The sequence below is a fragment of the Peromyscus californicus genome, unplaced genomic scaffold (genome assembly GCF_007827085.1).
Source record: "Peromyscus californicus insignis strain IS unplaced genomic scaffold, ASM782708v3 Scaffold_9__1_contigs__length_137607984, whole genome shotgun sequence".
In the NCBI taxonomy this organism is placed as follows: domain Eukaryota; kingdom Metazoa; phylum Chordata; class Mammalia; order Rodentia; family Cricetidae; genus Peromyscus; species Peromyscus californicus.
The window spans coordinates 24,532,293-24,604,381 of NW_026294617.1; the positions used below are offsets into that span (position 1 = coordinate 24,532,293).

General features: G+C 37.3%; 1 protein-coding gene across 1 annotated transcript; it reads right to left on the minus strand.

Annotated features, from left to right (window-relative positions):
* Positions 1–35,347: 35,347 nt before the first annotated feature.
* Positions 35,348–35,771, minus strand: LOC128106247 (60S ribosomal protein L32-like). Its single transcript, XM_052731598.1, has one exon. It carries the CDS (start codon positions 35,735–35,737, stop codon positions 35,348–35,350), a length of 390 nt encoding a protein of 129 aa, XP_052587558.1. The 5' UTR covers positions 35,738–35,771.
* Positions 35,772–72,089: the final 36,318 nt, after the last annotated feature.

Here is a 72,089-nt window from a genome sequence, read left to right on the forward strand (position 1 = left end):
ATGAAATATAACATTAATACTCTATGTTATAGTTTGAATAAGAAATGCCCTCACAAGTTCATATATTTGAATACCTACTTCCCAGGTGGTAGAACTATTTTGGAGGAATTAGGAGGTCTGACTTCATTGGAAGGATTACATTACTGGAAGCAGGTTTTCTGAATTGAAAAGCCCATGTCATTCCCAGTTAGGTCTCTCTTCACATATATGTGGATTAAGACATATACTTGTAGCTTTTGTTCCAGTGCTACTCACCTTCTGAAACTGAGCCTCAAATTAGACAATTTCTTTTATAAGTTGCCTTGGTCATGATGTTTTATTACAGCAATAGGAAAATAAGAATGGTATGATACAGGCAGGCATGATGCTGTAAAAGTAACTGAGAGCTACATCATGATCCACAGTCAGAAAGAGAGACTGCTTGTTTGATCTAAACTTTTGAAACCTCAAAGTCATACCCCAATGACACACCTCCTCCAACAAGGCCACACTTGCTAATCCTTTCAAGTATTGCTACTTGCTGATGACTAAGCATTCAATTATGTGAGTCAATGTGGTCCATTCTTATTCACACCACCACATTCCACACTCTGGCCTCCATTGTCTTGTAACCATATTATAATGTAAAAAAAAAAGTACTCAATCTTACCTCAAAAGTCCCTGTGGTCTATTACAGTCTGAAAACCACTTAAAAATCCAGTGTTCAAAGTGCTTTTCAGATATCCAAATCCTTGCACCTTTACTGATTGTAACATACTCTTGTCAATTGGACTGGTAGTACAACCAGTGTTCAATCCTCTTCAGCTAGTATCCCACGGTTTTGGCACCTCCAACATCTTTGGATCTCCAACAGAATACAGACATTACCTTCACAGCTTCATGCAGTGGCCACTCAGAGCCCCATGAAGGAATAACCCTGACACATGCCTGCCCTTAACAACTTTCTTTAGTCTAAGAAGAAGATTCCACAACCCCTTTATATCCTTTATTCTAAAGCCAGAACCACATGGCAGAATCTGCTGAGTTCTTCGGCTTTCTGGAGCCAGAACTTGGCCCCTCATTGAAATACATTTTTATCAACTCTCTGTTTTTGATGATTTCCTTCACTGCTTAAGTTTTTTTTTTAATTCATTTTCACTAGTTGGAAGATTAGCTGGGTGGGGTCCTGCCCTGAGATCATCACTCCATTTATTCCATTCCAAAAGTATCAGGCTTTTCTTTAAACATTCTATCTCCTTGAACACTGGAATTAGCTCTGTCACACCTCTTAGTGCTGCTTTATTCCACAATTACATATTTTTATTTTTATTTTTATTTTTCCTTACTCTGCTTGATCATTTTTTTTTTGTCTATCTGAATAAGAATGGCCTCTAATAACCAAGCAACACAGTCAATACTAGGCTGTCTTGGAAACTCCTTTGCCAAAGTCATTACTCACAAACTCTTCAGTTTAGCCTCCAGCATGTTTTTAGGATAAGGGCAGAAAGCAGCCACATTCTTTGCTAAAATAGCATCAGAATGGTTTCTAGGTCACTTAGTAATATTCTTCCCTTTTAAAATTTCTTGAGCTGGGCCCCTACAATTCAAATCATCCTTGGCACTGTTTTTAATCCTCTACAAGTATGGCCCATTAAGTCTCACTTAAAATATTCAACTGTTTACCTAATTTAAGTCTCAGTGTCTACATTTTGCTGACAAGCAATATGGTAAGGCTTTTCATGGGAGTACTCTACTCCCTGGGATCAACTTATGCCTTAGTCTGTGTTTTATTGCTGTGAAGAGACACCATGACCATGGCAATTCATAAAATAAAACATTTAAATGGGAGCTTGATTCCAGTTTTCTAGGTTTAGTCCATTGTTATTATGGCAGGAGCAAGGTTTTGGGTAGGAAAGCATGGTGCTGGAAAAGTAGCTGAGAACTATATCCTGATCTACTGGCAAAGAGAGAGAAAGAGACTGTGGACTTGGCATAGGCTTTTGAAATCTCAAAGTTCACCCCCAGTGACAAACTTCCTATCATATGTCCACTATGGTAATATTTTATTTCTACTGAAATGTGATTTTATTTGTATATTAATAAATAAAGTTGCCTGGGGGTCAGAGCTAATAGCAAGCCATAGCAGAGCCAGGCGTTGGTGGCACACGCCTTTAATCCCAGCTCTTGGGAGGCAGAGCTAGGTGGATCTCTGTGTGTTCAAGGATACAGCCAGTATGGAGACACATGCCTTTAATCTCAATACCAACCATAGAAGACCTGGAGATCTGTACAGATGGGCAGTGATGAGGAGGTCATGTGGTTGGTTTTACAACCAATGAGAAGGCAGAACAGAAAGTCTATATAAAGACAAAAACACAGGAATTAGGTCTCTTGGCGGAAGAGGCTAGCTGCAACAGTGAAGGGTAAGGCTCTTAGCTCTGACCTCTTGGGCTTTCATCTTTGCATTGGCTCTGTGTTTCTTATTTAATAAGATGGTTACTTCTACAGTCACATCTAATCTTTTCTAATAATGCTATTCTCTTATGACCAAACATTCAAAATTTTGTGCCTCTAGGGGCATTCTCATTTGAACCATGACAGAAACCAATATTGCAATATTTTGCAAGGAATCTGTCTACCTTCTGCCTTTGTCCTAAAAATATTCCTGAGGCTACATTGCTAATTCTGTTGACAGAGAAAATTTCATGCCTTCTTACTACTGAATCTCTCATAGTTATTAGTAATTACTACTAAACAGATCTACAAAGAAAAAATAACAAGTAAGACAAAAAGAAATGCAAACTGTACAGTTTGAAGACAAAAAGAGTACTAGGAAATCTCATGTTGCAGCCAAGGCTTGTGTTGAAAGATAAGAAGAACCTAATGTTGAAAAGAATAGATGGAGTGATGTCCTCAGGACAAGATGCCACCCAGCTAAGCTTCTAACTTTTAAAAAGTTATAAATACCTGTGGAATTTTCTGCTAGGAAAACAACAACAATGACAGAGTACTTATACAAATATAATTCAAGAAAATCATGCCAGGATCCAACTCAAGCAAACAGTCAAATTTGGTAGTGTCAGCCATGTGGGGCTCATTTATAGTCATAAAGAATCCATATGAAAAGGAGTTGTAGAGTCTTCCATCATGGTTAAGGACAGCCCCTGAGGCCTTGTGTGTGTGTGACAGGGTAGGTCTGGCATGGAAGCCTTAGAGGCCATTTCATGAAACTGTGAATGTGGAACCTAGATTGCATTGGACACATCAGGATTTTTTAAGCATCTGAGTCACTTTACACTAGAATGGTGAGCTTCATACGGATTTTGGAACCAGCCTAAGAGAAAGAAGCAAGCAGCAAGCAGCAAGCAGTCCAAGAGTAACTAAGTCACAGCCAATGCCTATTATATTGCTAATAGTAAAATGAAAATTATATTTTTGTGGCCTAGAGATATATTTATTTTTTTACAGCACATGAATAATCCTGAAATTAAATAATTTCTCAAAATTAATATTTCAGAGAAAATACAATGCGAAATTAAGTATATTTGGGGATCGGTGAGATGGCTCCTCAGATAACGATACTTTATGCTGCAACTGATATGTTGAAATGTGAACCTAGGAATTAATGGACAGAAGCTATGAGAAGCTACAATCCTAGATTTTCTTCTAGCTTACACACATGCATACATACACACACACACACACACACACAGACACATACACACACATACACACACACACACACACACACACACACACACACACCACACTCAGACTCATTTACATGCCAACAAAATGAACAAATAACTATAAAAGAAAGAAATTCTGCTTTTCAACCGATTTTCACACTCATCAATGAATTCTTGTTACCTCATTTACATTAACCAAATGAAAACTAAAGACCTTTCTTTAAAATAAAATTTAAAAAAATCTCATGCCCAATTACACTGAAATTAGCCCACATATTCATTTCTACTTACAACAGTTCCTATGAAGTCTAAAGGTAGTTTAACTATAAATATTTATTATTGTGTCTATGAGTACAATATTGTTCTAAAAATGCAGTTCTGAAGTAAAATGTCATTGTTAAGAATTCTTTACTAGGAATAATGAAGAGATTTTCACTACAACACCAAATTCTCTAAAGAAAGACCTTCTGGAAGGCATTTAAATTCAAGCCAAAGAGCTTGAATAATGCAAAATCAGACATCATAATAACACATATAATAGGGCAGTTTCTACAATTATTCAAATCTGATAATCTACACTGATAGGCTCAAAAATAATGACTTGCTTTCCTAAAGAAAGCAGCTGAAAAATCATTGAGGGGATACCTCAGCACTGATAGGAATATGTTCAATGCTTTACATTTAAAATTTTCTAAACAAAACTGGTCAGTCTTATCACAACAATATTATTAAGAATAGGCCAGCCAACCTCTAGTTAACATCCACATATTTTCTTGTAGAAATCTTCTTTATCTAAAACATTGTTTTTTCCAATTATTGTTTCTTTAACTCATATCAAACCTTTGGTTTTCATTGCCACATATTTTCTTGTAAAATCTTTATCCAGAACATTGTTCTTCCTATTTTTGTTTCTTTAACTTATATCACTTAGACTGCCTGTTAAGCTGTTTATAAGATAAAATACCAAGTTTAAGTGGTGAATTATAGGATCCACTTCTGTATAGGTGTTACACATGCATAAACACATATATGCACACATCTATTTTACCATTATTTATATTATTTATTCATTCCATCTGTGTAATATCTATCTATCTTCATCTATTTATTTAAATATCTGTCTGCCTGTCTATCTGAGTTGATGAAGATGTCTGGAATATTTACAGTGAAAAGAGAGCAAGATAGCATCCCTGTATTCTGACAAGGGATGTAGGCAATTCTCTCTCCATGTAAGAATCAAATGTCTATAGAAAAAAATTATAGCTTCATTCTTGGATAACATTACTTCTGCATACCCAGAGTGTCTGAAACACTCAATTAGTCTTTTTTTCACTCTTCATTTGCAGTTTCAAATGTGAAAGTATTTTCATGATCATCTATATGACTTTCCCTTCCCCCATAAATTCTTCCCCAAAATCTTGGTTCTTTTGTCTAATAGAAACTATGACGATAATACCAGCATTTGCTGTATTTGCTGTATGCCCACTTCTAGGGACCAAAATGTTTTGACCTTCCTTTTAATTTAAGAAAATGATTTGCCCTGAAATAGATCACAGGTATTCTACCCTTGCAAGTAACAGCACTAAAATTTGAAGAGTCAGCTAATGTATCCACTGGGACTGTGCACCTCATCATTAGCTGTTATATACACTTTGATGAGTTATGGTTTTCTGCAATGGACTCTGTATATTGCAGAGAATCTCATTTGATGAGCATTGGGATCTACATTATGTGTAGATAACATGTTCAAAATGCATTAGAAATTATGCAAATTTATTTAAGTGACGGTATAAACTTCTCTAAAATCCATGACTCCATTATCCCTGGGTAGCTGGCCAGGTTTCCAGGACTAGGCACAATTTCTATATAGTTGATTTGAACTCCATTCCAATTATATAGCTATTGGTTATTGTGGATGTAAGAGTGCTATTATCACATATTTAAGGATATCTTATCATCATGTTCATTGTTCTGGTCTATGGGTTTCACAACTTGGTAAGATTATTTATTGCTTTCCTCCTTGGCATTTTGTATAGCACATTCTTGTTCTATGAATGCTAGTCCTCAGAGAGAAGACATTCAAGTCCTATCAACCTAGGATCCTTCTGGGTTCCATGTCTCAAATGCATGGTATCTTCTGCAAAAGGGTTTTACTTCATATTTTCCTTTTTACATTCATCTTTAAGTCTTGTTCAGGATGTTGTTATGGAAACAATTTCTCTTGAAGAATAACAATAAACTATTACAGAAATGTTTGGGTTTCTGCTGTGGGATGTCTTTCTGTATGCTGTGAATATATGTTGCTCTGGCTATCCCTGCATCTGGGGAGCAGCATGTAACGGAACACAGGTAAAGCCACAGAACACATGGTAACTTATAGATTAACAGAAATGGCCTGAGTTTAGTTATAAGAGCTAGCTAGCAAAAAGCCTAAGCTATAGTACATACAATTTACAATTAATATTAAGCCTCTGAATGATTATTTTATAAGCAGCTGCAAGACTGAGAGTGAGAGAGATTTGTCTGGACCACACAGGGCTGGGCGTGACATAGGCACAATTCTGACTGCAGGCTACTGTATGGTTGCCTTCATTGTCTAATGTATAAAACTGAAAAGTGATGACTTTACCTTCTTTTGTTTTTTCAATTCTTACCAGTAAATGTAATGACATTAAGGGAAATAAATCCTAAAGCTTTGTAATGTAGTAGATGCTGGCCTATTAATAATGGTAGTTACTTAAGTTACAATTGAGATAACTGCAAGCTTTTCATTTAGAGGTAGATTAAGTCAGATTCAGTTTAATGCTCCCTCACTACTTTCGTTGTTAGATTGATCAACTATTATTTGAACATAAAAATTTCTGTACCATAATGTTATGAAGATTGTGGTAATCTACATGAAAAACTTAGCCCCAGGCAAAAGTTTGCAACTGGTGTTAAAAAGAGAACACATTATCATTAGCAATGATAGAATATGCCATCTTGCATGTTTATCTGAAGGATCCTGAGGCTGTAGATTTGACATGTATCCACTTGTGAAAAACAGAGAAGACAAGTAAAGTATCAAGTTATTTCCAAACCTCTCTAATATTGAGAAGAAAGAATGTTTTCTTTGAACATTTAGTCATGAATATGGATTATTATAAGTGAAAAACAATCAAAATAAAACCAGCTAATCTTGGGGCCCTGTAACGTGTCAAGGAACTCTAAATATGAGTTAATTCAATGTGGATGCAGTCATCAATTATTTAGGTAACAACAAAATTATCATTAATTCAGTCAATTAGTATGCTAAGAATGAATATATAAGTGTTCCTGTGTATACATATGCATGAATAAACAGTATCGTGTATCAAAGAAAAATTTAAATCTGCAGGAAACAGATGACTCAAATGAAAAAAAAATTTGCTAAAAATGATCAAAGAATTGCAAACTCCTATTGAAAATGAGTACAAAAGTAATCTAGAATGTCTCAAAGTAAAGGCCAATAATATCTTATGTAAACTTTTCTAAAACTTAAAGAATTGGAAAAATGTAACATATAAATTATTATTCTCCACCATAAAAAGCAATTAAAAGCTAATTTTATTTTATTTTGTATATTTGAGTCTTTTCTTGCAAGTAGATTTGTATGCTACAAATATGCCTTGTCTCTTCAGAGGCCAGATGAAGGTATAAAATCCCCTGGGACTATAGTTATGGATGGTTCTGAATTGCCAGGTGGGTGCTGGGAACTTAACCCAGGTCCTCTGCAAGAGCAGCCAATGATTTAGCAATAAAATTAGGAAAACTTTAATGACAAAATCTTGTGATAGGAAGTCAAATTACAAGGCCATTTTTGTGTATATAAATACAAAACACTAGCAAAATAAACCAGACAATGAAATTAACATATACACTATTATAAAATATATTTCCCTAATAATTTAAAATTTAATCTGCATTAAGAAAAGTATAAACATATATGAATAAGGGAAAATGTTTGAATTCATAGCTGACTAGCACTTATCTATACCAATCTAAATTAAATAACAATATTTAAACATATATATAATATTCAATATTGATAATTTACATTTCTAAATTAAGTAACATAATATTTAAACATATATATAATAATCAAAATTGATAATTTACATTTATAGACCACTAATATTTTCCTGATTAGTGAATAAACTAGAGACATGTTTCTTCTTTTATTGAATCCATAATCTTCTCTAGACCCATCCTATGGCTTCCAGGGAACTTATTGTAAAGGCATGTTGCAGGGATTTGTCAACTATATGAGTTGATCACATTCAACTGTGTTCTCTTTTCTAAAGGAGAAATATTGCTTTTATCCCTCATTGCTTTGCCCTTAGTATTTGTACTGTTAAGGGATATAAAGAATGATAGCTAATGATTCTTTCTTTAACTTCCTGACCTAATATGTTCTCCTCAAAAAATCTTGAGATTTCTATCTAAAGTAATGTTTTCTTTTCCTCCTTGATAACTGTTAAAAGAGTAAAATTAATCAGGGAGAAAGTAGCATAAATAAAAGGTTTGCTGACACTGAAAAAATAGTTAAGTATGAAGTACTATCATGCCAACCATCATTCTATTTCTCTGTTCAGTTTGTCTATCTGATGGTAGAGCTAGTGATTTCATTCTAACTCATATCCTTTCATGACAGATTAAAAGCAAAATATCCATAACTCTATTATACCATTCACAACCACTATGCATGTGGAGCCATGTACACTCTCTATTGTACTTTTACACTGGTTCCCTTCTTTCAAACAAGTCCCTGTTAATGTCTGGTCACTAGAGTCAGATGCAGTTTCGCACATTATTTTGTTGCTTAAGACACTTAATACAGGCACTTTTACATCTTCTTCATAGAATAAGAGTTACATTCTCGGCTGGGCGGTGGTGGCTCATGCCTTTAATCCCAGTACTCGGGAGGCAGAGGCAGGCGGATCTCTGTGAGTTCGAGGCCAGCCTGGGCTACCAAGCGAGTTCCAGGAAAGGCGAAAAGCTACACAGAGAAACCCTGTCTCGAAAAACCAAAAAAAAAAAAAAAAAGAGTTACGTTCTCCAATAATATAAAAATGGAGGTTCAGTCTAGGTTTTGTTTCCTCAGTTTTTTTCATTAGATATTTATTTTTAATAGTTCAAAGACATCAATCAGAATTCCATCTCACAAAGGTGAAAACTTCTTCAGCACTATGGATTATACCTATGCTTTACACATGTTAGCAAAATATTATTGTCCTGTGTCCCCAGACAAAAATAACATTCTTATGATTATAAATCATATTTTACATGACTATGGAGATTTCTCTTTCAGAAATACATGTTTTTCTTTTTATATTAACACTGCCATCCCTAAAGGATTGCTGCTTCCTAATAGTTTTCTGATTATCTTACTGACAAAACCTTCCCAATATTCTATCACTGCCAAACTCACATACTTTCTCAAAGCAAATTGTATGGTTACATCACTTGGATGTTAATAATCGGTGTTTATTTCTTAGCCCTTTAGAGGTAATTTATTGACAATTAAGAAGGTAATGACCAACTATGGTGTATGTAGCAGATGTCTATAAGCACATACCCAAAGAAATACTGAGTAAGCTGTTTATCTAGACAGATTAAAAACCCTGTCTCTTACAATTGAGGAAGAAAGCAAAGCATATCCTGTTACCTTTGCTCTTTGTGGCTAGTTTCTCCTATTCTGTTCTGTTCAATTTATTGCTAAATCTTTTTTTCTTATTCTTTACTCCCTGCCCCCCTTAAATCTTTATATAAAAATATTTTATTATGTTAGAGTAGTGAATCACTATTATAGCATGTGATGTTTTGGTATGTTTATAAATTTATGTAAATACTAATGAAGATTCCTAATCTTTAGATCCCTCTATATGTGGTGTGAATGGCATTTCATTGTAGACATTTTTTCAGGATGTTCGTGTGTGCAGAATTCTTTGATCAATGATAACTTTTTCTTACTTTAAAACATTATGAAATATAAGGTACACTATACACTATCCAAACTTAAGTGAAGATCTATTAAATATATGTGAATATGGATATTTAATGTGTAAGTTATTCAGAAGCAAAAAATAACATCTCTTACTCAGTTTGAAAAAAAATTTCAATATGGTATACTCTGACAGGTACAGGTCAGAACTAAGGTAAATTCAGCTTCTAGTATCATTAAAAACATCATCTTTCAAATTGTATCCAAACCTGACACACTTCACACATTGACTTGAAGCAAAGCATAGACATGCGTATTATCACAAAGAAACAAGATCCTTTTAGACAGAGAATCTGGGAAATCACCAAGTCAATAAACTCTGTTCACTTTTAGAGAAAAGTGACAGTTTACTGTATGTGTCAGGAGAACAACAGAAGAAAGGCATAAGCAATTTCTAATTCAATATAAAAATTTTATTCTTGATCATTCTGATTCAAATATTTGCAAATTTTCAGTGATAGTTAGGGGTATTTGGTATCATCCTTGAAATGTTCTTAACTTACTAGGTCAAAGTGTTAGCTTACCTCCTTCTCCCTGTAAGAAGTTCCTACAGTGGTTTTACCTTTGCTCTCAACAGGCAACTTTTTCCTGCACATATTTCAAAGTTCTGCCTACAGTAACCTCAATAGTGTTCCTAATTACCATGGAAGATTCACTCTAAATTTTGTACATATTTATCAGAGTTTCCAAAGTAAGTCAATAATGTCATTTCCATTATTATTTGTTTTTACATTTTTTTAAAAAAGTGTTCCATTAATTTTATGAGTGTGAGCATTTTGCCTGCATACGTATTTATGCACTTTGTGAATGACTGGTACTCACAGAGGACAGACATGTTGTTGGATCCCTTGGGACTAGAATGACAGAATGTTGTGGACCCCCATGTAGGTGTTGAGAATAAAATCCAAGGTCTCTGGGAGAGAAGCCATTGCTCTTGACTGATGAACCAAATAGCTAGCCTTGTTCCAATCCCTTAAATAATATGTTAAAATTATCAATGTTAGTGTCATAAAACAAAAATTCTGAAATATTTAAAATAAATAGTAAAATACATTCAAATGAATTTTTCAATTTTCATCTTTGTGTGCTAGCACACAGGTTTCTCAAAATGGTAAAGATGAGTAGGAAAAATCATAAAATCTGATACGGTCTACAATGAATCATAAACCCAGTGGAGGAAGAGAATTCTCAGTAGAAATAGCAGTTTTCAAAGTGGTTTTTATTGTCTGAGGAAAATGGATGCCTGCTGGATTTGCAGTGGATATTTGTAGGTTTAACCTTGCTATCAACCAGAAAGGGCATAGCAATCAGTTACTGGTTGTGGTACTACTGAAGTAATTAAATAGTGAGAGCACGCGTGTGCAGGCACACACACACACACACACACACACACACACACACACACACACACACCATTTGATCTGGAAATAAAACAGAATATTGAAAATTCCTCTTGATCTTGTAAGTTTGAATTCTTGCAGATGGAGGAAACTATGAAAACCCAGAGCAAAATCCAAACAAGTGATAATGAGATAGGCAGGCAAACACAGACAGCAGACAGCTTTTACTCAGCTACAGTTGCCAATGGTATTTCAGAATTGTTGAAACCTAACTAATGGTTTCTCACTTTATACTCCAGGGGAGTTCCTCATGAAAAAGACAGAAATCCTTAGGAGCTGATGTTTATATTTCAGAAATGGAAAGATAGTAAACATGATACATTCATAAGTATCAGTGGGGAAATGGCTTCATATGCAAAAATCTGTACTAATACTTACAAATCATAAGTGTTTGGAGAAGGAAATCATACAATGTGTTCACATTTTAAAAAATACTTTCTATTGTTTGCCTAAGATCCAGGCTTGCCCTCTTTAGTACATAGAGTGGTAACTTATTTCTCATATATGGTAGCGAAAATAACGATGTATTATGAAACCAATCTAAACTTCTTCCCATTAAATACATACCACATTGACAAATACTTGGTGAAACATGGTTTCAATTACAGGGGTGCTATTGAGTCGATAAACATCACACAATGGAGTCACAGAGACTAGAATTTTTCTCAAAACTGTAACATCTATCCATGCTATGGACTTGTACTTTCTATTCCCATAAGAATCTTCCTCTCTCTCTCTCAATTTCCATACTTAAATATCTGCTAAAAGTATTTCTTAATTAAGTACAATTATTCCTCATGAAAACAACAGAAAGAAAGAATGAATGTGAGGAAGAAGTGAAGGAAGGACAGACAGAAGGAAGAACAGAAGCAAAGGCTGAGACAGTTCCAGTTAAGTGCATTTTCACTTGCACAGTAGCAGAGTTGTCCTCAGCACACAAGTCAGACTGGAATCTAAAAACAAGAAACTCACAACTGCCTGTCCCTCCAGCCTGTGGGTATCTGAAGCTCTTTTAGGCCTTAGTGGGTACAAAGTACTTATGTGAAAAAAACCCTATACATATGCCCGTGTACAGTAATTAAAAATCACAATAAAATCATTAAAAAGAAAGAAAAGAAGGAATATAGAAAAGAGGGAAGGAAGAACAGAATGAATTAATGAAGGAATGAAGAACATTCAGGTGCTAGGAGAAAAAGGAGGGCTATCTCAACACAATGAAGGCATTACACAATAAGCCTATAAGCAATATCATGCTAAATGAAAAAAAAAAAAAACAAAATAAAAAACACTCAAAGCATTTCCATCAGAATCAAGAACAAGATAAGAATATCTACACTCTCCATTCCTGTTCAATGTAGTGAGTCTTAGCTAGAGCAGTAAGACAAATTTAAGAGATAAAGGGGAAATAAATATGAAAAGAAGTAAAGTGTCTTTATTTATGGATGGTATGATTACATAGCAATAAAAGAACTAAAGACTACCAGAAGATTCAATAGATGAGAAATACATTCAACAAAACAACATTAACACAAAGGTATCATCATAGGTAGAGCAATATTTTAGTAAATAGTAAAAACAATTATTAAGTATGTATGTTGCCTTAGGCAGATTTCCAAAAACTGTAATAAAACACCACAGTCAAGCAAAGTTCCAGAAGGAAGGGTTTATTTGATCTTATGATTACAGAGAGATAAGAATCCATCACCATCACAGTAGGGAAGCATGGTCAGGCATGATGACATGAACAACAGGAGGAGAATTCTCATCTCAACACCAAAACAGGAAGCAGGGAGGTCACAGTGGCTATAACACATGCTTTGAAAACACAGAACTCACCTCTACTGAGACACTTAGCAAGGCCATACATCCTAAGCCTCACCAGTCTATGTCAAAAACTGGGAACAGAATATCCAAACATACGAGCGTAGGTGGGGATACTCTCATTCCACTCCCTGACCTATGGATGTTAGTCTCATTTCACTCCCCAGACTCCAGAGGCTTTTGTCCATATCTTAATATAAGCTGCATTTAGTTAAAGTCTGAATGCTCCCATGGTATTTTAGTATCCATACTGTTTAAAAGTTCAAAGTATCTTGAGACTCAAGGAAATCTTTTGTCTTCTCTTGTAAAATCAAAAAGCAATCCCATTCTTCTAACATAAAATGACACAGATCATATATTGCAATTCCAAAAGAGAAATGAAAGTATTCTGAGGATATACTGGACCAGAGCAAAACTGAAACCTAGCAGTGCTAACACCAAATCCTCTAGCACTACGTCTGATGTCAAAGGGCTTAAATGGGTCTGCTCCTCCAACTTGGCAGCCTTCAATATACATCTCTTTCTTGGGATTGTTCCACTCCTGTGTGCAGCTTTTCATGGTGTATAGCCCATGCACAAGGGTCTCCAATATTTTCAATTATGCAATTCAATTCAGCCTCCATTTCTATATCACACAATGTTCTCTCAGAGATTTTGCACAGGGACTTCCTTGCCACACATTCCTGGCCTCAGTAGCTTCCTGAAATCATGGAAGCAAGTTGCAGGACCTCTTTCCTCTTCATTATTTATGACTCTAAAGCCAGATGACATGGACAACACTGCCAACTCAGACTGCTAGCTTGGCCACCTTGGCACTTTGAAGGACATTGGCATCAGCTGCTGTTTGTTGTGGTTTTACAGGAGCAGACAACATCTTAGCCTCTCTTTCACAAGCAGGAAACTTAGCTGGGTGGAGTCTTATCCTCAAGATTTCCTTACAGTAAATCCATTACAGATCTGCTTCTTAGTATTCTCATGTACTTCAACACAAGCCTTGCCTGCAACATTAAGTTCAGTAATGCTTTCTTAGTATTCATGCTATGCATTATGTATTTTATATCACCTCAGTTGCTCTCTTTTTTTCATTGTAGACCTCCATAAGAGTGATTACTAATAACTACAGGTCAAATTCAATTGTCAGCCTGTCTTGAAATCTCCTCCAACAAGATATTATTATTCTAGTATATTTCATCTTAGTTTAGGTGAGTTCTTTGGACAAGAGAAGAAAGCAGCCACGTTCTTGGGAAAAATATCACAAAACAGTCTCTAAGCAAGTTGCTTATATATTCCCTTCTGAAATGTGGCATGCTGAACATCTTGACTTATGGCTTATTCTTCTTCAAGTTCCTATTAGGGAAGCTCATAGGGTAGTTTTCAGCACTGAGCTGCTTTTATAGTACACTGTTTCAAAGCCTTCCACATTACTCCAAAAAAATAGCATGTTCCTGTTACTAACAGCAAGAATCTACTTCTTTGATGTCAACTTCTATATTGGTTTTTTCTCTATGTTTTGTTGTGTGGGCTTATGTGTTATCTATGTATATGTTAATACTATGACAAAGGCAACTTATGAAGGGTTTATTTGGGCTTAGGATCCAGAGGGATAAGAGTTCATCTCTGTCATGGTGAGGAAGTATGGCAGCAAGAAGGCATAGTTACTAGAGCAGAAACCAGAGAACTCACATCTTTTTTTTCATTTTATAATTAATTTAATTTTACATATCAGCCACGGATTCCCCTGTCCTCCCTCCTCCCACCCCCCACCTGCCCTCCTCCCAATCCAGCCCCAATTCCCACCTCCTCCAAGGCAAGGACTCCCCTGGGGATTCAGCTCAGGCTGGTAGATTCAGTCCAGGCAGGTCCAGTCCCCTCTTCCCTTCACCTAAGCTGAGCAAAGTGTCCCAACATAGGCCCTAGGTTCCAAAAAGCCAGCTCATGCACTAAGGACAGGTCCTGGTCCTACTGCCTGGGTGCCTCCTAAATAGTTGAAGCTAATTGACTGTCACACTTATCCAGAGGGCCTGATCCATTTCCATGGTGGCTCCTCAGCTATTGGTTCATAGTTCATATGTTTCTACTAGTTTGGCTATTTGTCCCTGTTCTTTTTCCAATCATGGTCTCAATATCTCTTGCTCATATATTCCCTCCTCTCTCTCACCAATTTGACTCCTGGAGCTCCACCTGGGGCTTGGCAGTGGATCTCTGAATTTGCTTCACTTTGGAAATCAATATGGTGCTTCCTTAGAAAATTGGCATCAGTCTCCCCCAAGACCCAGCTATACCACTCTTGGGCATATACCCAAGGAATGCTCAGTCATACCACAAGGGCACATACATGCTCAACTATGTTCATAGCAGCATTGTTTGTAATAGCCAGAACCTGGAAACAACCTAGATGCCCTTCAACTGAAGAGAGCTCACATCTTAAATCCCAAGCAGGAAGCAAAGGGTGCACTAGAAATGGTGAATGTCTTGAAACCTCAAAGCCTAATCCAATGACACACTTCCTCCAGCAAACCCACAGCTGCTAAGTCTTTACAAACAGCACCACTAATGGGGAACCATGTACTCCCTGAGGAGATGTCATGCAAATTACCACATGTGTTGAGGGAGAATGAAAAATTTCAAAAAGTGAACAAACACATACAGACAAGCAAACAAGTCAACAAAACCAGCTTAATTGTCCATTGTCAAAGCTGAGTAGATGTCAGGGTACACACAGACCCAAAGTTGCCATCATTAACCAGAGCCACAGAAGCATCTTCATGTTCTCTGTATGCCAGTGTTGATTTGTGTGGTTGTTACAAATGAAAACCCTTTTTCCGCCCCACCCCCCCGTTTACAAAGAAAGCCAAAGTCAGTGAGCCCAGATCTTGACTGTTTCTAGTTTCAAATGAGGTTTTCTATTTTCATTATTTTGAATGTCTGCCAGACCACTTAGCTTCACATTTAGCAGGACAACACAGATACCTGTGTGTCTTTTCACAGCTTTCAGGTGAAATGATTAGCTCTACAAAGAAAAGCAAGATTGATACCTAGTGTGCTAGTGGGGGTCGCTACAAACACAAAAGTCAACAGTGCCTAATAGAGGAAGAAGGACATCTAGTTCAATAGAGCTCAGTAGCTAGTCTTGGCTGTTGGTTCAAATTTCAAGAGCCTGACACTGTATAGTTTATTTTAGGCATATTTAAGCACAGCAAAATTTGGGGGAAAATGTTTCTTTGTAGTAATTAGGTCAATCCTGTATTCACAACGAAGATTAAGACATGACTACATGAAACTCTTCTTGTAAAGTAGATGTGACATCTTCCATAAAGATAGGTTCTATAAATTAATAGGAAACAAGCGCTATAGATTGACCAAAACAAATAAGCTTAACAAAAGGGTCTAGGGGAGACAATGTGCTCTGGCCACACAGATAACACAATGTTCACCACAAGTCACACCCTTCCCAGCCTTCTGGGCAGAAAGCAAGTTATACATTTCTCCCTTTTACAAGACAGTCCCAGGTGCTTAACATTCTTGGGTTTTCTAGTGTTTATCTGTGAGCATAAGGACCTACATCCATTCTATATATGCTCATGAAACACACTACACTTTCATTCATAAAGCAAATAACACTAAAAAACATCAAGTTTTAATTCCTTTGTGTGTTTGTTTTGTTGTGGTGGTCTTGAAAGGACTAAGCAGACACCATAACATAATAAAACTCAGTCTTCTCTCAGAGATCAGGCCTCAATTTCAGTTTTTCTGAGACAGAGCAAGCAGTTTCTGAGAGGGCGATGAACAAAAGACAATTAGTCATTGATGTCCCTGTTAGCAAGGACAGGGAGATAAGATGCACCAAGCCTGGGCCACTGATCCAGCCCCCACAATCAGTACTGGGACTTGTCCAGGCCTGCCCACAAATGGATAACTGTAACCCCCAACTAACTTTAGCCAATTAAAAGTTACTAACATGATTGCCACTCACATAAACCAATCCTGGGTCTGTTAATATGTAGGCTGTAGACCCAAAGGCCCTCCCCTTGCTCTCTGCCCTATAAAAACCATGCGCCATTGCTACTCATTGTCTCTTCTGCTCTACTGCTGAGTCAGACAGACAGAGGCCAAGTTAAGTCTCAACAATAAAAAGACTCTTTGCTTTTGCATTGGATTTGGTCTCTTGGTAGTCTTTGGAACTCTAGGTACAACAGCCTTGGATAAATCATGTATACTGTGTGAGATAACTATCAACTTCCTTCACACAGTTTAGCCTTTTCTATTTCCACATATAAAATATGTGTAGTTTTGGAGTTAAAGTGCAGTGTGGTTTTCATTGAGAATTTGCCATATTTGATATTCTACCCTTATTTACTCTCCTTGAAAACCTTGATTTTATTTTTCCCATTGCATTTAATAAAACTTAGCAGCAAACAAAAAATATTTTATTTGCACATCCCTGTTGATTATAGTAAAAAGGACATCTTATCATTTCACCAGTAACCCCACATGTGCCCCGTCCCTATGTAGCAGGTGGCTGTAATTAGATTGGAACGTAGCTGGCTGACAAATTATTTCCTATTGGTTAGATAATATTTCTGCTCTACTCCTACAGCAAAGAAAAAAAAATACACAATTTTACCTAGAAGTTTTAGAAAAATAATTGACAGGCAACCACAGTTAGGATTATGCACATAGAGCTTTAATACTCCAAAATCTTGGAACAGTAAAATCAAAGAGAGTGAAATTATTTCAGTGGAATTTTTTTTTCTAAAATCAGACATGAAAATAGAAGAAGCTGACCATTTTCATCTTGAGTGTGGATTACTGAATTGTTCTTTGCTTGAGAAAATTTGCATGTCATTCACACATCAAAAGAGTTACTTGGTTACAGAACTGATGAACAGTAATTGAAGTCATATTAATGTCATGAGTACCGTTCATTTTATTTGAAATAGGAGCAAAATAATGTGTTTCAATAACTCTTCTTATAGTAAGAGAAGGAGGCACAAAAATTTTCTTACTGAAAAATACAGAAACTCAAAGACAGGAAGCAAAACAGCAACAACAACAAAAAAACAAATACAGAAAATATAAAATTCTTATTGATAGAAACACTTCTTTCAAGTATAAGTGGATATGTTTCATGCATACAAGAAAGAATAAGATTAAATTGTCGGTCTACTTCACAGTTAAACATTAGTGAATAGTTTATTATATTTAGAAATATTTAATATAAGAATTTTCTTTGTTGGCTTGCTTTCTAGAGAGAATTTAGTAACAATTGTTACACTTGGATGATTAACAAACTGCCTACAGCCTCTCCTGGTTCAAATATTGTGCTCAGCATCAGAGAGAAAATAGATGTATTATATCCATATCAAGAATTATCAAAATCATATAAATATCTTCTTGTTTATAGTATAACACAATTTTGTTCCATTTTAAAACTACTATCTCACTATATATTACATATGATAGAATTTTACTCAGTTAACACTTAAATTACAGAAATTCCTACAGAAAAAGATATGTCAAGTAACTGTTTTATAATTTCTCAGTTTCCAAGTTAATACATGTCCTTATTTTTAAATGTTAACTCCCTATTTTCCAGGGCAAAAAGACCTGGGAATGCAATATAATTAATGTAAAAAAAAAGGCAAAAAAATCAGATAGAATTACAGAACTCCTCTGAAGAATTCTTAGATTGTTAACTGTAGCATATTATCTATGAACTGGACTTCACACCTAATGAATAATTCTTTTTGAGAGCTCTGTGATTTCATTCTAATTTTGGATTTTACAATAACAATGCTTGTATTTATTTCCTCTCTATACCTACCAAGGAGCCTTAGCCTATACAAGGGAGTTTCTAACCAATGAAATCCAGTGTAGGTAATCCAGTCAGAAACACAAGGAAAGAAGGAAACAATCAATTGAGAGGAATTTTGGTAAAACCAATGGGGGATGTGTTGACTGGAAGTGAACACATTCCAGGATTGCTAACGCATTTCAGAGCAGCAGCATTAGCATCATGCTATACAAGGTCATTGGTGACGACAAAGATAACTAGAATTTCTCAATGTTTTTAATGTCATACAACCTTTGTGCATGTCCCTGGCAATGTCCCTGCCTGAGGGAGATGAAGCCACACTGGAGACAAAAATCTTCAGTCAGAAGAGACAATTGGGCTTACAATAGTCACACTCCCACAGCTTCTGCTCAAAAGTCACTGAAGAGATTTAGAAAGGGAACTTAAAGTATGTCCCAAATACATAACCATTACTGTTATTCTTAGAATAAAATGTAAAGGGTAAAACAATCACTTTATTTAGCGAAAATACTTGTATATACAAAAATACACATCTTTGTATATATACATATATATCTATGTTTGATTCCTAATTTAACTTAATATAAAATGTGTAATTGATTTCAGAGACTGATAAAATGTTTTTTCAATATTTCTTTATTTATTTTCTGCTGTCTAAATTTATAGCCAAGGACATTTATTCTCTTGTTAGTTACTGTGAGAAAGTTATATAATCATAGTTTCATAGCTTCCCTATAACTACCTTTAAAATTATTTTACAATGAGTGTCCTTTGAACCTTGGAGTGTCTCCATGGTCTCAAATATTTAAAAAGCTGATAGGGATGCTACTTCCCAGGTGTAAAGTCTCCTGTCAACTCTGATTCCTCTGAAGATGGCCATGTGTACACAGGTCTTACTGTGTTTCCTGCATACTGTGAGTAAATTCCCTTATCCTTGTCTTCTGTCTCTGAAGCCCATAGGTGTACAAATATTAAACTCCTAATTCAATCATCTTAAAGTGCTTTTCTTTTTTTTTTTAAACTAAAACACTTAATTACTGAAGTAATTAAGCCTCCTCACTTAAATATTGTAATGGGACCATTGTCCATTTAGCTACTGTGATGCTGCAGTCCTGGACCTGACCCACCAGGAGCCATGTGCTAGTTCTAATCTGCAGATTAAACAGCAGATGCCAGCAGACATGTACTGTGGGCTCATCACTGTTTTATCCTCTGTGACATACTGAGAAGGTTGATAAAACTTTATCTTTAGGACTGAATAGTACAAATGGGATACGGTAATGGAGTCCGGGATACAGATATGTGCATCTGACTTTGGATGCCTCTCATGAATTTGATGTGTTCATTAATTTCCAAACTAAGAGATTCTGCCTTAAACCCTTACTGTAAACACAGTAGCAAATATAATTAAAACTACATTGGCATGATTGTACAACACCTATTGTTTATTACTGTATTTATAAATTCTATGACTTAAAAATACACTAAAAATTAAGAAATTATGTAAAACAGTACAACAATGGATGTCTTCTACAAATAGAATCACGTTAGCACTTCAACTATTTACTAGACATGTTTCATATATTTTAATGTGTCTTGTCATATGCTATTTTACTAAAAGTTTAAAACTTTTTAAATTTTAAAATTTTAAGTTTTACTAAAGCAACAATAAAACATTTGAAATAAAATTTGAGTACTTCTGCAAATGAATAATGAGGCAACTCATTCAAAAACATATGATTGCTCACAACTTCTTGTGGAGAGGGAGATCTATTTTAAATGTACAGTATAGAACTTCAGAAATTATTAATGATCCATTGGTTTGCTACATGACACATTTTCTTTATATTTGCTCCTATGAAAGAATCAAATCATTCTTGGATCATGAATCTCAATTCCATATGATCTAACAATGATATACCCTAAGGACTATTGGTGAAATTATTAAGGCCACTGTAGTTAAAAGGGAGATTTATTTAATGGCGTAACTTACAAATGAAGGGATAGGTAGGTTGCGGGTTCTGTGAAAGACGCAGCGCAGTTCAGCGGTGTTCTCTGGAGAACTCTCCTTGGTCTACCCCTAGAGTCCATGGTCCAAGAAGGAAGAGAGCATGGCGTATTTCAATCTCAGGTCTTCAGGGCCCTCCCTTGGCCTCGCCTTGTAGGCGTGATAGTTACCAAAGCCTCAATGGGGGTTGGAACTTCCAGACTAAAGCTGGAATGGCTACCCACTACAAAGGATTTTCTTTACTCTTCTGGTCTACTCTCTATATAGGTGTGTCTTTCCTTAGTTTGGGGAAGTTTTTTTCTAGAATCATTTTAAGTTTTCTTCTATGATCACTAAACCTCTGGTCAATGCTATTGGCCAGGGATTCTTCTTTTTCATCTATACCTGTAATTTGAAGATTTGGTCTTTCGTTGTATCTTATAATTCCTTATGTTAATTCCATGTTTTTGTAATTTGTAACATTTTTGCTTGTATGATCTAAACCCTTTATTTTCAAGTCCTGGTGTTCTCTCTTCTACTTGATCTACGCTGTCCATAAGACTCCCCTGCGCCATGTATTCTAATTGCAGTTTTTAGTTCTTCAATGGCATCTTTATTTCAGCTTGAATTTCTTGAATATAACTGTCATCACTTCATTCATTTCTCAAATTTGCATAGACTTTGTCATTTCTTTTAGTTGTATTTTTCTGTTTTCTTGCAAATCATTCAGGATTTCATTACTGTCATCTTTAATTACATTGAGTTGTTTGTTCATTTCTGCTTTAAACTTGAGATCTTCAATGCAATTTTATTTTCATAGTTTTTATTTGTTACTTAGAAAAATATTGTTCATACAATATGTTTTGATAATATTCATTCCCCTCTCACTACTTATTTGATGGAAATTAGAAATTTTCTGTTAAATTTTGTATTATGGAGTTCAGGTAATTCGCATTGGAAAACAATTTTATAAGACTGATGGATTTTGGGTGGGGTATTCTCTTTTGTCCCTTAAAATTGTTTGAGGTTTTGGATAGTGACCTGGGCTTACTGGTGTGTCTGACTTAAGATTCTATGTCATCTCTGTTGAGTAGAAGTTTGTTTTTGTTTTTGCTAAAGCCTGGTTGATTTCAAATGAGATAAGAGGAGTTGCAAGGTCAAGCCTTCAGATACTCATTGTTGATTTTGGATTGGAAGAATGGGGGTGATGTCAATTGAGTGATAAACAACAAAACAGGTGAATGGACAAATTGTTGGATCTGCTGCTGCTGCTGCTGCTGCTGCTGCTGCTGCTGCTGCTGCTGCTGCTGTACAAGCTGTGTTACTTGAGATATGCCTAAGAACTTGAGGATTATGTGAGTACATTGGACAGTCACCAGGCTAGGCCAGCAAATAGGCTGTGCAACTGGTTTGTTACAGGCAGACTAGTGTCTAGAAGACTAAGGAGACTGTAGTACCAGCCCACAGGATGTGCTTCTGTGCTGGGTCTGGACGTTAGATATGAGATAAAGACATACCACAGTGAGTTGTTTTAAGGATGTTTAACCAGAGCACATCCTGGCATTTGGAACAATGTAGGGAGACTAGTTCTGGGGATTTGGGAGAGTGAAGGCAATGCTAGGTTCAAGAGAAATTACCAGACTAGAATGAAGCACAGGGTGTATGACATGGGCTAGTAGTGAGCTGAAGCTTAGATATGATATGGGTAGGCTAGGGTCAATCATAGGTATGCAACTGGGTTGGCACACAAGATTGAGGACCAAGCCTAGAAGTTAGGAACAAGGTTAGGAACAATACAGGTAGGTCATAAATTGTGGGACACCATTAGAAAGATCAAGTCTATCAAAGGCATATAAATAAAGTTTATATAAGCATAGAATAAGAAGAAAAAATCTCAGGCTAATGACATATACCATATCTTCAGCATAGTCATAGAAGAAAATACTCCCAAATTAGAAAAAGACATAACCTTACAGATGAAAGAAATACATGGAACATAAAATAGATAGACCAGAAAAGAAGCTGATTGTAGTTAAAACACTGAATAATCAGAACAAGGAAATTGTCCTGAGAGCTGGAAGAGAAAAAACCATGTGTAAATGGAACCCAATAAGAATAACAGCTGATTTTTAATGGGAAACTAAAACCAGAAGAGTCAGGAGAATGTTCTTCAAGTTCTAAAATACCATGTCTGCCAATTTAGAATATTGTACCCAGAAAAACTGTCCACCATTGCAGAAGGAGAAAGGGAAAAGATTCCATAATACCAATAGACTTAAAGAAATAAAAAATAATAATACAGAGGAAATAAACATTATTTTCCACTTTAGTATGCCATATTACATTACATATTTAAATGTATGAATAATACAATAATCTTGATATCTTTAGAGTAGCCACATACAAATATCCACTGCTCAAGATGGTATGTGTGTGTGTGTGTTTGTGTGTGTGTGTGTGTGTGTGTGTTGTGTGTGTGTGTGCAAATTTAGAGTTTTTATAAGAATTTAGAATGAGCCACCATGCTAAGATGAAAAGGTAACCTTTATATAATTAAAAATCTACCCATAATAAAACAATAATAGAAGTGGTTAAAGTGTTTGTGGAACAAGCATGAAGAGTGAAGTTCAAATCCCAACAACCCACGTAGAGGCCAAGCTAGTGGTGTGGTCATGCTTATTATTCAAGCTCCTAGGAAACAGACATGGGATGCCTCTGGAAGCTGACTAGTTTTATTAACCTGGAGTATTAGGTTCCAGGTATAAGGAATATCCCTCCTCAGTAAATGATATGGAGAGTCATCAAGGAAGACAGCAGATATCAACTTTGAACCTCCACATGCATGCACACAGGTATATCAACTCACATTGAAAAATGTATATAACACACACACACACACACACACACACACACACACACACACACACACGCATGTGTGCATGTGTGTATGCACTTCAGCATGTGAGGAATAGGTTATAAAAGAAATACTGGGCTGTTTTTATCCAGTTCCCTGGCTGGGCATATTTAATTACAATCATCTTTTAATAGAAAGATTGATGCCTTTCACATTTATGTAAATTCTGTTTGTTGTGAGAACTCTAGAATAAACTGGACAACTTGTTGGTGGTTCTTTCCTTCAACCAGATGCTGTTTTTCCTGGGGATCAAATTCAGATACTCAGCATGGCATCAAGAACCATTACTAGCTGAGCCGTATTGACCATCCCCAGTAAAACAAAACAATTTTAAGGAAATATTTAAATATACACTTATTTTACTTTTAATAGGCAGTATTTTCATTAAATAGCTTGTGAATTTTTAATATTAACAATAATAAGAATTATCATTTTAAGGTTTTAACCATAGGAAAGCCTATGAGAAAATGCTTCTTTTTGTGGGTCTTGATCTAATTGGAAGATTTTATGTGAGCAAATAGTTGTGGTCTGGAAAGACTTTCAAGGGACCCAATTATGCACTTTCCCCATCGATACCACATTAGTACAGGGGTCCTGTGGCCTTTCGTCCATTTTTATTGTAAATATTGAGTGAAGTTAGGCTCTGTGAGAACAAACATTTCTTTGAGTGTTATTGCCACTGATAGCCAGAATGGATTGCTAGGAGATCCTTTGTTTAAAAGCACAGAAATGCCTGTCCAGAAATGATTGCATTTTATTGTGTAATACATTAAACTGTCCTCTTTTTTCATACCAGAGGCCATAGGTAGTGTGATACAGAAGGAACAGAAAACTCTTCCAATCACAGTTGGAAACACTTACAGATTAGTCTTCAAGGTTTCAGTCCAGGTGCTAGCTGATGTGGAAAGCAAAAGCTGGCCCCGCATAATCCATCATATGCCTGATGACAAAAGAACTATTTAGTATCAAAAGAAATCCTTCAGGAGAACCTCTATATATGCAAAGGGAGAGAGATACTACAAGATGTACTTGAAGATGAATCTCCTAAAGGAATCTCTGCACTCTGCTTTTCTTTTTCATTTTTTAAATTTTGTTTTGTTTTTTATTTTATTTTATTAACATTTTTCCATTTATTTTGCATACTGACCTCCTGACCTCAGTTTCTCCTTTCTCCTCTCCTCCCCTCCCCTCCTCCACCCACTGAACTTCCATCTACCCACCTCTCAATCTGTTCCTCCCCCATCTCCATTCAGAAAGGGGCAAGCCTCCCATGGGCTTGAACAAAGCATGGCACATCAAGTTGAGGTAGGACCCAGCTCCTTCCCCTGCATAAAGACTGGACAAGGCAATCTAGCATGAGAAACAGATTCCCAAAAGCCAGCTAAGTGCCAGGGACAGTTACTGTCCTCACTGCTAGGAGCTTTACAAGGAGACCAAGCTATACATAACTGTCATACACATGCAAAGGGCCTAGGTTGGTCCCATGCAGGCTCTCTAACTGCTGGTCCAAAGTCCATGTGCTCCCATGAGTTCAGGTCAGCTATCTCTGTGGGTTCCTCTTCATGACCTTGACCCCACTGGCTCATACAATCCCTCCTCTCATTCTTTTCTACATGATACAATGTAATAGAAAACTTCAACTTATTCTCTAAATGCATATTACCTTGCTTTCAAAGCTTCACGGAGGTATCAGCGGGAAATCGATTGCTTTTCCAAATCTCTTATGCAATATTAAATCCTTTTAGCTGGCAGGAGAGTTGGACGATTCAGTAGTTAACAATAGCATATACCTGAGTAAGATTTCCAGAATCCATGTTCAGCAACCCATAAACCCATGTCTACCTCTGGAAAATTTCATGCAGATTTCTGGTCTCTGTGGAGACACATGCACACGCGTGCGCACACACACACACACACACACACACACACACACACACACACACACAGCAAATCTTAAAAAAATAAGCAATGCAGAATAAAACAATATAAAGAAATAGAGTATGCTCCAGATACATATGAAATTCTCCACAGACACTAGGGAAGTAAATAATGTTACTACGAGCAATGGGGCTGTCGATTAGGTCTGGAGAATTGGGCCTTGTGTGAAAACAGGGCCTGATAGAAACTAGGAGGCCACTGAAACCTATTCTTTGTCATAAACTACTTCACAGATACTAACATCAAACAAAGAGAATCATTGACCCCAAAAGATCAGTAAAACAAGACTTCTTCCCAATCAATTCTGACCACATACACAATCATGAAAGGGTCCAGGTCCCAGGGCTGACCCTGCATTTCCATCTGCAGCAGTGTGAATAGACTCTGTCATGTCTCTGCATCAGCCTGGCCTCACTCCTCTATCATATTAATCCTCTAGCTCCTAGCAACTCTAAGCAATTCATTGTCATAAAGCTGTTATGTTTAGCGACATCTATAATGATTTGTCATGTGGGGTAAGAAATTATGAAAATTATTTTACTGTTTCATACTCCAAAAATAAAACTATCCTTCAAAGACACTTCATTTTAATATTGCTAAATACATTTTTGCTTTTTTTTCCTGGAAGGTTACTGTAGTTTAGTTCATTGTTCTATGTGATGTTTCAGAGATATTAGTATACTGTATGTTTTTTAACAGCTACAATTAAATATTGTGATAAGCTTAAATTTTTTTTAATCTATGTCCTCCTTCTATAGAATAACAATTGCTAGTTCCTATGCAAGAATGATTAAAATATGCTATTTGTTTTGTGAATTCACTATAAGAGCTGTGTCTCTGAAATTTCAATATAAAGTAGAAACAATCCTATGTTTAGTTATTTTTACTGCTCTATGAGGTCTGTTATTTTGAGCTTCTGGTATGATTTGGGGAAAACTCCTGATAACAGAAAACTGAAGTACTTGGAAAAGGACCAAACTGTAAGTGAAAGAAATAATCAGCTCTTACAAGTGATATTTATGGCACATTTAAAAAATGTATATAAGCAAAGCACTCAAGGGGCACTGATATGGTTATAGAATATTTTAGAAATAGAGATTAATCTATGAGAATAAGCTTCAGGACTAAAAATCCAAGTCCAAACAAAACTGAACTTTAGTTTTCCATTTTGAATCTGCTATAAGAAAGAAAAAACACTTTTAAAATAATGGACACAAATAAAACTGCACTTTTAAGTACTTATCCATTCATGCTAGCAACACACATCATTCAGAAATAAAGGGAAAAAGGCATTTATACCAAGGGTGAAACACTTTCTCAAATTTCTTTCATTTTCATGAAGATGGAGCCATAAGCAATATTCATGTTTCTTAGAAATATTTTTGCACAAAACTGTATATTTATGTGGTTTTTGAGACAGGGCTTCACTGTGTAGCCCAGGGTATTCTGGATCTCACTTTGTTGACAAGGCTGGCCTTGAACTCATATAGATATGCTTGTCTCTGGGTAAGAAATGCCGGGGAGAAAAGTATAAACCCCAAGCCTGGCTAATTTTTTTTAACATAGCCAATAAGTGACTTAGGTATTTTTATAATAGACTAAATCAAGGATAGTTTGCAGCACTAATTAGTTTTACATTGAACTATTTTCTTTATATTCTATTTTTTCTGTTAGACTATTTTTCAGCAAAAACATACAAGAAAATTAAACCACACTTAGTTTCAGATATTTCCTTTTTTCTCAATATTTAAAATAATTAAAATTTATGTTTATATACAAGAAATATTTGAATGCATAAACAATGTGCAATATCAAAATTTTAAAAAAAATAGTGGTTATGGTTAGGTCAGCAAGATGACTCAAACATGAAGATACTTGCTGTCATCTGATGACCTGAGTTAGAACTTTAGTGTGCACAGGCTGGAAGGAGAACTGGATCCTGTAGGGAAACTAGAATGTTTGGTTGTCTAATCTATTTCTCATTGTTTTCCAAGTGTCGTGTTACACATTGTTTTCTGATCCCAACTTAATATTCAAATTACTCTCCATTTTATTATAATTTGCCATTTTTTTAAAAAACTCTTATGTGTTTATTCATTCATATACTGATTGACCTAGGTACCACTGAGCACCCACCAACAAGCAATTTACATCACGCATCATTCAAAACTAAAAACACACATACCAGTGTTTGGTGATTAAGTTCACAGGACATCAGAGCACCACACTACCATTATTCATCAAATGAAGACTTGTAAACACATTAAAATATTACTCATCCATAATTTCCTCCCCAAAGCCTTCTTAGGTTGATCTACAAAACAACTTTTATCTCCTGGAGAACACTTAAACTAATTACATCTACTCATTTCAAGAAACCACCTCAGCCGGGAGGTGGTGGCAGTGCACGCCTTTAATGCCAGCACTCGGGAGGCAGAGGCAGGCAGATCTCCGTGAGTTCGAGGCCAGCCTGGGCTACAGAGTGAGTTCTAGGAAAGGCACAAAGCTACATAGAGAAACCCTGTCTTGAAAAACAAAAACAAACAAACAAACAAAACAAAAGAAGAAAAAAAAAAAAGAAATCACCTCTGTGAATAAGATTTAAAGCAATACAACTGTGTTGAAGATCAGCTATCTAAAATCAATGGACATACTTTGGTCTTTCCTTCTTGAGGCTTAAGGAAAGTCTTAACTTAGACAAGCTCTTATCCAAACTAACCAAAAGGCAGAGAGAGAATATCCAAATTAACAAAATCAGAAATGAAAAGGGAGACATAATTGTTGTTTATGCTGTGGCACTGCTCCTCGTGGCTGGTCGCCACCTGTGGTGGCCATGCTGGCAGAGGAGCATACTGATTAAAAGAATCACAGCCATGGCTACCTTTTTAGAGATTTATTGGGAGAGGGGGGAGAGAGGGAGAGAGAGAGAGAGAGAGAGAGAGAGAGAGAGAGAGAGAGAGACAGAGAGAGACAGAGAGAGACAGAGAGAGACAGAGAGACAGAGGGGGGAGGGAGAGAGAGGAGGGTGCCGACAGGAGGAAGGAGCGGAAAAGGAGAGAGACAGAGCGCCCACCCACTTTTTAGGCTGGGACGCCATCGAAGGCTGATGACATAATTAAGGACCAAATCCTTACATCACAGACTTTCCCTTATTATAAAAAAAAAGCAGGTAGATGGGACTAGGGGTGTCGTTCCTCACAAAAACTGCTTCCAGCTGACTTTTGGACATTGGTTGGCTCTGGGAGAATGGAGAAGGGGAGTTTTCTGAGGTAGACAGGCATTGTGGAATGCTATCTGTCATCCATTTGCTCTGGAGACATGTATCCCTCTTGGCTGTGGCTGGGGACTTTTTGTTTGACAAGATGCTGGTGACACAGAAGAAAAACTTAGATAAAAGAATCATTATTATTTTATGTTGACATTTATTTGAGGTAGATCTGGCCTGTCCCTATTGATTTTGAAACATGTTAAGGTTTATCAGAGACAGATTATTTTAAAGCACCTCTTTCCTTTACTAGTTCAGCATCTAGGAGACAGGTTATCAATTGTTACAAGCATCTCATAGTAATAGATGTTTACATTAAAGTCTTTTTGTAGCGCCCAGATGCCTTTGGGTCTGGGGGTGTAAATACATTTTAGCTGTTACAGTTTCTTATTTGATAATCTCTGGACTCCGGTTCTGTGGTGGTCCTGTACCATTAGCTGAACAGTGAGTTAGAACAGGGAACTGGGAAGAGAAAAGCTTGTGGTGCATGAGAATTTATTTTTTGGAATTAGGGACAAGGCAAAGGTCAGAGCCCTGTCTGGATGCACATGAGAAACACAGGCAGTGGATCTGGAGTGAAGCAATGAGCTCTTATTTTAGGTGGAAATCTTTTTTCATTAAGTAACTCTGAAAGTGCAATTAAATCTGGTGAGGTGGTAAGGCTGTCCTCTGTACCTGACAATAAAGGAGAGGTGGCATCCCAAAACGCCCAGGACTGAGTCAGTGGCTCTAGGGTCCAGAAGGAAAGAAATGGGTTGCTTCCCTGCTGCGTTCTGGGTTCCCTGCCATGTCTGTAGCCAAGCCTAGGTCTGTTGGAGGTCTTAGCTTGATGTACCCATGCATCTTGGTGCCTGGGGGCAGTCAGCTGACTGGTTGTCTTTCTAGGTGGTACTTTTAACAAGGCTGTTGATGGCCTGGCAGGGCATTTGCTAGCCTGTGGCCTTTTCCTCACTTAAAACAGGGACCCAACAGCTTTTGGGAGTCAGCTAGTGCCAGCACTTGGCAATTTTGTTTTTGGGCTTTTATCTTTTCCCTGGCACACCTTAAATGCCACAGATGACTCTTTTGCCTGTGGGATCGGGAGCCTTGCTCTCCAGATGCTTAAATTTTAGTTGGAGTGGTCTGGGTAACAAGAGACGGATTTTATTCCGTGTCCTGAATTTTTTTTTCCCTCATGATTGGTGGCTTAAGGACAGCTTTTGGAAGATCTGTCAGTAGGCAGACTATAAACTGATACTTTCCGGAAGACTTGTCTGAGGCTATAAGCTGATTTTTTGGCTTAAGAGCCATCGTGATTATTGTAAACTTATTTGTATGGATCTTAGTCACTTCCAAACTCGTCTGTGCTTCTCAAGGCAGTTTGAGAATGAGTGGGTGGAGTTAAGGTGAGTTAGGGCGAGTCATAGAAACCACCCAAGCCTGCCCATTTGAGCCTGCCCACTGCAGGCAGAAGTCAGACAGAAAAGGTTGCACGTGGCAGACGCAGAAGTGGGGAAGGAGAAGGGTTTAGAACTTTGGCAGAAAGCTTGGAGATAAAGTAACTCTTATTTGCCTGTTTGCTAGCAGAAGTTCCCACGACGCTGTGGCCAAGAAAAATATAAATATTAAAATAACAAACCAGGATCAGACTACAATCTTGGGCGTCCCCAAAGAGTGGAGAGAGATCCATGAATCAGCTCAGGTCATGAGTCCTCTTCATCAAGGGATCATGAGGGCTCTGCTGCATTGCAGTTGGTCCACCTGGTAGACCCGAGACAGCATTTACTTTCTCATCAGAAACGAAAATGTGCCATTGCCAGTACAGCCCGAGGACAACCCCTGGGGTGTCCCTCACAAAGAATATAGGTCAGACTACAGCCGTGAGAACAGCAGACTTGCTGTGGTAAAGAATCATGACAGTAGTGGTGTGGGGGTCCAGCAGAGGTGGCAAGCAACATTGTCTCCCTGGATGGGGGAAGAGGCGTCAAGTGGCAGCAGTCAGCAGGTCCTCAGTGCTCCATGGTGTATCTGAGTCACGGAACCAATGTTGTTTATGCTGAGGTGCTGCTCCTCCTGCTGCTCCTCCTGGCTAGTTGCCGCAGAGGAGCGTGCTGATTAAAAGAATCACAGTCATAGTTACCTTTTTAGAGCTTTATTGGGGGGGAGAGGGAGACAGAGAGGGGGGGGAGAGAGAGACGGGGATGCCGACGGGAGGAAGGAGCGGAAAAGGAGAGAGACAGAGTGCCCACCTGCTTTTTAGGCTTGGATGCCGTTGAAGGCTAATGACCTAATTAAGGGCCAAATCCTTACAATAATGACAGACAACAAGGAAATCCGAAGAATCATAGGGTCATACTTCAAAAACCTGTATTACGCAAAATTGGAAAATCTGAAAGAAATGGACAATTTTCTGGATAGGTACAACATAGCAAAGTTAAATCTAGACCAGACAAACAATTTAAATAGACCAATAACCCCTAAAGAAATAGAAACAGTCATTAAAAGTCTCCCAACCAATAAAAGTCCAGCACGAGATGGTTTCAGCACAGAATTCTACCAGGTTTTCCAAGAAGAGCTAATGTCAATACTCTTCAAATTGTTCCATACAATAGAAACAGAAGGAAAATTACCAGCCTCCTTTATGAGGCTGTAGTTACTCTGATAGACAAACTACACAAAGATGCAACAAAGAAAGAGAATTATAGACCAATATTCCTCATGAATATTGATGCAAAAAATGCTCAATAAATATTGGCAAACTGAATCTAAAACACATCAAAAAATTATCCACCATGACCAAGTAGGCTTAATCTCAGAGATGCAAGGATGGTTCAACATATGAAAATCTGTCAATGTAATACACCATATAAACAAACTGAAAGAAAAAATAACACATGATTGTCTCATTAGATACTGAAAAAGGCTTTGACAAAATGCCACACCTCTTTATGATAAAGGTCTTAGAGAGATAAGGAATACAAGGAACATACCTAAACATAATAAAGGCAATTTACAGCAAGATGACAGCTAACATCAAATTAAATGGAGAGAAATTCAAAATGATTCCACTAAAATCAGGAACAACACAAGGCTGTCTAATCTCCAGATATTTATTCAATATAGTACTTGAAGTTTTAGCTAGAGCAATAAAACAAAAAAAAGGAGCTCAAGGGGATACAAACTGGAAAGGAAGAAGTCAAACTTTCACTATTTGCAGATAGTATGATAGTATACACAAGTTACGCCAAAAATTCTACAAGGGAACTTATACAGGTGTTTATCAGTAATGTGGCAGAACACAAGATTAACTCAAATAAAAATGAGTAGCCCTCTTATACACAAATGATAAATGTACTGAGAAATAAATCAGAGACACATTACCATTTACAATAACCACAAATAATATAAAACTTTGGAGTAACTCTAAGAAAGTGAAAGACCTGTATGACAAGAATTTTAAGTCTCTGAAGAAAGAAATTTTGGGGTCTTGCCCCACCGGGAACTTAGGTCACCTCTGAAGAGGTGGTGGCCTGGAACTGAGGAAAGGTAATTGTGCTGCTCACCTGTTTCCAAGCCTTCCTATTATCTGGAAACAATCAGAGGCAGCAGGGAGTCAAGTCAAGCAGGAACTTATTGTTAGACAGTAAGCCTCTTTTATAGCAAAAAACCTCAGACTCCTTGGAGGGGGTAGAAGGGACCAACTAATCCTTTTAAAGGTCACCCTATACTCATTTCCTTGTTTAACAGTTATTTATGCACTGACATCATCTCCTGATCTTTGTACCTTATGTCAGCTTAAACAACTTGAGCCAACTTCCTCTCAGCACCATTTATATCTAATCTCTGTATAAACAACTTAAGCTAGCTTTTTCTCCACACCCTCCCTTGTATCTACTCTCAGTGTAAACAACTTAAGCTAACTTCCGTTCAGCACCATCTTTGTAGCTTATGTATGCCCTACAAGAAATTGAAGAAGATATCAGAAAATGGAAAGATCTCACATGCTCATTGATAGGTAGGATTAACAGGAAAAAATGGTAATCTTACCAAAAGCAACCTACAGATTCTGTACAATCCCCATCAAAATCTCAATACAATTCTTCACAGACCTGGAGAGAACATACTCAACTTCATATGGAAAAACAAAAAAGCCAGGATAGCTAAAACTATCCTGGATAGTAAAGCCACATCTGGAGGTATCACCATCTCTGACCTCAAGCTGTACTATAGAGCTATAGTAATAAAAACAGCTTGGTTTTAGCATAAAAAACGACATGTGGACCAATGGAATTTAATTGAAGATACTGACATTAATCCACACAGCTATGAACACCTGATTTTTGACAAAGAAGCCAAAACTGTACAATGGAAAAAAGAAAGCATCTTTAATAAATCGTGCTAGCACAACTGGATGTCAACATGTAGAAGATTGCAAATAGATGTGTATCAATTACCATGCACAAAACTCAAGTCCAAGTGGATCAAACACCTCAACATAAAACCAGTTACACTGAACTTGATAGAAGAGAAAGTAGGAAGCAGTCTTGAACACAATGGCTCAGGAGACCAATTCCTAAATATAACATCAGTAGCACAGACACTGAGAACAGCAATTAATAAATTGGAAATCCAAAAACTGAGAAGGTTTCATAGGACAAAGGACATGGTTAGTCAGAGAAAACGACAGCCTAGAGAATGGGAAGAGATCTTCACCAACCCCACATCTGAGAGAGGGCTGATCTCCAAAATATATAAAGAATTTTAGAAACTTGACATCAAAATACTGAACAATCCAATTTACAAAATGGGCTACAGAGCTGAACAGAGAATTCTTAACAGAAGAATCTCAAATGGCTGAATGACATTTAAGGAATTGTTCAACATCCTTAGTCATCAGGGGAATGCAAATCAAAATACCATCTTACCCCCTGTCATCATGGCTATGCTCAAAAACACTGATGGAGAAGATGCTGAGCAAGGGGAATACTCCTTCACTGTTAGTGGGAGTGCAAGCTTTTACAGCCAGTTTGGAAATCAGTATGGCAGTTTCTCAGAAAATTGGGAATCAATCTACCTCAAGACCCAGCTATTACCACTTTTGGGAATATATCCAAGGAATGCTCAATCATACCAGAAGGATACATTCTCAACTATGTTCATAGCAGCATTATTTTTAATAGCCAGAACCTGGAAACAACCTAGTTGCCCCTCAACTGAAGAATGGATAAAGAAAATACACAATGGAGTACTCCTCAGCAGTAAAAAACAATGGCATCACAAAACTTGTAGGCAAATGGATAGAACTAGAAAATATCATCCTGACTGAGGTAACTCAGACTCAGAAGGACAAACACGGTATGTACTCACTCATAAGTGGATACTAAGGTGTAAAGCAAAGGATAACCAGACTAAAATCCACAGCTCCAGAGAAGCTAGCTAACAAAGAGAACCCTAAGAGGAATGCTTGAATTATCCTTGGAAGGGGAAATAGATGAGATCTACATGAGCAAAATGGGGGTGAGGTGGGGCAATGGAGGGTAGGGAATGGGGGATGAGAACATAAGGGAACAGGATGCTTGAGCTGGAATGAGGACAGAGTGGGAAAACAAGGAAAGGGATACCATGATAGAGGGAGACATCAAGGGAACAGGGAGAAACTGGGTGCTAGGGAAGTTTCCAGGAATCTACAGGATGAACTTAGCTTAGACTACTAGTAATAGTGGAGAAGATGCCTGAACTGACCTACTCCGGTAATCAGATTGGTGAATACCCTAACTGTTATCATAGAGCCTCCATCCAGTAACTGATGGAAGAAGATGCAGAGATCCACAGCCAAGCACCAGGCCTAGCTCCAGGAGTCCAGTCAAAGAGAGAGAAGAGGGATTTTATGAGCAAGGGGCATCAAGATCATGATGGGGAAATGTACAGAGACAACCAAACCAAACTAGTGGGAACTCATGAACTCTGGACCAATAGCGGTGGAGCCTCCATGAGACTGTTGTAGTCCCTCTGAATATGTGAGACAGTTGTTTTGCTTGATCTGCTTAAGGGGCCCCTGGCAGTGGGATCAGGATTCATCTCTGCTGCATGACCAGGCTTTTTGGAGCCCAGTGCCTATGTTGGGACACCTTACACAGTCTTGGTTCAGGGGGAGGGGCTTGGACCTGCCTCAACTGAATATACCAGGATCTGCTGACTCCCCATCAGAACCCTTGCTTTGGAGGAGGTAGGAATGGGGGTTGGGTTAGGGGGGAAAGCTGGGGGGTGGAAGGAGGGAGGAGAGGGGTACCTATGGTTAGCATGTAAACTGAACAGAAATTTTCTTAACAATAAGAACCAATGCTTCTTTGACAAAGGAAAATTCTCTTGATTTTTCCAAACATTAGTAATTGATGAAAACAACATCTGTGCTCCAAAATCTCTGGTCAAATCTTCTTCTTCTTTTTTTTTTTTTTTTTTTTTTTTTTTTTGGCAGTTTTTGTGGTTTTATTTAAACACAAATAAAGCACAGAGGCAAGCCGTCGACTCGTTTTCCTCGCTACGAAGCCTGGCGTTGGGATTGGTGACTGATGGCCATCTGTGCTGCTCTTTCCACGATGGCTTTTCGGTTCTTGGAGGAAACGTTGTGAGCAATCTCAGCACAGTAAGATTTGTTGCACATCAGCAGCACTTCCAGCTCCTTGACATCATGGACCAGAAACTTCCGGAAGCCACTAGGCAGCATGTGCTTGGTTTTCTTGTTGCTCCCGTAACCAATGTTAGGCATGAGGATCTGGTCCTTGAATCTTCTCCGCACCCTGTTGTCGACACCTCTGGGTTTCCGCCAGTTTCGCTTAATTTTGACATATCGGTCTGACTGGTGCCGGATAAACTTCTTGGTCCTCTTTTTGACGATCTTGGGCTTCACCAGAGGCCGGAGGGCAGCCATGATGCCGCTAAACAGATGGCAGCCACCTCGCAGGCAGCGCGGAGGAAGAAGGAAGTGGTCAAATCTTCTTTAAACCTATTTAAAAATATAATTTACCATTGGTAGGTAACATCAGACTTCACGACTTGTGACACACAGGTATTTCACAATTTAAATTTGAGTGGCAAGCCAGGTGAAAGGTATATCTTTATGCCATCCTTCCTTCTAAGATTAAGAGAAAATTTAAGTGTTTTTATCTCTATCATCATTGTTCAGGTCACATATGTTCATATCAGTCAGCTATCATAAAACTACAGATGTAGCCCAAAGCCATTGCAGTCACCCAGATTCAATATATAGAATGTTAGATATTTTGTTTGACTATGTCATTATATATCTCAGTTATAAGATATAGGCAGTTTTATGTCACATATGTAACCTGATCATTTTGAGATGAAATCCAATGCAATTTACATACCTCATCCCATTACCTAATCTACAGTACATAATGCAAGTCCATTGTCTATAAGTCCTTTGCCATCTAGCATTAAAATTAATTTATCCTGAAACTTTATTAAATATTATTATTCAATAATTAACCACTGAGAATGTATTTTACTTGATAGAAGGCTTGCATAGTGTACAGGAAGCTGTGGATTTGGCTCCCATCAGCATATATAAGCTGTTGTGGTGTTGAGTGCCTTTAAACCTAGCATTCTGAAGGTACAGAGGAAAATGAAAAGTCAAAAGTCAAAGTCCATACATAATGAACCTGGGATAAAAGCTTGTCATATAAGGAAGCAAATAAATGGTTGCAAAATAAGTGGTAGTCTTTTAAGTATTCTTATTTTGGTTTTGGAAGTAGAGCTTTTATACATTTTGTGAATTAGTGATTCTTAAAGTTTGGTTAGTTATCCTAACATACACTTAACAACCTCAATTCTTGGGAGGCTGAAGGAGAAGGATTACTTTGGCTTACAGACCAGCTTAGGCTTCATCACAAGATAGTGTTTCAAAAGTAACTAGAAAAGTACTAAATTCTAGACCAGAACACAAACATTGACATGACACTTAGATTTCATTATTCAATTTCAGATAAATTTATTTTCCAAACATTTCTGACTTTCTTTTTGCAATGTTTGCTCAAACTGTATATCTTACTTAATGTCTCCATAGTCAAATACTATATATTACTTTCTGATTTCTGATTTGCTTCCAGTTTTTATACTTCACATTTTATAGACCTACTCCAAATTGAGAGGTGCCATTGGAAAATCTGAAATGACACTAAAGCCATGCAGTGCCTTTAATATCATAGGTGCGCTCATGGTTCACACCAGAGATAACTGAACTGAAAGTCATCAGGAACAAGGAGCCAAGCACCATTTCTGCAAAATGCTTGATATACAATACTCACATTACTCAAGCTTTCATGACAGTATTCATTGTCGAAAACCATATGCACATGCAGGAGTCAGGAGTTATGTGGAAGAACCACAATTCCAATTATTCAGTGATAATTACTTTCTCTGTTTTTTATGTTACATTGCTATAATCCCTCTTAAGATTCCCTCTTTACAATTTTCTGTCATAAAAACAATTTAAATGTTTTTATTTATTAGACAAATGAGCATATTTGTGCTATATCTGCCAAAAATTCCTCTTTCTTGTTTTATCCTCATGAAAATATTTAAAATATGCATTGCATCAGCAAGATTCTCAGCTAACACAATTGCTAATAAAATTATAATTTAGATGATGTACTAGTTTTCTAGCATTACTGTGACAAAAATAGTAGAAAAAAATCATCTGCAAAGCAGAAATGTGTTTTGGTGCCGGACTATGAATCCCTCTCCAAACTATGAAACTAGTAAGTAGCCTTTTTAGTACATGGGCTTTGGACCATTTCAGATCCAAATAATGGCATGAAGAATATTATTAAATGTTATTGCACAGTTCAAATAAGACAATGCAACATAAAGTTTATACATTTTATTTTACATTCTTTTCTTTCTTTTACATTCCTGATATTTCTACATCATGAAGAGTGAATTTGTCACTAGGACAATATATTCTATTTTCTCTCTTCTTCACCAGATTAAAACATTTGAATGGAGACTCATTTTTGTCTAAGTTCCTTCCCTAATGAAATTGGTGGGGAGAGAAAACAACAGCAAAAACAAAAATAGTATTTTCTATATAACCAGTACCGAATGAGAGTTAAATAGCTTTAAACATTCAATAATTTGCTTCATATGGTGAAGTTTATGAAAAGGGGGAATGCTGGCTTATAGGGAAGGGACAAATGAGCACAATGTGGCTTCTGTTGAGGAATTTATGATGTGTACTTAGCATTTATGACAACCTCATCAGTCACTGCCTGAGTCAATATGAAGAATATGTTAGATACCATTTGTTTCTCATCAGTCTATCTATATTCTTTTCAAATGTCATCTTCAAGATTTGTATTTCAGTTTTGCTTCATATAATAAAAAGAATATTTTCTGGTTATAAAAGGGCACTCAAAATCCTATTCCTGTTTAAATTGGTGGAATCTAACTTGCATATTGAGCTATGTTGTAAATCTCTGGTAAAGTAATGATAACAAGTTCGAAGAAGTTCAAAGCATAATAAATGGAAGTTATCACAAATAAGAATGTATCTCAATATCATTTGTTGACATTGTGTCTTATTTTTGACAGAGCACATTCAAGCATCCCATTGCAATTCATGAAGAACTAGTTCTGTTATAGATTTAAAAAAATTCGCAGATGGTTTTCCTTTTCCTTTACAGTTATGTGGTCATCAGATTATAGACTCACAATGGCTCCATATATAAGCAGAATACTGTGTATGTGACAAAACATACCAGTTTATGTCAAACTTAATTTCTGATGGTGATGATAAAGTACTCCACACTAAGAGTATCCTATTCATGCCATTAAAATCTCTTCAAATACTTTGTTTTAATTTTAAGTGTATGAGTGTTTGCCTGCATGTATGTATGTGTAGAGGTAAGAAGAAGGTTTAGCATTCCCTAGAACTGGAATTATGGAGGGTTGTGAGTCACCATGTTGGTACAGAGTCCTTTGCAGAGCAGAAAATACATTTAACCACTGAGTTATCTCTTTATCCCATGAAATCTTAATTATAATCCAAAATATCAGAAATAAACAACAAATTATAATTCTCACTATCAGTTTCATAAAACATAATACCATTTTAATACACAAATCTTCAAAATAAAAGTCTTAATAAATGCATATAATTTAACTTAAAATAAAACACATATTTAAGTCTAAGTTGAATTGAAATAGTGTAGTCTAAAAATGGGTGTATATTAAGCTTAGTCCATTAATAGGAGAAGAAAAGAAAGAGAAGGAGAAGGAGAAACAGAAGGAGAAGGAGAAGGAGGAGAAGGAGAAGAAGGAGAAGGAGAAGAAGAAGAAGAAGAAGAAGAAGAAGAAGAAGAAGAAGAAGAAGAAGAAGAAGAGGAAGAGGAAGAGGAAGAGGAAGAGGAAGAGGAAGAGGAAGAGGAAGAAGAAGAAGAAGAAGAAGAAGAAGAAGAAGAAGAAGAAGAAGAAGAAGAAGAAGAAGAAGAAATTATTCACCAAATCAATTCAAGGATTAAGGACAATTTCTTAAGCTCAGTACTTTTATTCATCCTTATTACTATTGACTTGATCTTAAGACCTCAGTCATTTAAGTACTTCAGAAGCCCTAGTGCAGGGTTAACCGTGTTAATCTTTCAGTTTTGCCAGTTAATTATCTTAATCTTGTTTAATCCGTTATTAATGTGTACATTTGAAATAATCCAGTGCATAATTTATTTAAAATTAAAGAAGTGTGATGTAGTGTACAAATTATTACACCAGTGAGAATATTAAGAATATTTTACTTTTAGCAAAAGGATTTTTTTAAAAATATTTGAAGACATCTTTTTCAAGCCCTTACATAATAAGTATCTCTGTCCCTGGGTAATCAAGAAGGTATTTAGAAGTTGAACCTTTCTCATTCAAAATGATTAAAGTGTAGATCAACCCCTCAGTCCTCTGGGAACATTTACATTAACACTAAAATTACATTTTAAAATGCTGTGTCCTCTTCTACCAAGTTAAATCAATGTGCCTGCATTGTCCCCGAAGGCCAGCAAAAATGCAGGAAAGCAATTTTAGGAGTGAAATACTTCTGTAAACAATATCTATTTCCAATTTCAGGAAGGCAAAAGGAAAAAATAAAGAGGGTAACTTTCATGGTCCTTTAATCACTTTTATGTAAAAAAAAAAAAAAAAAAAAAAAAAAAAAAAAAGTTACCAGGTCTTCAGTTAACATTAGCTAAAACTGAGCACAGAAATTTCAACTTTCCTAAATCTTAGTGCAAAATTACTGATGAGTATAAAAATGGTATGTATATTTCCAGAATTGCCTCACTATATCATCTATTTTATCTACATATATCTTCCCAAGAGTGAGAAATAAGATTATTCCAGAGGAAAGCAAATAAGAGTCATTAAACATGTATCTTGTTATGGCATCAGGTAACTGTAACCAGATTTGATAGTAGAAATAGGGGTAGTCAAGCTGGGCTTAATAAGGTATTAGAGTGTGCTTTAGGCCAATACACAGAGTTGTTTCACATATGTTTAGCAGGATTATTTAATCATTACTCACTTTTTAAGACGTGGGAGATCATTAACAACAACAAAAAATGGGGTGTATCTAAGATATGCAGATTTTTTTTAATTCAGTGTCAAGACTAGAATCCAGAGAAGAAAACAAAGAAAACTTCTTTGATGATAAAATATAACAGCAAACAAATGCTCATGGCACAGAAGCAAGTAATTTAAGGGAGAATTGAAGTTAGAAATATCTTTGAGTGATAATTTTGCATTATGAGATGATTTTCACTTGGACTCGTCCATGGGTAATGAATGATTCTCCTATCCTATGAGGGATGGCATTTCCTCCCATAATATTTATAGCTTTGTTTGCATCAACAATGCAAAGACAATATTCCAAATTGTTTTCAGTGATTTCTAATAGAAAAGATAAAACATAGTTTGTTTCAGGAACTTGACTAATAGACTTTTTAACTTTGGCCTCACCTAAGGAATATAAACATAACCATGAACTGGCATTTGTGGAATTTAAGTAAGAATAAGTGTTTGTGCCTGGAACCTGAGAATTAAACTGTGTGTTGCCTCAGTGAGAACATTCCGGAAGGTGATACGATTTATAGCTAGAGTCTATTTCAAAGGACCATAGTCAAGCGTGGCTTTCAGTTTTGTGCTGTTGGCAGGTTGTCGGACAATTAAGAAGTAGTGCCTAGTGAGGAAATTAGATGTTGGGGTGTGGCCTGGAGGGAAACTATTTTGTTCTTAGCTGCCACGATATTACTGGCTTCCTCTATTATGTACTTCTATTGCAAAAGACTCACAGAAAGTAACTGGTCAAGCAAACATTATCGAAACCTCAAAAACAGTTCAAATAAGTCTTTCCTCCAAATGAGTTGATTGTGTCAAAGCTTTCCTTGTAGAACTGGAAAACTTCCACAGTTCTCACTACATGCACAAGGCACAGAAAGGCTCTTGCCATTTGGAAGCCAGGGATTCTTCTGCTGTGTGTATTGATACCTATCATGGGTAGGCAAGAAGAGGCTCTCCATATGCTTGCCTTTGGTGGCTTGTGATTCACTGGTGCTTAGCAAACTAATTGGTGTCATTAGATAAGTGAGGGTAGTAACAGGCTATGACTTTTAAGATGAGAATCAGCCTGCAGGCCGCAGATACTGATATTCTTAGTCCTAGAAATGTTGCAATTGTATGTAGACCTAGGATGGCAAGATTCTTTGACCCATGGCTGCTGTTGCAACTTTGGAAGATATAGATATTTGAAATTATCAGTTGTTAATGGGGGCCAGGGTTATTGTTATTTTATATCACCTATGATTCATTATCCCCTTCTTACTGTACTTTAACTTGTGTCAAAAGATCCTTGTTGTCAAACAGCTTTATCATGTACAATTTCTTTTGGCTAAGTCTTCCTCTTTCCCTAAATTCCCATCCACAACACTCCACTACCTGTCTAAACTGTCACCAATATTCCTTCTCTAAACTTTCATTTCACTTAGAATCTATTATTTCTGCCTCCCTAAGTACAGGCTCACCAATAACACAAGCTTCTAGATTCCTAGATCCCATCTATATTCCATGTTAAAAACACAAAACAAGAGCCGGGCCGTGGTGGCGCACGCCTTTAATCCCAGCACTAGGGAGGCAGAGCCAGGCGGATCTCTGTGAGTTCGAGGCCAGCCTGGGCTACAGAGTGAGTTCCAGGAAAGGCGCAAAGCTACACAGAGAAACCCTGTCTCGAAAAAACCAAAAAAAAAAAAAAAAAACAAAAAAAAAAACACAAAACAAAAAATGTGAACTAGGACCCTTATATGAGAAAGAACATATGATGTTTGCCTTTTGAGGCTTGGTTGACCTTGCTCAGTAGAATGTTTTCCTGGTCCCACCCATTTAAATGAAAATTTCATGATTAATAATCTTTCAAGGATAAATAAAATCCTATTTTATGCCATATTTTTATTATCCACTCATCAGTTAGATATTTATATCCATCATTTCTGAGGTCTTGTGAAAAGGATTGCAATGGAAACAGTTGAAGTAAGTTATAAAGTCCTTTGATTACTTTTCTTTTTCTAGTAATTTGTAGTTTTTAATGGATAACACATGCTGTGAATCATATCTTCTCTCTAATTCTTAATTTTATTTTGAATTCCTAATTTCTGAAGGAATTTCAATTCATTGATGATACTACATTTGCTATTTTCACATTGCACTGATGGATAACACTTTGGAAATGAGTATGATTCTATGGTCAATATAGACAGAAGGCAGGGCCAAGGACCGAGCTATAGGTCCAAGTATTTTACAGAATAGTGTGTTTTAGATGCTGGAAAAGGACCTGGTTAAGCTAAGGAGAGAAGTAGCATCTAAATTAAAAGAAATATTTCTATATCTAAGAGGAACTTTTCCCTGAATCAGATAGGGCTCTTTGGAAATCTGAAGCTTATCTTCAGAGATGTCCACACTTGAGTAGAAAGATGAAAGAACTTTGCATTTGGCACTTTAATAAGACTGCCAAAAAGATTTCCTTTTCTAATTCTAGATCTTTCTCTCCTGAAGTCTGACATTTAGATATGCCAAGTTTTACAAACTTGCTTTAGGGTAAAGGAGTGACAGGGGACCTACTCTTAATACTATCTGGCTTCTACTCCGTTTCTTCCTTCTATGACAAATTCTCATCCTGTATGCGATGGATGCTGTCTAACTATCCATACTCACTTGCACATAATCTGTAATTCCAGAAATGAAGAAAGAAGAGTGAGATAAATTCTAAAACATTTAAGGAAAAACAATAAAAAATCAACACATTAGAGATTAAAAGAAAATTAGACTTTCCAGTAGAGATTAACAGTGACCTTTGTTCTACTAATAACATTCAAAAGCCACTGTCAAGACTTGACACTAAGCCATAGTAGACTGGATGTAAGGTATCTGTTGCATTATCAAGGAGCTTATAATAGAGTCCACTGATAAAATGAATGCAAAGAAATGGTAAATGAACTTGGATTTGGGGGGAATATTGAGAAATCAGATTCATTACAAAGTATGATGGTGGCCGGGCAGTGGTGTCACACGCCTTTAATCCCAGCACTCAGGAGACAGAGACAGGCAGCTCTCTGTGAGTTCGAGGCCAGCCTGGTCTACAGAGCAAGATCCAGGACAGGCACCAAGATTACATAGAGAAACCCTGTCTCAAAAAACCACACCAAAACAGAACAAAACAAACAAACAAAACAACAAAGTATAATTGTGGAGCTAGAGAGATGGCTCAATTTTTAAGAACATTTGATGCCCTTTCAGAGGACCAGAATCAATTTTCAATACTTTTTCATTGGGAAGATTCACAAGTGACTGCAAATCCAGCTCCAGGAGTTCTGATATTATGTGGCCTCCACAGGTCCTTGCATACACTTGTGCATACACATACAGAAACACACACATTAATAAAAATTAAATATTTGAAAAATATCCATCATATTTATAATTCTCTTTTGTCATGTTTTTCTTTTGATTAGGGGCTCACTATGTATTCAGGTTGTCTTTACCCCTGTATTCTGCTAGTCTAGTCTTCTGAGGGATTATAGCTTTATATCATGACACCAAGCCTCATTCTCATAAATCTTGACATACGTTTAATCAAGAGCTGTATTTTTATATGTAGGTGATGTTAAGGAATATACATGTGTATATTCACATAACAGCAATGATAAGAGAGATGTTTATTTGAAAGAGCAAGGAGACTTTAGAGGGAGAAAAGGGAAGAGGAAATGAAGTAAAAGAGTTGTGTCCTATCTTAACTTGATATGCCATGCTTTGTTTATTTGAAAGAGCAAAGAGACTTTAGAGGGAGAAAAGGGAAGAGGAAATGATGTAAAAGAGTTGTGTCCTATCTTAACTCGATATGCCATGCTTTGTTGACACCCATGGAGAGAGATCTGCCCCTTTCTGAACAGAAACGTAGGAGAAGTAGATTGGGGGCAGGTTGGAGGAGGGGATGGGAGGAGAGGAGGAAAAGTAAACTATAGTCAGGATGTAAAATAAATGAAGAAATTTAATTAATCATAATAATAAAAGAAAATTTAGCAAAAACCAGAAAAGAAAGAGTTGTGTTTAAATGTTATGATCAAGTTTTTGTTTTTAAGATGGGGCAAATCTGCATATTTATTCAACCTTTAGTGTTGAAATCTTGGCTATCATCAGATAGAGAGAGATCAATGGTTTTCATAGACACGCCCCTATGTGGAATCATAAGGAAATAAAGAGGAAGTGAGTGTATTAATTGATCCAAGATGAATACTGAGTATATATGCTAAATGAAGGAAGTGAGGTTTTTCTTTTCCTTGTCTCAGCTGATGTGTTTTGCTACTTTCACCTGGCGGTTATAATGTGTGGAAGGAAACTTATAAGCGATTATGTTCTTGTGAGAGATCTTTTGTATTTCTTTATGTTCCTTTAGGAATGGATAAATACAGTGCTAATATACATAATTATATATATATATATATATATATATATATATATTTCTTTAAAGTTTCATCTGCACTTATTTTTCTCAAAGAAAGCTTCCATTTTACATGTTGACATTTAACATTGAGCCATTTTATTCTTTATACATAGAAAAGAAAATTTAACAATAGTTGGGTATTTGCACTGTTCCTGCACACTTTAATCGAGATATTCATAATAATGGAAACTGCAGACTTTTCAAGATGACAGTAATTTAGAATCCATCAGTGTGTTAGTCATTTGTGTTTTCTCCATGGTGAGTCTTGTTTAGCACTCTGTTTTGTAAATCATTATCTATCATCATAGCTTCCAATTGCTCCCTCTGTTTTGACACTTGAGAGTACCTCATTCTGAGTAGAGTAGCAATGGAGAAATTCAGCTCCTTCTACTTATCTATTGCAAAAATCCTGACTATTCATAATCTTTGATTCTATTGCTTAGTTCCATAAGAATTTAAACTATGAGTATGCTATTGGACATGACTAAGTTTTCTCCATATTTGAAATACAGTCATAATTTTTAAATAAAATCAGCAATATTTGTGGCTAGGGATATGTTGATAAAGCACTTCCCATACACAGGTGAGGCCATGAATTTGAAACATCAGGAACCATGTAAATGTTTGATGAGCATGTTGCCCATCTTATAATCCCAGAACTCAGGAGGTAGGGAAAGGAGTCCTCAGGGCAGGCTGGCTAACTTGATTAGTTAAATCAGAGAGCTCTAGGTTTAGCAAAACAACAATAACAAAAAAACCTTAGTAAATCCAGTAGGCCGTAGTCAAGGAGAACAGCTGATCAGAAATTCTGGCCTCCACATGCACTCATACAAATATGGATAGTTTAACACACCACCACAAATTATAACATTAAACTGTGTTTAATTTAATAACTGAATTATAGTAAAATTAATTCATTTTTTTCCAAGCCTGATAGTCTCATAATGGTTTCAACAGTGTAATAGTGTTAACTTTTATGTTTAATGTCAGATCATGATGGTACATAATTGTAAACTACCCAGTAATATGTGGATAGGGTCAGGCAGCATGAACTAATTAAGTCAAAATAAGTAAGTTATGTATCACATGTAAATAATAATCATCTCTTTTTGACAATAATATTAAACATGTAGAATTATTTGCAACAGGTTTAAAAGGTAATGATTTTTACATTACCATTGACTGCAATATACATGAAAAAATATTAATATTAATATATATTGATTTAGCCGGGCAGCAGTGGCACACACCTTTAATCCCAGCACTCAGGAGGCAGAGCCAGGTGGATCTCTGTGAGTTCGAGGCCAGCCTGGTCTACAGAGTGAGATCCAGGACAGGTACCAAAACTACACAGAGAAACTCTGTCTCAAAAAAAATATTGATTTAAGATTACACAACAAAATTAAATAAAACTGAATATGACTTGAGACCCAACTCATGAAACAGGATTCAAATTTTATTAAAAGTTGTTTAAAAAATTCATGTGATCAATCCCAAAATACTAAAATTTCTCCTTTATTTCTTTGAAAGCTTCAAGTTTGTCCTTGACTGGCCAATTGTCTGTGATTCATGAACTGATACATATTTACTATCATTCAACCAATAATTTTTGCTTCTTACAAAAAGATTAAACAAAGGTAGAAGAGGAAGTATTCCATTTTAAATGGGTTACATGTAATATGACAAGTATTTAATCAAACTCATTCCAATGGTATGAAAAAGTACAATTAAATATTCCGGACTACAGCATTCTGGAGAAATTGCATGAATGGTATTAAGTGTTGCATACTTTCTTTATCTTATTTGAATATTTTTAAATAAAATATTGACAAAGTTTTTGGACAATTTGATTTTGTCTGAGCAGGCATTAAGTTGTAATTTTCTTAGTGATCCAGGAGTCTGTTTTTTTTTTCTTTTTTTTTTTTTTTTTTTTTGGTTTTTCGAGACAGGGTTTCTCTGTGTAGCTTTGCGCCTTTCCTGGAACTCACTTGGTAGTCCAGGCTGGCCTCGAACTCACAGAGATCCGCCTGGCTCTGCCTCCCGAGTGCTGGGATTAAAGGTGTGCGCCAACACTGCCCGGCCAGGAGTCTGTTTTTTGAAAACAAATCCATGTAATTGAGGTGGTAGTTACTGACACGTGTGAGAAATTGAGAAACTTGTTCTGGATTTTATAAATACCTTTTGAGCCAAGTCCATTAGCCCATCAGGAGGATAGATATTAAAAATATCATTTTACAAAGTTTTTTTTCGTTTTGTTTTTTTGTTTTTTTTTCCTCTTTTTTTTCCGCCATTCAGCTTTTTATTACAATAATCACAGCAATACATCTCCATACAGTGTACAAATATCCCACAACATTTTCCCATTTTTGTCTAACTAAAAAGGAAATGTTTTGAAATCTATCAGAGTAAAACTATGCACAAGAAAAACAATTATCAAGTAAGAATTACAATTACAGTGTCCAGTCCATTTGTATTTGGCATGTTTAGAGGAAATACTCTATTGTCTATCTTGACAAATGTAAAGTTTTATACCTAAATGATGTGGGATGGTCTGTATGTCAAATGTGTTGCTGATTGGTCAATGAATAAATCACTGATTGGCAGTGGCCAGGCAGGAAGTATAGGCGGGACAAGGAGGAGAATAGAGCTGGGAAGTGGAAGGCTGAGTCAAGGAGACACTGCCAGCCGCCATCAGGATAAGGAAGATGTAAAGTACCGGTAAGCCACAAGCCACGTGGCAAGGTATAGATTAATAGAAATGGATTAATTTAAGCTGTAAGAACAGTTAACAAAAAGCCTGCCACGGCCATACAGTTTGTAACCAATATAAGTCTCTGTGTTTACTTGATCGGGTTTGAGCGGCTTGGGACTGGCGGGTGAGAGATTTGTCCAGACTGTGGGCCAGGCAGGAACACTCTAGCTACAAATGGCGTCCAACGTGGTGGCAAGAGTTTCCACCTAAAACCTGAAAAAAAAGATTCTAAAACGGAGCTAAAAACAGCTTCCTAATTGTCTCTCAAAGCTGCCGGTTTGAGCTACTGGTGGGTTGCTGGCGTGCGCACTCGACCTGCAGTATGGCGGGAATGAAGTCTCTGCAAATGGCACATTAAGCTGCATTGTGGATTTAGCCTTTGCTAGTACAAAACAAAAAAAGAGGTTTCTGGGCTACATGCTGCTTGGATAAAAGCATAGACCCACGATAGCTCCCAGAGCTGGCGGTAAGCATACTGCCGCCATGTTGGGAAGCTGAGGTGGGCGGAGCCAGCAGCCACAGCTGCTACAGCTTAAAGCAACAGATTCATAATAAGACAGATTCAGATGTAATAGTTTAAAATATGTGTAAAATATACGTAGGCTTAAAAGAGACAAAAAAAAGGTGATATATACAGTATAGAAACAAATACATGGTTTTAAAAAAAAAAATAAAATCTTTAAAGAGACAGTAAAATTAATATAAAAAATAAGCCACGTAGAGATGACTATTACACAGAGAGTCTGGATTGTGTTGTCTTTGGGATTCTTAACTACAGAGAGATATTTGATTGTAAAGGAAGCTGAGTTAAACCAGTATGTATATTTTAAAGATACTTTGACTTCAAAATTTGGATGTAAGGATATGTTGCTTTGGAAAAGAGTCTCTTTTGTTTCCACAGAAAGCAAGAGGCTATGGATTTGTTCCAGAGTAAGATACATCAGGTTTGACCAGCCAAGACCCCCTGAAAGGTCTCCGATGACACCATGGTCCAGATGATCCAACATCCAGAACCGTTTCAAGACAACTGGCTCAGATGATACAGCCTCACGGACTACTCCATGATCCTAAAATTTTCTTTGTTTCCCCAGAAGATACAGCGCCCCCCTCCAGCAGGAAGTAGTAAGAGAAGCTACGCCCAAATTCCCAAATATACCAAGCTGACTTTGGAGATGTGTAAAGGTTAAAACCTTCCTTTTTAAGAAAAGAAAAGGGGAAGTGATGTGGGATGGTCTGTATGTCAAATGTGTTGCTGATTGGTCAATGAATAAATCACTGATTGGCAGTGGCCAGGCAGGAAGTATAGGCGGGACAAGGAGGAGAATAGAGCTGGGAAGTGGAAGGCTGAGTCAAGGAGACACTGCCAGCCGCCATCAGGATAAGGAAGATGTAAAGTACCGGTAAGCCACAAGCCACGTGGCAAGGTATAGATTAATAGAAATGGATTAATTTAAGCTGTAAGAACAGTTAACAAAAAGCCTGCCACGGCCATACAGTTTGTAACCAATATAAGTCTCTGTGTTTACTTGATCGGGTTTGAGCGGCTTGGGACTGGCGGGTGAGAGATTTGTCCAGACTGTGGGCCAGGCAGGAACACTCTAGCTACACCTAAACCATTTTCTGTCATAACTTTTATTACTATCCTAAAACTATCTTTTTTAGACCTTAAAGCATTTAACTATCCACTAGAAGATATTTAGGCCTGTAGGCTGAAGATTGATGCCCCAACATTGGAACCTTGAGTGATCATTCAAGCAATGAACTGTCTTTTTTATTTCTGTAGTTTTGGAAGTTGTTTGCTCTGTACTTCCTGTTTATTCAGGCAATATTATAACCTCAGTCTCTGAAAGAATTGAAGACTAGATAGTCACAGTTAAAGTTTTTCTTGTTTCTAATTTGAGAAAAGAAACTCACAAAAGAAGTATAAAGTGTATAAGGTTGAGAGACATAAAAGCTTAAATTGTTTTACAAAGTTTTTAAATGCAGTATTTATTGCATGGGTCTCAAGCTGGACCAGTGGTTGGCCACTCCCACCATTTCTGCTCCTCCTTTACTCCAGCACATCTTGTAATCAGGACAGATTGTAGGTCAAAGGTTATGTGGCTGGATTGATGTCCCAATACCTCCCCTAGGAGTTGCCTGGTTACAGGAGATGGCTTGTTCAGGCTCCTTGTTCCTCATTGGTAGGAGTATTAGCTAGGGTCACTCTTGTAGATTCCTGGGAGTTTCCACTGTACTATATTTCTACCTCATCCATGAGATGTCCCCCAATTCTAGTTGGCTCTCCCAGTACTCTCTCCTTCCACCCACCCCCCCAACATCAAAGAGACTTCATCCAGTAACTAATGAGAACAGAAGCAGAGACCCACAGCCAAACTTCAGGCAGATTTCAGGGAATCTAGTGGAAGAGGAGGAGAAAGGATTGTAGAAGCCAGAGGGGTCAAGGATAACACAAGGAAAACCACAGAATCACCTAACCTGGGCTCATAGGGGCTCACAGAAACTTAACCCACAACCAGCAAGTCTTCATGGGTCTGACCTAAGCATATACCTGCATAGATATTATAGTTATATAGCATTATCTTCTTGTAGAACTTTTAAGAGTGAGAGCAAAGACTATCTCTGACTCTAACGTCTGCTTTTGGGACTTGTTCCTTCTACTGGGTTGCCTCATTCAACTTTAATGGAAGAGGAGGAGCTTAGTCTTACTGCAACTTGATATACCTTGGTTAGCTGATATCCATGGATGGTCTGCCTACATATGAAGGGAAACCTTGGAGAAGGAATGGATGGAGTCAGGGAGAGATGAGGTGGGGCCAGGCAATTGGGAAGTGTGTGTGGGGGGGTGCTTGGGATGTAAAAGCAAAAATCATAGATAAACAACAACAAAAAGCTGAGAAGCTACTGGCAATTGATGGCTGCTGCAGGATGGATAGTCAGTTTTCATTTGTTAGTGTAAGGCTGTCTATTTATTTGTAGGTTGACAATGCCCAAGTGAGTAATGCTCTAGACAAATGTGTATAGATAGCAAGCACTATCTGAACTTAGTGGGTATTAAAACAAAAAAAGGTATTAAATTCAGAAGAAATTTAGGATAATAAGAAATACAGGCTAATGATCACCTATAACTATCAAACTTATAGTCATGCTAGTTAGGTTTTCAAGGTCATCCAGAGATATATTTCACATAGGTAGGTAATCTTCAAACAGGTCAAAGACCAACAAAATAAGGCATTTAAAATGTTTTCATAACTCTGGCTTTTCTTGACATGAGACGTATCTGCTTCTGGCAGCACCGTTCTATTTCAAAAAAGTCTGATGGCCATCAAAGAAACTCCATGTGGAATTTGCTTTGTTTATGACAGATCTAGCCATTTCAGCAAGAAACTTCCCTTGCTGCAACTGCTGACAGTATGCTGTCCAAACTGGCAAGCAGGACACAAACAAAAGTGATTTCTGAACTTTGCCAACACAGGCTAGGGCAGGCCTTCACAAATTCCTGCTTCACAAAAAGTTTGTTAGATGTTCTAGGCCTGTAGGGTGAAGATAGATTCCCCAACATTATGGAGGAACTCAGGGTGACTATCCAGGTAGCCGGATGTCCGTGTAATTAGTTAACATTTCACTCTTCTTGGACCTTTGATGGAGTTGAAGACGAGGTACTCATAGTTAAAGTTTTCTGTTGTTATGATAAAAGATAGATTAGGTATAAAACTTTAGAGTCACAAAGATAGAATAGATTATAGATTATTTTCTCTAATTTTGCTAAATACAAAAGAACTAATATTGCAACCGTAGTTCTTACTTGATAACTGTTTTTGTTGTATATAATCTTACTATGGTAAAGTTAAAATTTTCATTTTTTTTTTTTTTTTTTTTTTTTTTTTTTTTTTTTTGGTTTTTCGAGACAGGGTTTCTCTGTGTAGCTTTTGCGCCTTTCCTGGTACTCGCTTTGGAGACCAGGCTGGCCTCGAACTCACAGAGATCCGCCTGCCTCTGCCTCCCGAGTGCTGGGATTAAAGGCGTGCGCCACCACCGCCCGGCAAAATTTTCATTTTTAATTAGACAAAATGGGGAAATGTGAAATATTCCTTTACATTTTGTGAATGTGTTGTCACTCTGATTGGTTAAATAAACACGCTGACTGACCAGTAGCTGAACGGGCTAAGTTTAGGAGGGAGAGGCAAACAGAGACTGCTGAGAGGAAGAAGAATTAAGTCAGGGGTCACAAGCAGACACAGAAAAGTAAGACAGGTATGCTGTGCTGAGAAAAGGTACCAAGCCACATGGCAAAGCGTAAATAAGAAATATGGGTTAATTGAAAATGTTAGAGTTGGCTAGTAGCTGAGCATTTATAATTAATATTATGACTCTGTATCAGTTATTTAGAAGCTGCTGGTGGGACAGAAACTTCCGCCTACATAGATATATTAAAAATGGGAGCTGAGGGACTAGGGAAATTAGAAGAGGGGGAAAGGGGATAGATATGATCAAGGTATATTGTATGCACTTTTGATATTATCAAAATTTACACGAAATAAAAGGTAATTATAGGTACAGGGATTGTAATTTTTAAACTCTGTGACTTTAAAGTATCTTCACTTTTTTGTTGTTGAACTTACATCACTTGTAACCACTTTTGAAATTATCATTTATTTTGCTATGCATATGAATATACCTCAAATATATTTGTGAATTCACCATGCTTTAAAATCACACATAATTCAATTGAAAAACCACTGTGTACAAAATCAAGTGAATAGTACACAAATAAAACTTGGAAAATTACAGATTCCTATTAAAGCTAAGGCTGTGACTTGATTTAAACAATAATATTTATAGAAGTTGTGAGGGCCAAATAAGTAAGTAAATAATTTCCTAGGCCTGTAAATCTGGTACTATTTTACACATAAATTTAAATGAAAAGAAAAATCATTCAGAGTAGGCTGAACTGATATTTTATGATATCATTGTGTAATCTCTAGAACTCCCGTTAATGAGTCTGTTCTCAATGTTGATAATTTTGAAGTAAGCTAATGTTGTACTTGAATCTATGTCTAAATACTAAAATAAACTGAACTAAAAAATAGATTACTAAGGGAAAATAAAACATTATCATTACTTTTTAATTTATAAAACAAATTAAAGTTATATCAATTTTGATTTTACTTAGATGTGATAGTAAAAATTCTTTGAATCTTATATTGTGGCTTTGACAAATATTCAGGGAAGGTGTTTTTGAAGCATTGGTAATTTCTCATATGGTTAGACTGTCTATAGAATCATACATCTGGAAAGACAAACTAATTGTAATTTTTTGGAAAAGTTAATGGAAGCAAAATAGTAAAATCATTCTAATATATATGTAAAGGTATATGTAGCAGAAGAAATAATTTAACTTACTTTCAATATTACGTGTGCTAATTATCCTGCCAAATGTACATTATTCTTGTCAAAGCAAATTTTAAATGGGAAACATTGGCATCATATAGATTTTATTCTGAAATCTTGGAACAGTGAGATTAAAACCACTGGAAGATCACCATTGGAAGCCTAAGGCAATAGATGCGGCAGACAAGGGACAATGGATACTACTGATGTCATGGTTACATACTTTAAGGTGAAAACATAATCATAGCTTTAAACTGTTTTCTCTAAGATTTATAATTCAGTGATGGCTTCAACACACGAATAAATGGTCTAGTGTACTCATCCTTCAGTCATCTGTTTGTGGGATGTGTTAGAGTGAATTCTGATTCCAGGCAAATAATTTCCTCTTTACAAGAGGTATGTTTCCAGCAACACCCAGACTAGATATATAGCCAAGATTCTCTGAGAACGGGTCCTTGATGTCCTTTCAATCAGCTGTCCTTTCCAGGGCTTTGATTTTTTAAACTAAAGCAATAAGCAAGAGAAGGGATTTCAATAGAAAATGGTAAAAAAAAAAAAAAAAAAAAAAAGCTTCAAATTTCATGGTCTGGGTGAAATTTTGCTAAATTTCTTGTAAAGCTTCTTCAGATATTTACCAGGATATGCTTGATCTTAAGAGTTTTGAGAAAGTGGACTCAGACTGTTTAATTTTTTTTTTCATTGCCTATCAAGGGTACAAACTTTCAGAATTCCTCATTCTTCATTTTCAGTATCTCTAACTCATATGTGCCAGGTCAATGATTATTGGAGCTCAGCTTCAGAGAGAAGAAGCAGCAGCTTAGTGAGATCAATGATGGAAGGTGGTAGGAGTTGCCAAGCTAAGGCCACTTGTTCAAAGGAAGAATAAGCCTCCGTGTGTATTTATCTGGGATCTGGGTGGCATGCCACCAAAAGAGCAAAAGAGTAAAGAGTCAAAAGACTAAAACAAAACAAAACAACAACAACAACAACAAACCAGAGTCCTGTGAGGCGATTTCTAAGTGTCTGCCAAAACACTCCAAGAAAACAAGACAAAGGGTCTTGTCACCTAAGTTTATTCAGAACATGGAATTCTTCTTAGAATGTGTATTTTCTCCCAGATGTAGGAGATAGGAGTAAGTTTACTTTAGCTGTTGATATTCATTTGCCTCAATGGAAAACATGTTTTGGCCGTGTGTATTGCCATTGTATTGTATGTAGCTTGAACTCATGAACACTTTGCTCATGAAATATCTTTTAATCCTCAGAGTACAAATTGTCTGATGCTCTGAATAAAGGTGGTTATTGTATGAGACTGTAGTCCATCTCATTTATTGGCTCCATTCTCTCCCAGATCTCACTACCTCTCGAGCAGTCAGAGACCAGTTCTTGTCCTTTTAGGCATATATATATATATATATATATATATATATATATATATATATATATATATATATATATGTGTGTGTGTGTGTGTGTGTGTGTATGTATAGGTTGTCATGGCATGAATTGATGCACAATATTACATTCGTTACTTCATATTAATTTAAGATTTTAAATCTCTGGAAGCAAAGTCTGCCAGGCAGAATATCACAGCACAAGGACTGCACTGAATTTGTGGCTACTTAAGTGTACTGTTTTCTCTATCTGAATGTAATGGTAAACTGTAGCAGGAATCTTAACAGGTCTTATTACTAAAATCAAACCTGAGGCCAGTTATTGGTGTGAATGCTGGAAGATCAGAGAAGCAGAACAAGCCACAGCTTCCTCACCTCGACAGTTCCTCAGCTGATCCTGTTTCCTCAGACTGGAAGCTTCTGTGTCCTCATCCCAATGGCTCCCAGCTGAACTGTGCTGCTCAAAAGCCTGAAGCTTAACCAGCTAAAAGCTTCTAGTTCCTGGCCTTCACACCTTATATACCTTTCTGCTATCTACCATCTCTCCCTGGGATTAAAGGCTCACTTCTTGGGATTAAAGGCGTGTGTCACCATGCCTGGCTGTTTCAAATGTGGCTTTGAACTCACAGAGATCCAGAGGGATTTCTGCCTCTGGAATGCTAGGATTAAAGGTGTGAGTGTCACCATTTTCTAGCCTCTGTATATAGTGGCTGTTCTGTTCTCTGACCCCAGGTAAGTTTATTAGGGTGCACAATATTTTAGGGAACACAATACCACCACAGTAAACATTATGGCATTGAACAAAAAGTATCTGTTCTGGTTCAGGTGGATCAAGAGCTGATGAAGTGTGTAAATAAATGTCGTGATGTAATGAGCAGTAACTGTGTCGAGAAGTATACTTAAGTGTTCATCTATTTCCAGTTACAACAGTTAGATGATTATAAAGTAACCAAGATCAACCTGTGTGATCTTTAAAATGCAATTGGCATATGTTTTATGTATAGTAAATTCCCTGTCTCACATGACTAAGTGCTGGTGGTAAAATCCAATTGACTGTATTGAACACTCTTTTGGAAGTTTAAAGCAAATAGTGGCAAGTCCTAAATGCCAAGATATAGTAGAAATTTTTGTGTTCACGTGAAGAAATTATTATGTTTATCTATCTATCTATCTATCTATCTATCTATCTATCTATCTATCTACCTATCTATCTATCTATCTATCTGTATGCATACTTATTTGTGGTGTATATATAAGGTATAACTCTTATATATACCACAAATAAATTTATATATATATATATATATATGCCAACTTTTGGGTAGCCATTTTTATGTTAATATGTGACAGCATGTAAATAGGATAGCAATGAAGGAGGAAAGTGTGTACTATCCAAAATACTAACAGGCATATCTCTGAATCACACGAAGAAGTAAGATTTCAGGATCATGTAATAACTTTCTGCTTCTTTCCTTCCAACATGCCTTCTGATAAAAAATATTGTTTGCCTAAAATGGTCCTTTTGCAATTCTTATAATAATTGTTACTTCATTCTCCATTTTATTAGCTATATGTAGAAGAAAGAGAGGTCTTCATAAACTGACTCAATACACATCTTTCATTTAAATCTTAGTCAATTTACCTTAAATGCAAAGTCTGAAAAACAAAACAAGACAATCCCAGTAACCTACATTATGAAATTAGTATTAAATATTAAATCAATTAAATATTCGTTTTTCAGCTAAATCTTGGCCATAAAGGGACTTGGACTTTCCTCTCAGACATGGATTGCCAGGTTAGAGGACTGTGGTCTGCTAAGAGCCACTGTGGTTGGGAATCTATTGCCTTAAAAGTTATAGAAATTGAGTAAGTCATGGAGAGGAAGAAGGAACCCAAGTGACATCACTGTAGCATCCACTGAAATGATTTCAAACTGAGGTTTGCTCACACAGCATTTTCCTATCCCCTTATCACTCCTCTTCCAGAGAGAAATGAGAAAGTATCCCCTTTAAATTCTAACAAATACCTCATCTGTGACATTATACAAGCATAAGCACAGACTTTCTCTCCTGGAGTGAAAATCTCTCCACAAGGGCATTGACACCAAATCCTCTGGCACTTCCCAATGGGGAATCAAGATGAGAGAGCAGGCACTAAGATAATCTGTTATTAAGAAATTGATGTGTTCTCCCTTCTAGAAACATCATGGTCCCTCTAAGAATAAATAAACATAGATCTAAAACCTTAATAATTTTGATGGAAACTATAAATATACCTAGTTTTCCTAAAAAGATTACATATGTACTTACATAGATTTCTTAAAAAGAAAACAAAGAAAATATGGCAGGTTATTTTTAGTAATGTATGTGTGTATAAATACATAAATGTATATAATAATAAAGAAAAATGGGGCCATGAAATTAAATGAAAGTGGAAAGAGATTCAAGAAAGGGTTTAGAGGTAGAAAAGGGAAGGAAGAAATGTTGTCATCTTATTATAGTATCAAAAAAATTTAAAAAGTTAAAAAAAGGAGAGTATTGTGGGCCACTCTGCAAAGAAGTGCTGGATGTATTACAACATTATATGGTCAGTGAACATGCGTTCTTTCCTCCAGTTTGTTAACTGTTAAGGAATACTTAAGAAAGTAATCGACGGCCAACTCCAAGAAGACAACTTTTAAACAAAGGAGCTTAATTCATACTTCACCCCCTTTCTCTAAGAGCAAATTAATTTTCAGAACTGAAGACAGATTTTCTGCCCTCACATTTCTTTCTTCTCCTCTCCTAATGTAAGCCATATTACCAAACATAGATCTAAAACCTTAATAATTTTGATGGAAACTATAAATATACCTAGTTTTCCTAAAAAGATTACATACATACTTACATAGATTTCTTAAAAAGAAAACAAAGAAAATATGGCAGGAAAATATATCCCTGCCCCAGGGAAGACCAAAGGCCCATACTTTCAGCATACCAATATGCTGAAATTTCTGGATTGAAAGGAACACAGAAGTGTATGTTATGGATTGAAACAAGTATCCAAGACATCACCCTGCACAACTGTGTGCAGAAAAGTTCAGGAGTGTGTCATGGACCATGAGAATGAATTTAAGATTGTGCTTCCAAGAAAATGTCACTGGAGACTGGCACAGCTGGGTGCTAGACAACGGATACCAGCAGGCAACAGGTAAGAGGGCAGAATCAAAGGCACCTGAGAGTGATCAATCCTGGCCCTGTAATTTCCCTCTACATTTTCTCTTTTGAATGTTGATCTTTTGTAGCCTGTGTCAGAGAGAGAAATAATCTCTGAGGTTTTAAACAAAAACCTTGAAATGCATGATGATGGAACAAGAGATTTATGACACTATCATAGAATGAATGCATTTTAGAAATTGATATATGTCTGTCATGCACTTTCTATCTCTGTGGAAAGGGGCTAGTCTTGTAATAGGGATATTGGGTGTAGAGGAGTGAATTGAGGGGGCAAAATGTTCTTTCCCTTGAGTTTACAAGTTCCTTAATATTTAACATGAGTTTCTGTCAGTTCATTGGATGTGTAGGTATTGTGATAAACAATCTCCAAAAGTAATGGTGACTTTTCCAGAGAGAGGGCTATGCAAAAAATGCCATACAAAGTCATGGAGTACTTAAAGACATGTGAATTTAAAGTTATCTGCAATTAATATATACTCTTTTATAAAAAAGCTACTATGAAGCTCTTGACACATTTAAAGCTTAACTAAGAGAAGCCTAATTTGTCTGACCTAATGTTTATTTTTGAGATCACATCAGTAAAATCAATGACTAGAAAGATATGAAGCCCTCGAGAAATTTTGCTAATTGATTTGGTGTGACACAAGGAAGACTGTAGCCAGACTATTTCCAGAATCCCTTCATCTTTATCATGTGTTCATGGGAAGGATGGTTTCATGACATTTTAGGGCTGACTGAGGTAAACTAATATCCTATTTCACTAGGTAATGCATAGTTGGAGCTTTTGAATCTTTTAAATTCCTTGGATATATATCTCCCCTTAAGGTGAAGTGAATGGTAAGTATTGAGTGAGGCTGAGGCACAGTAGAGTCCCATGTGGCTATCAGCAGCACTATTAAGTATTAATAACTGGAAGAAGCCATGGTTAATCAGCTCAGCATGCATAATTTGGACTTGAGCTATTCAGATTTAGGTATTGTTTTTGGAATATGACGGAAGAGGTGGTTCATGTTGGTGTCATGAACTGACAATACATGTATACACATGTAAATTCTCCCTTGTATGATGAGACTAGCTGAAATCATGTTCCTCCATGGACTGTGAGGTTTCTAAGTCATAGACAACAACTTCAAATCAGATTTTAGATTTGTATGTTTGGGATTAGGTACTTCTCACTATACGGAATGTGTCCAACCTTTCTTAGAACATTATCTACTTCAAACCATTATCTACCTTTCTGGCTGCTCATCAACTACTTCTGCTTCTGTTCATAGTCTTATAGGTGATTCTAGAAGCTATTTGCCTCCTGTTTTTTCTTTATATTATTAATATTTGTGTGTATATATGTTTGTGTGAAGCCATGAATGCCATGGAACATGTGTTGAAGCCAGAGGAAAACTTTCAGTCAGGGAATATCATTCTGTAGTCAATTCTCAATTTTTAGGAATCAAATTTCAGGCCACTGAGATTGTGTGATGATTATTTTTACCCCCTGAAAGTCATGTTTTATGTGTGACTATAAAACAATAAAAATTAGATGTAAAGAACAATTTCAAAATAATTTTAACAGCTACATTTTGTTTTTAAAAAGAAACAGAATAAATTTTGCTGGTGGACTTGGGGTGGATGGAGAATGGAACAAGAGGGATCAGGTGGTGAGGGGATGAAGGAAGAGAGTACTGGGAAAGATGACTATAATTGGGGCCATTGAAGGAGAGATGTGGAAACCTAGTGTAATGGAAACTCCTTGAAATCAACAATGACTCTAGTGAAGACTCCTAGTAAGGAAAGACACAAACCCTGAACCAGTCTTATTCTGTAATCAGACAAGGCTTCTAATGGTAGGACTTGGAAATCAACCAACCATAAAACCTACAACCTAAAATTTTTCCTGCATACAAGATGTGCTGGGGTAACATTGGCACAGAACTTGTGGGAATGGCCAATCAATTCCTGGTTCAACTTGAGGCCAATGCCACTGTCTGGATGGCCGGGAACCAGAGGCTGGAAAGCCCGGAGACCTAGGCTAGAAAGAGACATGACTGCACCACCAAAAAATAAAAAAATCAATGAAATGATTTGTGTCAATTTTCTGCTATACCTATAGACTGAGGCCTACCCCAGTCATCATCAGAGAAGCTTCATCAGGGAACTGAGGGGAACAGATACAGAGACTCACAGTCAAATATTAGGTTTTAGTAGCTTTTGGCAAATGATATATACAATGACTAGTTTTATGTCAATTTGACACAATCCAAAGACATCTGACAGGAGGGAGCTTCAACTGAGAAAATGTCTCCATAAAATCTGGCTGGAGGCAAGCTTGTAGGGCATTTTCATGATGAGTTGTTAATGTTGAAGGGCCAGAACCCTGTGGATGGTGTCATACCTGGGCTGATGGTCCTGGGTTCTGTAAGAAAGCCCACAGGCCAGTGATGAGGAGCAAGCCAGTAGTAACACTCCTCTGTGGCCTCTGCTCCATCTTTTGTCTCCAGGTTCCTGCGCTGTTGAGTTCTTGTCCTGACCTCCTTAGATATTTACAGTGATGCGGCAGCAAAAACCACATAAACTTCTTCCACAGCTTGCTTTGGTCATGGTTTCTCATCACAGCAGTAGTAACCCTAACTAAGACAATGTAATTTGCATTCGTCTGGCAAAAAATAATTATCCATAAGTTCTATTGATATTAGAGCTAGTAAACTCTAACCCAAACCAAATTCATAAGCACTTCACAGTTAGGAAGAATTATGCCAGGAATTCTAGTCTGTATGTCATCTTATTAAGAAGTTCAGTGAGGAAAATTCTAACAAACACACCAAGATAGTGACTTTATTTAAACTGATCACCAGGCACCAAATCAGTTTTAAATTAGCACAGTAATCCTGACAACAATGTTAGTATGTTTTTAGGAAGATGCTGCTGTCTAAACGTATGTATAACAATTCTCGCTCCTTGTCTTCTTTCACATATGAAATTAACTTGACAGTCAACAGAATTCAATTTTCCTTGCCAATACTTAGGATCTGATTTTTTAAAAAATCATTTTCAAATAGCTTCTCTCATTGATAGCAGATTTTAAATTTCCACTGTAATTCCTTCACCATCAGCTTTTTCTTCTTACCTGCTGGGTGTTAATACTCAGAGTTAAGAGCAATATCAGTTCCTAAAAGGCACAAAGATCTTATATGAGTGAGGAGATAACTACATCAAAGTCAGTTTTTACTTGTCAGATAATAGAATTAGTTATTTCTTCTTCTACAATGCCATGAAAATTCATAGTAATTTTCATATATTTTGCTTACATTGAAATTGGAATTGTTCCCATGTCATAGGAGATAGGAATTCTTCTGAAATACTTGAGAAATGTTGCTTCACTGTGTTATTAGATTCACAATGAAACAACCAAAAACAACATTAAATTTAAAAGCTACATAAATGCTTTCATCTTTATCATAATTATAACATCATTTTAATCTTTATTTTTTGACATATTACAAAATAAATATCTATAAATAGTAAAATGATTAATTTCAATATATGTACAGATGTGGAAACATAAAACACATAAATCATATATTTTTATATACACAAATATATAACTGCTGATAAATGTATGTACAAATGTGTATATGTACATATATATAACTACATATAAGATACATGTATATATCTCATATATATTATTTATTTATTTGTGGTATATATATATATATTACAATGGATAAAAAATGATAAGAAAGATCAAGGATCATAAGACTTTTCTTTTATTGAATGGAAAAATAAAAAAATATGCTTTCTCCAAGGACAGAGCATTTTCCCACTTTAGGACCATGGCTTTCAGAGAATAAAATGGTGACCCTGGAGTTAGGTACACAGCAGAATTGTTAAACAATTCCTTGTTGTTTCAGAATATAATATTGATTTTAATAGCATGGTTATTCTTTTTTTTTTTTTTTTTTTTTTTTTTTTTTTTTTTTATATTTTTTTTTAATTTATTTTGCAATACAATTCAGTTCTACATATCAGTCACGGATTCCCTTGTTCTCCCCCCTCCCGTCCCCCTCACCTTCCCCCCAACGCCCCCCCCCCATTCCCATCTCCTCCAGGGCAAAGCCTTCCCCACAGACTGAGGTCAACCTGGTAGACTCAGTCCAGGTAGGTCTAGTCCCCTCCTCCCAGGCCGAGCCAAACAATCCTGCATAGGCCCCAGGTTTCAAACAGCCAACTCATGCAATGAGCACAAGATCTGGTCCCACTGCCTGGATGCCTCCCAAACAGATCAAGCCAATCAACTGTCTCACCCATTCGGAGGGCCTGATCCAGTGTGGACCCCTCAGCCATTGGTTCATAGTTCATGTGTTTCCATTCATTTGGCTATTTGTCCCTGTGCTTTATCCAACCTTGGTCTCAACAATTCTCGCTCATATAAACCCTCCTCATTCTCGTTAATTGGACTCCCAGAGATCCACCCAGGGCCTAGTCATGGATCTCTGCATCCAGATCCCTCAGTAGTTGGATGAGGTTTCTAGCACAACAATTAGGGTGTTTGGCCATCCCATCACCAGAGTAGGTCAGTTCGGGCTGTCTCTCGACCATTGCCAGCAGTCTGTTGTGTGGGTATCTTTGTGGATTTCTGTGGGCCTCTCTAGCACTTTGCTTCTTCCTGTTCTCATGTGGTCTTCATTTACCATGGTCTCCTATTCCTTGTTCTCCCTCTCTGTTGTTGATCCAGCTGGGATCTCCCGCTCCCCCAAGCTCTCTTTCCCTCGACCCTCACCCTTCATTATCCCCACTCATGTCCAGGCTGTTCATGTAGATCTCATTCCATTTCTCTGTCATTGGGCGATCCCTGTGTCTTTCTTGGGGTCCTGTTTTCCGGGTAGCCTCCCTGGTGATGTGAGTAGCAGACAATTCATCCTTGTTTCATGTCTAGTATCCTGCTATGAGTGAGTACATACCATGTTTGTCTTTCTGAGTCTGGGTTACCTCACTCAGGATGATTTTTTCTAGATCCATCCATTTGTCTGCAAACCTCATGATGCCATTGTTTTTTTCTGCTGAGTAGTATTCCATTGTGTATATGTACCACATTTTGTTTATCCATTCTTCAGTTGAAGGGCATCTGGGTTGTTTCCATGTTCTGGCTATTACAAACAATGCTGATATGAACATAGCTGAACAAGTGCTCTTATGGTGTGGTTGAGCATTTCTTGGGTATATGCCCAAGAGTGGTATAGCTGGATCTTGGGGGAGATTGATTCCCAATTTTCTAAGAAAGCGCCATATTGATTTCCAAAGTGGTTGTACAAGCTTGCATTCCCACCAGCAGTGGAGGAGAGTTCCCCTAGCTCCACATCCTCTCCAGCATAAGGTGTCTTCAGTGTTTTTGATCTTAGCCATTCTGACAGGCGTAAGGTGGTATCTCAGAGTTGTTTTGATTTGCATTTCCCTGATGATTAGGGATGTTGAGCAATTCCTTAAATGTCTTTCGGCCATTTGAGTTTCCTCTGTTGAGAATTCTCTGTTTAGTTCTATAGCCCATTTCTTAATTGGACTGTTGGGCATTTTGATGTCTAATTTCTTGAGTTCCTTATATATTCTGGATATCAGTCCTCTGTCAGATGTGGGGTTGGTGAAGATCTTTTCCCATTCTGTAGGCTGTCGCTTTGCCTTGTTGACCGTATCCTTTGCTCTACAAAAGCTTCTCAGTTTCAAAAGGTCCCATTGATTGATTGTTTCTCTCAGAGTCTGTGCTACTGGTGTTCTATTTAGGAAGTAGTCTCCAATGCCAATTCGTTCAAGACTACTTCCTACTTTCTCTTCTAGCAGGTTCAGAGTAGCTGGATTTATGTTGAGGTCCTTGATCCACTTGGACTTAAGTTTTGTGCACGGTGATAGATATGGATCTATTTGCAGCCTTCTACATGTTGATATCCAGTTTTGCCAGCACCATTTGTTGAAGATGCTTTCTTTTTTCCATTGTGCACTTTTGGCTTCTTTGTCAAAAATTATATGTTCATAGGTGTGCGGATTAATGTCAGGGTCTTCAATTCGATTCCATTGGTCCACATGTCGGTTTCTATGCCAGTACCAAGCTGTTTTTATTACTGTAGCTCTATAGTAGAGCTTGAAGTCAGGGATCGTGATGCCTCCAGAAGTTGTGTTATTGTACAGGATTCCTTTGGCTATCCTGGGTTTTTTGTTTTTCCATATGAAGTTGAGTATTATTCTTTCCAGGTCTGTGAAGAATTGTGTTGGTATTTTGATGGGGATTGCATTGAATCTGTAGATTGCTTTTGGTAAGATTGCCATTTTTACTATGTTAGTCCTGCCTATCCATGAGCATGGGAGATCTTTCCATTTTCTGACATCTTCTTCAATTTCTTTTTTCAGGGACTTAAAGTTCTTGTCATATAGGTCCTTCACTTGCTTGGTTAGTGTTACCCCAAGGTATTTTATGCCATTTGTGGCTATAGTAAAGGGAGATGTATCTCTGATTTCCTTCTCCACTTCTTTGTCCATTGTATATAGGAGGGCTACTGATTTTTTTGAGTTGATCTTGTATCCTGCTATGTTGCTGAAGGTGTTTATAAGCTGTATCAGTTCCTTGGTGGAATCTTTGGGGTCGCTCAAGTATACTATCATGTCATCTGCAAATAGGGAAAGCTTGACTTCTTCCTTTCCAATTTGTATCCCTTTAATCTCCTTATGTTGTCTTATTGCTCTGGCTAGAACTTCAAGTACTATATTGAATAAGTATGGGGAGAGTGGACAGCCTTGCCTCGTTCCTGATTTTAGTGGAATTGCTTTGAGTTTCTCTCCATTTAATTTGATGTTGGCTGTTGGCTTGCTGTAAATTGCCTTTATTATGTTTAGGTATGTTCCCTGTATTCCTGATCGCTCTAATACCTTTATCATGAAGGGGTGTTGGATTTTGTCAAATGCCTTTTCTGCATCCAGTGAGATGATCATATGGTTTTTTTCTTTGAGTTTGTTTATATGGTGTATTATATTGACGGACTTTCGTATGTTGAACCACCCTTGCATCCCTGGAATGAATCCTACTTGATCATGGTGGATAATTGTTTTGATGTGTTCTTGGAGTCTGTTTGCCAGTATTTTATTGAGTATTTTTGCATCAATGTTCATGAGGGAGATCGGTCTGTAGTTCTCTTTCTTTGTTGTATCCTTGTTTGGTTTAGGAATTAGGGTAATTGTAGCCTCGTAGAAGGAGTTTGGTAATGTTCCTTCTGTTTCTATTGTGTGGAACAATTTAGAGAGTATTGGTATTAACTCTTCTTTGAAGATCTGGTAGAATTCTGCGCTGAAACCATCTGGTCCTGGGCTTTTCTTGGTTGGGAGACTTTTAATGACTGTTTCTATTTCGTTAGGGGTTATTGGACTATTTAAATAGTTTATCTGGTCTTGATTTAACTTAGGTATGTGGTACCTATCCAGAAAGTTATCCATTTCTTTTAGGTTTTCCAGTTTTGTCGAATAGAGGTTTTTGAAGTATGACCTGATGATTCTCTGGATTTCCTCAATGTCTGTTGTTATGTCCCCCTTTTCATTTCTGATTTTGTTGATTTGGATGCTCTCTCTCTGTCTTTTGGTTAGTTTGGATAAGGGCTTGTCTATCTTGTTGATTTTCTCAAAGAACCAACTCTTTGTTTCATTAATTTTTTGTATTGTTCTCTTTGTTTCTATTTTATTGATTTCAGCTCTCACTTTGATAATTTCCTGGCGTCTATTTTTCCTGGGAGACTGTGCTTCTTCTTGTTCTAGAGCTTTCAGGTATGCTGTTAAGTCTCTAGTGTGAGATTTCTCCAACTTATTTATGTGGGCATTTAGTGCTATGAATTTCCCTCTTAGTACTGCTTTCATAGTGTCCCATAAATTTGGATATGTGGTGTCTTCATTTTCATTGATCTCTAGGAAGTCTTTAATTTCTTTCTTTATTTCTTCCTTAACCCATTGGTGATTCAGCTGGGTATTATTCAGTTTCCATGAGATTGCAGGTTTTCTGTAGTTTTTGTTGTTGTTGAAATCCAACTTTAGACCATGGTGGTCTGATAGAACACAGGAGGTTATTCCAATTCTTTTGTATCTGTTTAGATTTGTTTTGTGGCCAAGTATGTGGTCAATTTTAGAGAAGGTTCCATGGGGTGCTGAGAAGAAGGTATATTCTTTTTTGTTAGGATGGAATGTTCTGTAGATATCGATTAAGTCCATTTGAGTCATGACATCAGTTAAGTCCTTTATTTCTCTGTTAAGTTTCAATTTGGGAGATCTGTCCAGTGGTGAAAGTGGGGTGTTGAGGTCTCCCACTATTAATGTGTGGGGTTTTATATGTGATTTAAGCTTTAGTAATGTTTCTTTTACATATGTGGGTGCCCTTGTGTTTGGGGCATAAATATTCAGAATTGAGACTTCATCTTGGTGGATCTTTCCTGTGATGAGTATGTAATGCCCTTCTTGATCTCTTTTGATTGATTTTAGTTTGAAGTCTATTTTGCTGGATATCAGGATGGCTACACCCGCTTGTTTCTTAAGACCGTTTGATTGGAAAGTCTTTTCCCAGCCTTTTATTTTTAGGTAGTGTCTATCTTCGAATTTGAGATGTGTTTCTTGTATGCAGCAGAAAGATGGGTCCTGCTTTCGTATCCATTCTGTAAGCCTATGTCTTTTTATAGGTGAATTAAGTCCATTGATATTGAGGGAAATTAATGACCAGTGATTGTTCATTCCTGTTATTTTTTGGTGGTGATGTGTGGGTACTTCTATACGTTGGGGTTTACTGCTGTGGCTTTATCTGTTGCCTGTGTTTTCGAGGGTGTATCTGACTTCCTTAGGTTGGAATTTTCCTTCTAGTGCTTTCTGTAGGGCTGGGTTTGTGGATAAGTATTGTTTAAATCTGGCTTTGTCATGGAATGTTTTGTTCACTCCATCTATGGTGATTGAAAGTTTTGCTGGGTATATTAGTCTAGGCTGACATCCATGGTCTCTTAGTGTCTGCATTACATCTGTCCAGGTTCTTCTGGCTTTCAAAGTCTCCATTGAGAAATCGGGTGTTATTCTGATGGGTTTGCCTTTATATGTCACTTGGCCTTTTTCCTTTGCTGCTCTTAATATTCTTTCTTTATTCTGTACGTTTAGTTGTTTAACTATTATGTGGCGAGGGGACTTTTTTTGGGGGTCTAGTCTGTTTGGTGTTCTATAGGCTTCTTGTATCTTCATAGGCATTTCCTTCTTTAAGTTGGGAAAGTTTTCTTCTATGATCTTGTTGAATATATTTTCTGTGCCCTTGAGTTGGTATTCTTCTCCTTCTTCGACCCCTATTATTCTTAGGTTTGGTCTTTTCATGGTGTCCCAAATTTCTTGGACATTTTGGTTCATGACTTTGTTGGCTTTAGTGTTTTCTTTGATTGATGAATGTATTTCTTCTACTGTATCTTCAACGCTAGAGATCCTCTCTTCCATCTCTTGCATTCTGTTGATTATACTTGCATCTGAAGTTCCCAATCGTTTTCTCAGATTTTCTATTTCCAGCATTCCCTCTGTTTGTGTCTTCTTCATTTTTTCTATTTCGCTTTTCAGGTCTTGGACTGTTTCCTTCATTTGTTTCATTGATTTTTCTTGATTTTCTCTCAGTATTTTATTGTTTTCTTCCAGGACTTTATTGATTTCTTCTAATTTGTTTGCCCTTTCCTCTAGTTGTTTACAGCGTTCTTCACATTTTTTTGTCTTTTCCTCTACACAAGCCTCTAGCTTCTTCATGATGTCATTCATAAGGCTGTTTTCTTCTGCTTCTTCCAATTTCTGATGTTCAGGTCTAGGTGTTGGAGGAGGGCTAGGGCCTGGTGATGCTGTATTGCTATTCATTTTGTTGTATATGTTTCTGCCTTGACGTCTGCCCATCTCCTTGTGCTTCGTTACTGGCCTTATCAGCACACTTGGTTCAGCCAGACCAGTATTCCAAAAGGGAAGTCCGGAGCAAGATGGGAGCTGAGGGCCGGCCTCTAAGTCTCAGGAAGAGGCTTGGGGCTCAGGCGGATGGGCGTGGGGGCAGGGCGTGGAGACTGCAGGGCCTGCCAGGGGTCTTGGAGAAGGGGATCCTTCCCGGTGGGGCTAGCAGGGAACCTGCCCGGTGGCCAGAACCAGTTTTCCAAAAGAGAAGTCCGGAGCAAGATGGGAGCTGGGGGCCAGCCTCTAAGTCTCAGGAAGAGGCTTGGGGCTCAGGCGGATGGGCGTGGGGGCAGGGCGTGGAGACTGCAGGGTCTGCCAGGGGTCTTGGAGAAGGGGATCCTTCCCGGTGGGGCTAGCAGGGAACCTGCCCGGTGGCCAGAACCTGGGGCCAAGTTGGGCAGGTCTTCCCTGGAGTGGCTGGTGCCCAGGGACGGGGTCTGGGGCAAGGAAGGGTACTCACCAGTTTTCCAAAAGGGAAGTCCGGAGCAAGATGGGAGCTGGGGGCCGGCCTCTAAGTCTCAGGAAGAGGCTTGGGGCTCAGGCGGATGGGCGTGGGGGCAGGGCGTGGAGACTGCAGGGTCTGCCAGGGGTCTTGGAGAAGGGGATCCTTCCCGGTGGGGCTAGCAGGGAACCTGCCCGGTGGCCAGAACCTGGGGCCAAGTTGGGCAGGTCTTCCCTGGAGTGGCTGGTGCCCAGGGATGGGGTCCAGGGCAAGGAAGGGCACTCACCAGTTTTCCAAAAGGGAAGTCCGGAGCAAGATGGGAGCTGGGGGCCAGCCTCTAAGTCTCAGGAAGAGGCTTGGGGCTCAGGGGGATGGGAGTGGGGGCAGGGCGTGGAGACTGCAGGGTCTGCCAGGGGTCTTGGAGAAGGGGATCCTTCCCGGTGGGGCTAGCAGGGAACCTGCCCGGTGGCCAGAACCTGGGGCCAAGTTGGGCAGGTCTTCCCTGGAGTGGCTGGTGCCCAGGGACGGGGTCTGGGGCAAGGAAGGGTACTCACCAGTTTTCCAAAAGGGAAGTCCGGAGCAAGATGGGAGCTGGGGGCCGGCCTCTAAGTCTCAGGAAGAGGCTTGGGGCTCAGGCGGATGGGCGTGGGGGCAGGGCGTGGAGACTGCAGGGTCTGCCAGGGGTCTTGGAGAAGGGGATCCTTCCCGGTGGGGCTAGCAGGGAACCTGCCCGGTGGCCAGAACCTGGGGCCAAGTTGGGCAGGTCTTCCCTGGAGTGGCTGGTGCCCAGGGATGGGGTCCAGGGCAAGGAAGGGCACTCACCAGTTTTCCAAAAGGGAAGTCCGGAGCAAGATGGGAGCTGGGGGCCAGCCTCTCAGCATGGTTATTCTTAATCCTATAAAGGTGCTGCTTCATCGGTGTGTTGCCAGAGTTTGCAACAGATCACAATTTAAATATGCTCCAGCTTCAAATTCACAATGATATGAAACAAGATCTATTACTGTATTATTTTTAGGTTGATGCTGTAAAAAATTACACCACAAAGTCATTTACAACAACCCAAATTTGATTAGAGTTATGGAGGTCAGGATTTCAAAATGAGTTTCAAGGGGCTGTGCAACAGCTTCTGACGGAATTGAGACTATATAGAGTCTTCCAGCTTCAGGGGTCAATGGAATGCCTTGATTCCTGACCTCATAATGCTCTACTTCTGATGTTACACTGTATTCTTATTTCCTGTCTTCGTAGTATAGGACCACATATCCAGAATGTTTTTCATGAGCCTGGATTCTCAATTTACTCACATCTACAAGATTCTGTTTGCCACGCAAGGCAGTATAAAAACAGGTATAGCATTTAGGATATGAAGGTATTTGGAGAGTGTTCCAGTTGCATTCTGTTGCCATGATAAGATAATCTGATCAAAAGGAACCTAGTGGGGAAAGGACTAATTTTATTTATACTTCCAGATCACAGACCATCATTAAGGGAAGTCAGGTCAGGGACTCATACAGGAACTTGAAGTCGAAGACTTGGAGAAACACTGTTGTTGGCTTGCTCTCTCTCTGCTTTCTTTCTTATATTGCAATGACAATCTGGAGAGAGGTGCTGCTGCCACGGTGGCTGTCCCCTGCTGTATCAACACATAATGAAGACAGTCCCTGAAACACGCCTAAAGGCCAGTCTATTCTAAGCAATTCCTCAGTCTTGGCTTTCACACTCAGATCACACTTTACTGTGTCAAGTTGACAATTAGTGTTAAGATATACAGACTTTACTGGGCAGATTCCAGTATTATTTTTAAAACCTCTGTGGCACAAATACTTAATTTCTTAGTGACCTGTAGCTTAAGTGATAATGAAGTTGTAAGAAGAAAAAAAAACTTAACCAGAATCATTTTGTTATACTGGAATGATTATTGTGGCTTCCACTGGAGTATCAGCTGTGAGGGTAAAAATAATATATGCACTATAAAATATTACATCGTTAAACTCTGATTATAATTATATGCCAACACATATTTTCAAAACTCAAAATCAGTATAAATTTCCCACAAAAGACTATAATTTTACAGTGGTTTCTTTATAAGCATTATCCCCATCAAATATGAACCATTTTTGTTCTTAGCATTAAAAAGTCTCATAAAGTTATGTCCCACATTAAATGCACAGAATAAAATTTAAAATTATATTTTCCGTTCATATTTTATCTATTTTAATTTTTTTCATTGAGCATGTACTCTTTAATGTTTTGAACTCTTCTGATTTAAAACATAATTACATCATTTCTCCCCTCCTTTTCCTCACTCAAACTCCCACCATGCCCCCTCCTTCCCTTCACATTCCTGGTTACTTTTTCTTTAATTGCTCTTATTTCATATATGCACAAAGGCATAAATGAACATATACAATGTGTTGACTCTACTTCTTGTTCCTTGTATGCATATGATTTCAGTGTTGACCAACTGTGATTAGATAATGAATTATGAGGCACATCCCACTTAAGGACTAATACTTCTTTTCTTAACTGTCATTAGTTGCCTGTAGTTCTTTGTCTAGGCATAGTCCTCCATGATACTCCCCCCTTCACATCAATATGTCTATTGGTATTGTTGTTGTTTATGGCTTATTTAGGCAGTCATACTGTTGGGGAATCATGAGTGAAAGTTACCTGCCATTTCAAAGAGACACAGTCTCATAGAATATTTCCTGGTTCTATGGTTCTTATAATATTTCTGGATTTTCCTTTGCAATCTTTCATGAGCCTTAAGTAGAAAAATAGATATATCAATCAGGGATGTGTGCCCCATAGTCCATTGTTCTCTGCATTTTGACTAGTGGTTTTCTGCAAAAGTCTCTGTTACAATGACAAGCTTATGTGATAAGATAAGCATTGTGTGTGTGTGTGTGTGTGTGTGTGTGTGTGTGTGTGTGTGTGTGTGTGTGTATGTGATGTTGGTGGAGGTATGTACACATATCATGGTGTAATTCTGAAGGTCAGAGCACATTTTTGTGTGGTTATCTCTCTCCTTCCACCTTTGTGATGGTTCAAGGTATATATGTCACTTCATAAGGCTTATGTTTCAAGTTCCTCTACCCTCTGAGCCACAAAAAAATATAACGTTAACATCATGTTAAATGATGAAATACTTAAGAATTTGAAATAAAAGGCAGTAATATAAATGTATTTCTTGACCTACAGAGACCACTCTCAAAATACAATATTTGCCTGGAAAGATGTCTCAGTGAGTAAGATTTGACAGGCAAGCATTAAGACCTGAATTCAATTCTAGCACCTAGTGAAAAAGGCCAGATCTAGGCATATACCCATAATCCCAGATTGGGGGTGAGTTTTGGAGCAGACAGAGGTATATGAATCTCTGGGAACATACAAATAAATTCTTGTAGTAATTGGCATGCTCCAAGTTAAGCAGAAGAATCCAAATCAAAACATAGTCCAGTAGGATTAAGAGGACATCGGACATTGACTTCGAGTTTCCACATTTGTATGCAAACACATATGGTTACATAAAATAATTTTTAAAAAATGAATCTTGTCATTTCCCCATGAGATAAAACCTATTGTACTTGAAAAAAATGATAGATGTTTAATAACTAACTTTGTTGTTGTTGTTGTTCTTTGATGCACGAGGTTTCAGTGTGATGATTCTAAAACAACCTGAAATGCAAATTCTCCTTATTGTTGATCTCCTTATAACCTTTTTCTTATGAATGTGAGTTACTGGTGTGTTAAAACTGTTATAGATGGGTATCTCAATAAAATTAAACTAACATAAAAGTAGACCAAGTGGTAAAAGGAATATTGAGTTTCTCTTTATTGCACATTTAAAAATATGAAAGATAATAAAATATAATTTTATGTAAGATAATAATAAAAGTATGTGAGGTACAGCCTGTGTATTTACGGCAGGTCTTCAGTACTCTGCCTAATTTCAGATTATGAGAACCAAGGACACAATGTCTTTATGGCTTTTGAATTTCCCACTGAATGTGGCATTTATTCATCACTGAAGCATTAGCAATTTCCTTTTGCAAAAATGATTGTCACGCCAAGTTCA

What these genes read in the sequence shown, in the direction of transcription:
- LOC128106247 (XM_052731598.1), bottom strand. Translation starts at nt 35,737, where the DNA reads ATGGCTGCCCTCCGGCCTCTGGTGAAGCCCAAGATCGTCAAAAAGAGG.